Here is a 60,948-nt window from a genome sequence, read left to right on the forward strand (position 1 = left end):
TGGGGCAGGCAGTTTGTCTCCACAGAAAGGCACAATACCTGCCATAACAACATTCTTTGCCCTTTTTGGACCACTTCTTTTGCAGATAAAAACTTAAATGAGATAATGAGATAGTTAATCATTTCCTTTGTGACAAAATGGTACCTAACTATCCCAACTGATACAAGCACAGGGGTAGTTGGAAGGAGAAGATAACTAGCAAAATTCATTAATTGGGTATCTATAGACACAGGCAATTAGACTTGGAAGCACCTTGGCCACAGCAATGAGGCCACAGCCTCTGGTCATTCACACGCAGTGGAGCAACTGCTGTAGAGGAGTCCCTGAGCATCACAGCTTCCTCCCTGGCTGTCAGTTTCTATTGTGTTGGTGGAGCTCTGCAGGTGCTGAGCACCAGACTCTTTCCAACTGGAAATTTTAGCTACCCACGCAAATATAAAGACATACACTTAAACTGTATTTCTGGCATGAGACTCTCTGCACCCCTTGCTAGAGTTCCTCCAGCCTGCCTGAACTCCATCCTGTATCAGTGGTACTCATCAAAGGCTGACAGGGAGGACAGTTGCCTGGAAGAGCGTGCAGAGGAGCTGCACGAGAGGCAACAAGGCCCTTCCTCAGGCCATGAGTGAAATTTCTGCTGGAGGATCCACCTCTAATGTAGATCTCAAGAGACAGAAGAAAACATGATGGATGAACACTGTATTGCATTTCAGCATGAAGGCATCCATGAAGCCAAAATAAATAAATAAAAATAGAAACCATACATAACAAAGGAAGTGGTAGAAACCAGATAACAGCAATAGAATCATAGAATCAAAGAGTTTGGGTTGAAAGACACCTCAAAGCCCATCTAGTTCCAAAGGCCTGACATGGGCAGGGACACCTTCCACTAGAACAGGTTGCCCAAAGGCCCATCCAGCCTGGCCTTGACCACAGCTACTCTGGGAAACCTGTTCCAGTGCCTCAGCACCCTCACAGTGAGAAATTTCTTCCTTAACATCAAGCTGTTACAATAATTTCTCCTTTCCAGCATGCAGACATCCATTAGGTAGTTCAATTATAGCTCTCCCTGAGGTGATGCTTACAGTCTAAGATAGTAAAGGAAAGAAGAAACAGAGGAAAAATTGCATATTCTTAGTGGTGTTAATTTGACAGGTTAGTTCTTGACACATGCTAAGCCTTAATAACATTCTTATAGTTTTAGGTGCCCACCTGAATCTCAGTAGCTGAACTATGAGGATAGTACCTGATCAGATGTCACCAAAAGGAAACTTCACTGGTCAAGCCACTGACATTTTTAAATTAACATGTGATTACATTAACTTGTTCATAGAGCTGTCTACACGTGTTTATGAAAGATACAAATTCTCAGGACTCTGAAGAGTTAAATTTATTCAAAGCACCTTTGGGTTTTGTCTGCTTTCAGCATTTAATTTGTTTCAAAGTTGAGTTTAATTGAAAATCGCTGCATGTTAAAAGGATTTCCTTAGGGCTCACAATTTAAAGCTTCTTACTTCCAGAACAATAGGACCAATGGAAAGAATGTCTTTAAGTTCTGCGCTGCTAGGAACAACATATTTACAATTAAATTTGCCTTTGTTCTGTTGTTTAAATTGCCCTCTCTTTATTGCCATGTACAACATAAATTGCATTTTGTGTCAACGCCCATATGTTTATGTTCTTGCCATGAAAGACTTGTATGTTGGTGAGTAATTACAGCCAAAGCGACTGTAGAAAATCACTACCCAGTTTGTTGAGTAGATTCTTACTTCGACACATTTTGCTAATACCTGTATCTAACCTGCTCTTAAACTAACATATCATCTCATCCATGTAGCTGCAGTACAGCATGAACACACTGAGACAAAGAGAAGCTCTGTATCTGACCTTCATTCAGTTGCTGAAAATTGTTCCAGTGTAGCTGGAGGTACACACAGGTTAGCATTGCTGACCATTCACCATTCAAAATACTGAGGAATCAGTAGCTTAAGAATCTACTGAAAACATCCAGACTGAACTGTGGCATGCACAATCTATGTGAGCATGGATTTAAAGCAAATGTTTTAATTAATAACATTAACAATGACACACCATATAGACTAATAGTGTCTTTTCATTGCTATTTCTTGACCACAATGTTCAGTCTAAATCACATAAAATGAATAGAAAAGCCTCTGAAACAATCAAGTTCAAAGGAAGAATCTGGCCAGCAGAAGCTAATTTCAGTCACAGGGTCTTGCAGCCTTGCTAACTAGACAAAGGTCCAAATTTTCTGTTACTGCAGCTAGCTATATGGTTCTGCTGACTTAATTTCCATCTTGCCCCACTTACACTTTTGGCTCTGTAAAATTTGATTGATAAAAGTTACAGCTAAGCAGTAAAAACATCAATACATTAAACATCAAGACTTTTAAGACATTAAATAGAACAGTTTCATCCCTCTTTTAAGTCACCTTCAGGGAATTTCTTTTGCCCTTCTTGTTCACTCAAGGGGTACTGGCCTGATCAGTAAGGCCCTGTGACTTCACTGGGTGCTTCACAATGTATGCCTGATCTGCAGGTATCCTATATTAGTGGAGCAATTGGTTTTCCATTATGAAATATCTCATGGAATGTAGCAAGCACAGAGCTTTGCCAAGGCCATGTGCGTGATTTTCCTATACCACCCATGCTAGTTTCACTGATTACTCACTTCCTTAGCTACAAAACACACAGCAAGTTTCTTCAGGCTCAAACATCTGTACACAAACTGTTTGAGCAAAGATATTTCCATGCACTCATGACTCAGTTGCTGTGATTTGCATTGTAAACCTACCTTAAATAAATAAAATTTGATTACAAAAAGTACCAAGCTAACAAATTACATTACACGTGCCTTTCTCTTGTACCTATTGTCTTACCTTCCTTCATACTGTATCCTGAATTGTTGTTTGCTGCACAGCCTAAATGGATATATTAACAATGTTCTTTCCACATATACTTCATCCTTTTCTTTTTACAATTGTGGTATCAAGCTGACATTTACTTTCCCCCATTGGCACATGTCCCTGTCATCTCTCAGTGGCTTTTAAGGACTGATCTATGTGTGCAAGAAGAACCCTTTGGTGCACCATTCAACTGTTGATGTTGTTAAAGCAAGTTGATAGGGTTAATTCTAGCCATAAAACAATGCTAGAATGGGATCCATTCTTTTATTCTGTAGATCCTCTCCAACACCATGCACATCACTTAATGCACTGAGGCACATTTAAAATGCAAGTTCACCTTTAATGTGTTAATATGCACACATAATATTTTGAATTCCTCTACATAAGCTGTGTAAGGAAGATTTATAAACAAAAAAGGTCAAAGTTTTTCTTAAAGCTTGAATTACTCACTGCATTTGCTAAATTAATTGCTAGCTTTAGGAGATATCATTTGCAAAGATCTGACAGTAGGAATCTTTGAAGCATCGATATCAAAATTCCATGAGGGAATCTGTGGAATGAAATATGCACCCAAGAGTCTGTTTTCTTTTGAAAAGAAGGCATACAGATACACAGGCATTGTATCTGTATTGTATCAGTATTCCAACCCTTCTCCATAGTATCTTAAATGTGCAGTAGTAATAAGGTAACCAAAAATACCAGAGCTTCTAAAGCAAATACCATGGGAAGTATCCCTGCAGGCTAGATCCTACATGAATCAGCAAGTTGAAAATTTGTTGTCCTAACGGTCATAGATCCTTACCGAGGGTAGGGGACGGGGGTGGGGGTGGGGGGGGGAAGAAAAAAAAGGGATTGTGGCTCAAAATAACAAGGAGTGGATTTTATACTGCCCTTTCTGGCATCAGTACCTGTAACATGCTTTCTTGAAAGTAAACAGGGAGTACACAACAATATCATCAGCACACATTCATGTAATTATTGTTACTTTAAGTCGAAGGTCATTAATCCTGGTCTGCTAGGTAGGACATAATCACAGAATAGCCAGGCATATGCAATATAAAGTTTTTACATTTATTCAGTGAAGAAAATAAGACAATCAACAAATACCTCCTTCAAGTCGAGATGGAGCTTGACCCATTTACTACTGCAGCAGTTACAATTATTTAGAAGTATCTTTATTTTCCATTCTTCTGCACCTTCCTTAATTTCTAGGCGTAAGGGATCACAGACTGCCAAGGAACCAGTGAATACCCGAGTTCAAAAGCTGCCTTTTGAAGGCTTAGAATTTTACACACACACACACCCCCAAACTCAAATATGAATCCTATTTGTGTGTTACAATAAATTAGCTGACAATACATTCATTTTTTTAAAGTAATTTTTTTTAATTTTTGTTTTGGGTTGTTTCTTTTTTTAAATTTCAGTTCTGCCTCAGCAACTCTTCAATGGATTCTGATGAGCTAAGAACAGCAGCCTGTCTGAAACCATCTTCAGCAGAACATTAACTTTCAAAAGGTGTACCAAAAGAACTCAGCCCAAAACATAAAAAACAAACCTGAAACACAAAAACCCCCACAGGGTATTCCCATTCCTTTGCAAAATCAGACATGCTAGTGCTTCTCTCTTTTTCTCTATTGATTGTTGACAGTGATCTGTCTTTGTAAGGCCAATTAACACTCTTTTTATCAGTCAACCTGAATATTGACTACAGTTTGTGATCTTCAGCCAAATACCTTAATCCTTTACACTTCTTAAAATACAGTGACTATGTGAACACCAGTGGTGTATTTTCTTTAGAAAATAAATTGACCTTGCAATGGGAGAGAATAGTCATTTACTGTTTAACTTCTGAATTTATACCTAGGGTTTTTTGACCTGGGAGTTGTACTCCTTGTCCTTGATATATTTAATTTTTATTATGAGGAATAATATCTAACCAAAGTGAGAAGACTCCTGTTTTATTTTCCCATGAGAAAAATGAACTCTGTTTTAGAATGCCAGTCAGACAGACCAGTTAAAAAATTGAAGCTATTTGGGATTTTGTTTGTTTGTTTGTTTGTTTTTTCTGAGAGTTTCTATTTAAAAATAAGCAGACACACTCACATACACACAGAGTCCCAAACCATTTTAGGGTTACAGAATGTCATTTGTTTTGTTCTTTTACAGGGAGCCTCACTTTTCAAATAACCCATATTTTCATAGACCTAAAAAAAATATGGGATATTATTCTCCTCTCACATTTCCTTCAGGCTTCTAGTATGGACAATAGATTTGATGCTCACAAGAATTATCTTCATTTCTCTGCCCCTTTAGGATTTTCCTGTGGAAGAACCCTTTATTTTAAAACATTAACCCTGCCAACCGCATTGCGGTTGGCAGCGTCAACGATGTGGAGTGTGGGACCATGGTTTTGTGTATATAATAGGACAAAATTTGCTTGCAGAGATGATGCAAAGCTGCCATCCAGATTACCACAATATAGAGATGGTAATTTTGTGGACATCCATGCAGACAACCAGGGACATGTGTGCACCCTGGGGGTGGTCTGCCTTAAACCCGATCTGTTCTTCATGCTCTGAACAACTATAAACAAAGAGGAAAGCACATCCTTTTGCTGTCACATGAAAGCCTCCATTCCATGCACCCTCAGCAGCTTGTTCTTTGCAGGGTAAGCAAGTGACAAGGCCTGTGTTTATTATCCCCTAACCCCTAGGCCTGTCCCCTAACCCTAGGGACCTAGGGTTTACATGCACAGATAGATACTCCATGCCAGTATGACTGTCTCCGTTGTCACTATGTTGCTTTGCAGAGTAGTTACACAAGCATACACCTCAGTATAAAACATGAGGCAGTTTGTCATATGAATGCATTATGCTCACATCCGGTATTTCAGGAAGGATTTTTCAGCTCCTCATTCTCCTTGGCCCACATGGGCATAGGTCAGTCTGATGGTGTTCTGTAGCCTCTGAATCCTGCAGGATCTATTCCTCTACAAGAACTTCAGAGAGGGTGTCCTAGGCACCCTTCCTACACTTCCCTTAGTCCCATCAACATTGCTCATTCTGCTTAGAGAGAAAGCTTGTAAATTCCTTTTTTGATTCTCTGGGGATTTTCTGCTTTCTGAACCTGAACTCTGCACAGCTCCCTAAAGCAAACAACTTCTGGAAAGGTAATTGACAAGGTTTAGTAACCTGTCCTCGTCTGGAAGTTTCATGACAAGACTTGACGAAAGAGGCCGGATTACATTCCCAGAAGATTTCTGGCATGGAGATTTCATACCATCAGACAGAAGCTTTGTATTTTGCATTTATGTGCTCTCGAATCTCACAAAGTCTCACAGATTTTGCTGTGACACAACCACTCTGCTGTGATCCGCACAAAACTGGTACGCTTTCTGGGATGTACATTTTTGTCATGAAGGAACTTTTAATCACAAATTTCCCTCTAAACAATTATCGTTGTGATAAAAGTTGTCATGCATTCATCTCCAAGAAACAGGACAAGCCTGCAAGGAAAGACAGAATGATTAATTTCTTACAGGAAGATCATAAAAGCATGAATCTATAATCTAGCAATGAGGAAACTTCCACAGGAGAGGTTTGCTCCTATCACTCTATATGCATTTTATATTAAGTAGCCATTGGTTTAAAAATTTTAAAAATCAAACCAACCAAACAAAACCCAAACCAAAAAACCAGAAATAATCCTGGGATCCACAGGGTTAACTTACAAAAGCTGGATGCTGCTGCTACACTGTGTGAGTTGAATCCCAGAGGAAGCATATGCATTGCTTTTGATAGGATCTGGTCCCAGTAAGATTAAAGCAATGGAACAGCCCTGGGGTGTCTCTGAGTAAGCTGGTCAGAGAGGGAAGACAGGAGGAGGGCAGTCTCATGAGTTCAAGCAGAGGAGTGGTTTGGATCTTAGTTTCAGAATTAGATTCCTTATAGTTCCCTGAATACTACTTTCAGCATCTGAAGCTTTTGGCTCTGACTTTCAGGTTTCACAGATGCTTAGAGGGTTGTTTCCTATAGGACCTGCAATGAGTGCATCATATCCTGGCTTCCAGCTCCAGAGACTGCAGACTCTTAGATTCTTATGCTTCATGTGCTTTTGAATGGAAATAATGTAAAATTCTGAAACACCAGAAATACATTGGTATTTCAGGTAACTTCCTACAGCATCAGTAATGAGATTAATTTGCATCTCCAGTTGTTTAGCAGGAAAGTTCCTTTAATGCTCTTCAAAGAAAGTTTTTCTCAGAAAATATCATTAAAATATTTTCCATAGCCTTTACTGGCTTTGGTATAAAGTTGTTGTACTCTGAACAACTTACTGGAAAAGGAGACTTTACATTTATCATATTTAATATTCAGATGTGCTTCAGTTCCAAAGCCAATATACATTTCAAAAAGTGTAAATAAAGGAAACCTTCCAGGAAGCAACCAAATTTTGATTAAAAGCCATAAATGCAATCCTGAGACATTCACTGTGACTTAAGAGACACTGCTGTCAACCTTTTAGTGTGCTTCTTGTGTCTATGCACAAATCTGTTACTTCTGAGAGGTGAAGGCAGGGGCCCTGAAGTGCTGCTTCCCACCCATTGTAGAAGCAGCTACACAAAGGTGTTCTATTTGCAGGCCCTCCACCTGCATACTTACACAGGGTGGGGAAAGAACCCTGAAAAGTTGCTTTTTGTTGCAGAGATTTCTCTCCCAGCTGTTTTTACAGAGCTGCCTTAGCCCTCATAGCCAATGCCAAGACCTGACTTTCTGCATCAGCCTGGCAGGGATTTTGGCTGACCCAGCAGCATCTGCAGACCAGCACAGCCTTCTCGTACCCCAGGAAAGGGGGCTAGGGCCAGGTGTGCGTGGCCCAGGAGCCACCAGTTAAACTGTTTAACACACTGACCTTTTATTTTTTTTTTCCCCTTTGGATGGCTTTAGTTGCCACTAACTTCTAGAGAGGTCCTTCCCTGTGATGTGTTTGACTGGAAATACGAGCCAATTCTGGCAGGTGCTGTGGACATCCTGACCGCAGGCAGAGTCAGATCAGGCATCTCTCAAAGAACGTGGAGGCTCCCATCCCTGCTCTTCCTCACAGGCCCTGCAGCACTACCACTGACACTCCTTTATCCCCACCACAGATGATGTTTTGCAAAATAAACCCACTTGCTATATTCATACCCCCTCTGAGTCAACTGCATTGCCTTTTCAGGGTAACTCTATTGCATATCTTGTTTTCTGCATGCATGGGGAAGTTTTCTTTGGCAGGTACATGAAGGTGCATGAATATTGTCCTTAACACAGGTCCTTCAGAATAACAGTGTAGTTTAGACATTTTCTGAGGGTAGTAGGCAAGCTACATGGCTCCTAACTTATTATTAGTAAAACTGTGTGAAGCACACATGGGTCCCCTATGGCAAGCTCAGAAGAAGACCTTGACATGGCACAACCTGCTTCCCTGCCTTGTCTATTTAGCATACTTCTACACTGGAATTTCACCTCTGTGATCAAAATATTAGCCAGCATTTTCCATGGCAATTGTTTGAGCTCTCCCATATGTGTTCAATTTGGCACATTAAAAGTAATTTTGTGGGAACCAAGTACAACTGAAAACAGTAACAACCTGGAGCATTTTGACAGGGTGTCTCAGCCTGGACAGCCAGGGCAAAGGGGGACAGATACAGTGTTGGGGAGTGTAAAATTTTCAGATGTCTGAAGGAAAAGTCATAACTGAGATTTACTTGGAAACTGTGTAGTTTCCCCACTTCCCTGTACTAATGTAAGTGGTTATCATATGCCTCATCTACTGCTGTGAGCTTTAGCACCTAATCTTAGAGCACAAACCAGTGAGCCTGGAATCCCAGGTTGGTCAGACAAAGCTGTGAGAGATCTTATTTTGCATTCAGTGTAAATATAATCTATATTCTGATGGTCAATGCTGATATAAGTTCATATGATCTTAACCTATAGATACTTGTAAACATCTGGCTATGAACAAGGTGAAAACAGCAAGTGTTAGGGCGTGAAGAGCTGTTCTATCTGGAGAAGGGAAGGAAAGAAGGGAACAAGGATAAATTGTGGTGTGACAGCAACTGTGGAGTTATCTAAAGCATCAGTATGGTATATATACCTGTAAATCAAACTCTTGCATTCATACTTCTGTATTTCTCTTCTATCCAACTGTGCCCAATGGTGCCCGTTTCACACTTCTCCTAAGCGTCTCCACAGAAGCTGACAAACCTCCTCCTGCTTCAAGCTATTTGGAAGTGCAGACTGAGTCACTCACCTCTGACTAACATTGAAGACTGGAGGGAATGGGAATGAGCCACCAGAGAGTGCAGGATAATACCTAGAAAGTGCCATATACCCTTATCTTAAACCAGAGGTGGTATTCCATTCACTAACTTACTACTCCCTAGTACCTCAGCAGCTGTGCCTGGAAATTGTATTGCAATAATACTGACTCTGGGTTGCATCAAAAGAAGCATCACAAGACAGACAGCTGTTGGAGTGAGTTCAGAGGAGGGCCACAATGATGACCAGAGGGATGGAGCACCTTTCCTGATCTCTTGAGGTCTCTTCCAACCCCTACAATTCTGTGATTCTGTGATTCCTGTGAAGACAGGCTGAAAGGGTTGGGCTTGTTCCGCCTGGGGAAGAGAAGGCTCTGGGAAGACCTGGATACAGCCTTCCAGTACCTAAGGGAGCCTACAGGAAGGATGGAGAGGAACTCTTTCCAAGGGCATGTAGTGATAAGACAAGGGGTAATTGTTTTAATCTATTAGAGGGTAGACTTAGATTAAGTGTTATGAAGAAATTTCTCACTGTGAGGGTGGCCCTGGCACAGGCTGCCCGGAGAAGCTGTGGCTGCCCCCTCCCTGGCATTCTTCAAGGCCAGGTTGGATGGGGCTTTGGGCAACCTGGTGTAGTGGAGGGGTGCCCCTGACCATGGCATGGGGTTGGAACTAGATGGGCTTTGAGGTTCCTTCCAGCCCAAACCGGTGTTCAAGGCCAGGCTGGACGGGGCTTTGGTCTAGCGGAGAGTGTCCATGACGGGGGCGGGGGAGAAGTTGGAACTAGATGATCTTTGAGGTCCCTTCCATCCCAAACCATTCTATGATTCTGTGATTTATTTTTTCTTCATTTGTATTTTTTAGTGTGCATTGTAGCAATACCAAAAAAGAGCAAAAATGCATTGGCATAATTTGTTGCAAAAGCTAAGATTTCAAAGTTAATTTACTTCGCATTTTGTCTTAATGCAGCCTAGATGTGACATCTAACATAATATGACAGCACTTCTGCTGCCAAAACATAAAGGTCTGTAAAAACAACTGCTTGTTTTCTTATATGTGATTTATACAGACAGTTTAAAATTCATAGGGTGTCTGCACACAAGAGAGTACCAGGTATCTTGTGAATTAGCAGCTACAGAAAAACACTGATTTAAACTTATAGCTTCCATGGACACAGCAAAGTAAAAGTGTACAGATAGTTCTATCTTTAATCTGTAGATTTATTGGTCATTAAACAAGCAATGAACAATTTTACTTCTATAACACTGAAGACCGAATTTGGATGCCTTCCAAAAGACATCACTGCATTATACTGGAATTGTGATTTGGCATAATACAGTTTAGTAATGTCAGTCAAGACATTTTATGTCTGAAGTCTCATTAAAAAAAATAAAGCAGAGTAGCGTCACTGGACAGACTTTATTGTTTAAGAAATTGACCATGCTACCTAACAGTGCCATTCCCATGTTAGCTAGCTTAAAAGTTATCTCAGAATAACATAAAGAGCTTTGGAAAGAGTATGTGTGAGTGCTCAGTGAGCAGGATGCTGTCTTTTTTTGCTGTTAGATTTTGTTCCGATTTCAGTAACTTCTCAGACCCGAGAGCCACTGCTGAGAAGGAAGACAGGATTGTCTCAGCAGACAGGTTGGGTGTACCACTGATATAACTGCTGACCTTTAGAGCAATTTGAGGTGATGAATATGTTTTTCCCTTTTAGGAATCCTGCTTCCTTTACAAAAGCTGCCCCTTTTCACAGTGATACCCTTTGAGAGTGATCCTTTGAGAGCATGTCATGAAAGGAAGAGGTAGAACCCTTAAATAAACCCCATACAGTTAAAATTTCTATATGATGTGCTTTGGAATTTCAGCCAAGGAATTTGGTAATGCCCATGTGATTCTTAACCACTATTTTGGTTTAAATTAGGGTCTAAAAGGAATGCACACTATCCTGCTGGCTAACCCAGAAATGCCAAATGTGACAGTGCTCTTTCAGTAAAATCCACAGAAGTTTCATAATGAGTGTTTTACACCCCCAGCAGCACAAAAAGTCACACTGACACAGCCGAAATAAAACTCATCTTCCCCACATCTCAGTGCTATCACTGAGCTAATATTATATGCATATGTTACGTGTCCGCATCAGAAAATGACAGAATATTGGGTAATTCAAGTAAATGTTCATAAAAGCAGTTATTTAATCTATGAGACTGTTCCTTGCACAAAGGCTGCAAACAATACGTTTCAGATGTGAACATAATGATTTCATGTGACAAAAGGCAAGTTATGCAATTCTCTTTTCCAAATAGCATAATAACTAGTGTATTGTAATGCTACCTCTTACTAGCCTGTCTTGTGGAATTTATAATCCTCTGAAAATAAAATTACTCTCCTTAATTAAAGGTAAAAGTTCACATAAAGAGACACACACAATAGAGCTATTTAACACTGCAGATAATTTACATTCAAGATATGCTGATATTTTTCGTAATTGGGGCAACTGATTTAATTCTGTTTTAAAAGGTGGTCTCAGATTTAGTGGATTTCTTTTGAAAGGCCCTTAACACATTAATTAAAATTAATCTGGAGTATTCGTACAAAAGGTAGCATGCTCTTGGACAAACAGGGGAAAAGTATGTCAGGTCCTGAAATGTACATTGAAAAATACATTTCAAAAGCACGAAAGCTTCTCTCAGTACTACTGCATTTTTCCATGTCAACAAATTTGTCATTTACTAATAGAAATCCACCTACAATCTATAACCTTTAATATGAACCATAATGTAACTGCTAAACATCAATAAAACCCATCTACATCCCTATTTTGAAGTGATTGGTTGCATAGTCGTCACTTTGATTAGGATGATATTTCAAAAATCAGCAATGAATTCAAATGACAATTTTTTTTTTCAGGCTCTTTATTTGCTTTGAAGCACTAATAAAAAATTACCAAAATCACAGGCAGAAACTAACTTACTGTAGACTGCTTTTGGACAGGCAGCAGTGAAATAAAGTAAACAACCCTCTTTTCCACTCCCTCTACAGCCTCCCCTAGGTTGCCCACATTGCTCAGTATTCCTTCCCACTGCAGCCACCAGGCACAAGGAATTGATCCCTTTCTCTTTTATCCTGTGAAAATATGCAGGCAGTCTTTTATCTCCATAGTTCTTGCTTTTCAACACTGCAGCAAAGTCAGTTTGTGAGCTCCTGCCTAAAAGGGGGCAAATGCATACCCACCCCACTCCCAGCCCACAAGATTGTCACCACTCCCTTTGCACCAGAGGCAGTTGTTGTGTAACTATGGAGTAAATCAGTCATGGAAAAACCATCCGGGGGGAATAAAAAGTGAAATGAACCAAAAGAAGTTCTCATCAGATCAGTTAGCATCCCAAGAGAGATGGGGACAGAGGGGGAAACCTGAAGACAGTGGAACAGGGCTGCCTCTTTCAGCAGCAGCTTATTATTAGATTAGTTTATCTGCAGCTTGAAACTGCATCCTAAGCTTTCCTGCAAAGCTGGGTAGGAAAAGGACTAGGCAGTGTCCTCTGGTCAGATGGATAAAGAAAGAGTAAAACAGATGGGAGGATCCATGGGTGTGCCACAGCTGTGGTTACCTTGAGGAGCAGATATGCAATGGGAATGTAACAGATCAAGGTTGAAAGGGAGCTAGTTGCAGATGGACCAGGGTGATTTCAGCAGTTCACAGTTAGCCTGCAGGCGTGAAGAGATGGAAAACAAGCTGTGGGACAAGATAGGGAGAAGCTGCAAGAAAGAAGGCTGAAGAGGAACATTTGAAGGGCAGTTAATTGCAAACCCAGAGTTCTGCTAAGTGCCTGTGAGAGTAAGTCTAATGAGGGAACAGAAAGGACAGGAGTCTTCTGGGCATCAAAATGCTGGGATAGAAGCTGCAAGGAAACACTAGCTAACAGGATGTGTGCATACATGCCAACACAAAGGTACTAGGTGTTTGGATTATAATCATGCCACAAACTGAAGGTGTATCTGGTAAAGGAGCAGAATTATTATGGCAAACTGCAAGATTCACAGCCATAAGCACCCACACTTCTCTACACTATTTTTCCACCCCCTTGCAGCTCTGGCAGTCACCACCTGTGAAAGGGTCCTAGTGGAGCTGCCTGTAAGTCTGCTATCATACAGGAGAATTAGAAGTTAGAAGCTCACCTTTTCCTAGAGACATCATATTTCTTACGTTCTCACTGTAAGGTCACAAGTACAAAACTGAGAGGAAAATTCCAGTGCCAAGAGTTTTGGGAGATGGCTTCTCTACCACATACCTGCTGAGCAAAAAATGGGTTTGTGGTGGTTTTAAATCTAGTATGATATGCTAAATCTAAAGCCCCAGAATGTTACTTTATCCATTTAAAGAAAAATAAAAGGAACATCCAAAGGTCTCCTCATATTCTCTATCCTTCTTAAACTTCTTTAAGAAGAATGGAAACCATTTCATCTCACAATAAGGAAGACACTTTCTTACAGTGAGAACAATCGATCACTGGAACGACCTCCCTGGGGAAGCGGTGGGGATCCCACCTCTGGGGGGTTTTAAGATGCAACTGGACAGGGTGCTGGTTAATCTCATCAGTGCTCCCATTCCCACAAAAGATTGGACCAGATGGTTTATCATTCTATGATTTATTTGATGTATCTGATATGTCAAAGATTAAAAACAAAGGAAAAAAGTGAGGGACAAGCCTTGTTCTGGGTGGTGTCCTAACAAATCATAAAGCTACAAAAATGTCCACAGTATTTTTAAAATCTTTTCAAGACTCTTAAATGGTTCTGAATAATCTGAAACTTGGCACGATGCAGTATTTTGAAAGCCAACTTCCAGCTTCTTGACCTTCAGCCTTGTAAAGGCAGACTGCAGTCTTGTTAAAGGCAGGCACAGGTATTGGGGCAATTTCCAATTCGTTGCTTGTAGCAACGAATACTGAAAATGCTATGGAAAGAGTGTTTCATGGCCTTCATGAGCACAAACATAAGCATTTATCAATAAAGTTTTCTCATGACATTAGAGCTCTGTAGCCCTTAAGGCTTTCCAGGTGATAAAACCACACTTAACGTGAATTGCATTTAAACCTAAGATATAAAATACTGAAAAAAATTTCAGTGACTGTTATGAAAGAAGCTGCTTTAACAAAACTGGAGACTGTAATCTTTTCGCTTTCAGGATCTGCGGTGGTACAATAGTCTCTATTGCACATTGCTTACCATAGAATCATAGAATCATAGAATCATAGAATGGTTGGGGTTGGAAGGGACCTCAAGGATCATAGAGCTCCAAGCCCCCTGCCACAGTCAGGGCCAACAACCTCCAGGCCTGGGTCTACACAAGATTGCCCAGGGCCACATCCAACCTGGCCTTGAACACCTCCAGGGACGAGGCATCCACCCTGGGCAGCCTGTTCCAGCACCTCACCACTCTCTCTAAAAATTTCCCCCCTAATACCTAATTTAAACCTTCCTTCCTTTAGCTTTAATCCATTCCCTCTTGTCCTGTCATTGTCTACCCTTTCAAAAAGTTGATTCCCCTCCTGTTTATAAGCTCCTTTCAGGTACTGGAAGGCTGCAATGAGGTCCCCCCTGCAGCCTTCTCTTTTCCAGGTTGAACAAGCCCAGTTCCTTCAGCCTCTCTTCGTAGGGGAGGTGCTCCAGCCCTCTAATCATCTTTATGGCCCTCCTCTGAACTCTCTCTGACAGTTCCACATCTTTCTTGTATTGGGGGCCCCAGACCTGGACACAGTACTCCAGATGGGGCCTCACGAGGGCAGAGTAGAGAGGGACAATCACCTCCCTGTCCCTGCTGGCCACCCCTCTCCTGATGGAGCCCAGGATACCATTGGCCTTCCAAGCTGCAAGAGAACACTGCTGGATCATGTTAAGTTTCTCATCTACACATGACACCCAGGTCCTTCTCAGCAGGGCTACTCTCAAGAAGCTTACCAAGGTAAATTTGCTCTGGTTCAGTGGGAAAACCAATGGGGATGAAAAAAAAAGTTAATTCTTAAAGTCTAATTCGCTCCTTTATTGACAGCAAACAGCAGGACAAAAGAGATATTGTGAAAAAAATCCTCATGTGACTTCAGAGACATCTTTTTTAATTTAAAACAAAGTGCTCATACATACTGCACAGGTAACAGCATGAATCTCTCAGAAGAATATTGCTATTAATGCTAGTAAGCCAGTTTATTTGACAAATTTAGTCTTTTTTTCTACTAACAAAAATGATTTTAAATACTTTTGAAGGGGAGAACAAGCACAAGTCTCAATTTAGCTGTGCCTGGTCAGTTACCACCTCTTCTCCCAGACTCAAGGTACATCAGGAGGCAGTGCTTGTCTCCTCCTCTAAGTAGTTTACATTCTCTGCTGGCATCCCTTTGAGGGGTTTTGCAGCCACTGGTTCAAAACAATGAAATTATTGATCCTGTCTTACATTTTCTCCTTATGCCTGGTCATCCTGAAAATCTGCGTGCAGAGACCTCCCTGAGTCACACTGCTACCCCACTTTCCCAGCATCTCAGAAGCGCTGCCTGACACAGGTCCCATCAGAAGGCATTAATGAATCATAGAATCACTTGGGTTAGAAGAGACAGACCTTCAAGATCATCTTGAACTTGCTATCCTCTGCAGTATTTTACCACTCACAATTGCACCTACTTCTAGTCAACATGGACATTTTAGCATCTTCTTAATCTATGCCTCTAGCAAAGACTCTGCAGAATAGCTGCACTTGAGCAATTTACTTGGTTACCCTAGCTTTATAGAGAGCTACCATCCTGTAAAACAGTCGGGCTGCTGTTTGCTTCTCAGTCCTGTGTTCACATCGGTGAGGTGACCAGGATGCCTTCATAGCACTGACACTGCAGTTCACCTTGCAGTGGTACTTGAGCTTTCTCAGGGAAAGGGAGCTACTACAGCTGCTGGACTGGTTGCCCTTCACTTGAACTAAGACTCTGCTTCTTTGCAAGTCAATGACCAGACACCACAAAAGGAAACCTTGCTTTTCCTGGGCTGCAATGACTGTAAATATTAGAAACAGCTGCAAAATCATCTATTTCTGTTGTTTATCCTCCTGTGTCGCTTGCCTAAGTTTCATTTCAGTGAATTTCAACTGCACACGTAAATATTTTCTCTTTGCCTTAAAATTTCACCAAATCCTTTGTCACAACCGAGAGGGCATATTAACAAATTCTCTGTGATAATTTTTCAGTTCCAGTTCAGAAGAACCTGCTGTGCAGGTTTCTTGTTAGACATGAACTGTTTCATTTTTCTGCACATGACAGCAAAATGTTACAAAGAGAAAGTCTCTCAAGTAGGAAGGACAGGAGACTGTTTTGACAGATATTTATGGGAGATGGTAAAGCTGTGCAAAAAATAAATTAAACAACTCTGATTTATTTCAGGAGAATTTGGTTTCTTGTGGAGAATTTTGGCGATGTAGATACTGCACTTTTCCTGTGAAATTAATTTATCTGAAGATTCTCAAAAAAGCTTTGAAGTTTTGTCAGTAAAAATGTCATCTTCTTTAAAACATAAAAGTAAGGGAATCATTGTCCCATTCACTGCTTATCCCTCTAATTGCAAACAAAACTTGAAACTGGTCGCATGATTTGAGGCCAACATGAGGTTGTCCTAAGGCAAAACCAATTACACCAAAATTATTCTAGCAGACATTTGTCTAATTCTCAGCAAAGAATGCTCCTTATCCTTCTCCTCCTTCATTCTGTGAGTTGGTTCTGTGAATCTGGATTCCACTTGCCTACTAAATTCTACTTTTTCATGGCTAGAAACTCTACCTTTTTGTCTAAGTGGTAGTTGAAGCTCTGACATGTGACATGCCAGTAGGAACCAGGCCTTAAGTAAAACACCAAATAGCCATAATTAAATTGCAGGAGCTGGCAGCATTGTCTTAGCTTACTGAAAAAGAAAAAGCAGGCAAGTTTTTGAGGTGCTGGTGTTCTGACTCACACAGAGGAAACCACACAACCTCACCTTGAGAGTTCCTCTTTGCACCTCAACCTAATCTGGGAGTCCCGTGGCTCAGCTGGAGAGCAGTATAACAAATCACTGTCATTGCTATCCTTACGCACCAGGATATACAGACACTATATTGTGAACCTGTCTTACACTGCTTCTTCAGATATAAGTTAGTTTGGAAGTGCTCTGAGCTCTGCATCAGGTGTCCTTTGTAGTACACACGCAGGCTTCGCACAAGACCTGTGTTCTACTTAACCATGAATCACTGAGTCTGACTGACTTTAAGGTGCACTTGTAATGCTCTGTGTTTCTTCTAAGATATCCACTGGACATCTGTGTCTCTCCATTGTCCTTATGATCAAAAGTTACAATATAAAAGAAAACAACTTCTGGACTCATCCAATTTTGAAAATGTACTTACAGAAGAGTGCTATCCTTAAAGAAAATGTAGGGGTTTTGGGAGTTGGGGACAAAGAACTCAGTAACAACTCCTAAGGCAGCAGGAGACAAATAGGTTAATCGAATGCAGATCCTGCAGGACATGTTGACCTTAAGCAGGTACCTGATAAAACTGCTTTTCTGCATAAGCACAATGAAACTCAAAGACTCAAGTGTGACCGTAGCTGGAGACAATAGTGAACTAGATGGGGCTTGAAGATGTGATGGAGAAAATGATGAAGCTTAACAACACAGGGGTCTTCTCATCTATTGACAAAATACTGACTCTGTACACAGGAATAAACATGTAACTTTTGAGAGAAAACTGATCACAAAGTCAAAGAAAAATAAAAAGAACAAGCAAAGCAGAGAAACAGGTTTGCTAAGAAATGAGCAGCAGCTGACAGAAAACTATGCATCAAGGGAGAAAAGAAAGGAAGCAAATCTTGACAAAACAGAGATTAGTGCTCAAGAAAACAGGAAATGGGCAGGGAAAAGCTCAAGAGAGACCTCAACACAGAATGGCCTTCTGACAAATAACATTGTTAAAGCCTCGGTGCTAGGGGAGAGTATGTCAAACAGAGGTGCGTTATGGAGGGTGAACAAAGAGAAGATTCAGGTTAACTCCAAGAGATGTCAGAAAACAACATAAGTAGGACAAAAGAATGAAGGTCAATAGGTTGCTCTGTGTTTGGATCCTTGAGCTTTATCTTCTTGATGGACTCTACCTGAGTTCTTAAGTCGCTTATACTAAATTGACAGATCTGGAAGAACTAAGAAACAATCTAAAGTTATTTCCAGTTTCAACTTATGCCCTCACCAAAGGCAAGTATAAGCATGATGGCCTTTGGCTGGTATAATGTTTGGTGAAGAATAAAACTGGATATTAGCCCTAGCAACAGCTGAGCATGATAGCACTAGCACAATTTCTTCTGCAGCCTGTATTGTGAGACAGCATGAACACAAAAATCTGAAATAAAAAATAAATCTAATAAGAAAGGCAGAGCACAAAGATGCTTGAGAGAATGTCACCTAAGTGAGAAAACTTGAGGGCTCAAGCAACTGAAATGGGATTCAATTCTAGAATAGAGACCCCTAATACGCACAGAGGGACAAATTTTAAAAGAAAAACCCACAAAAAACCCACCACAACAAAAACAAAAAAAAACAACAGAAAACCAAACCTGAAGCTGAGAACTGACTAACAAGTGAAAGGAAAGACATGTAAGTATGTATCTGATCACAAGATGAGTACAAGTACTCCAGATAATGACAGAGAACTCCTAAAGGTAGGTTCACAGATTTACAGAATTCACAGGTTCTTTGTGTCTCTTTATGTGGCTGTCCATCTCTAGGGTTGACAGATGACCAAGCCTCTGACTCTCATGAACCCTTGTTGGTTATGGGTGATACCAGCATCAAACGTTAGCTCAGACGTTTACCTGAATAATAAAGTGAGCCAATTAAATTCTTACTAATATCTGTCAGGAAACATGTCAAGCAAGCAATCAGAAAAAGCTGTGCACAGCCAGGCTGATTTTTCTCATTTGCTACTTCCTCAGTAAATACCTGAAGTTCTGGAAAAAACCCACAAGATTATTGGAGAAAAACATGTTTCTAATTTAATAGAGAAATGTAAGATGAATTTTGTCATTAGGAGACAGCCTTCCTCTCTAGTTCCCACAATCTATCCTAGATGCCTCTGCTTAGTAAACTAGTTAGCCTGATTTTTTCCAGTTTTACCTAGGAAATTGGTTGAAATTGAGATTGTCATTATTTTAAAAAAAGGCTAACATAAAAATTAAGAGGAGATGCAGATAAGTGCATTCTAATTTTATACTTATTATTGCAATCAGTGAATGAGAGATAAAAAATTCTGCAATACTGTGATATTGGGGCTGCATATTAATTCATTTTGTTTTAAAATTATCTTAAAATTATGTAATCTTCATATTTCCTTATTTCAAAGTTATGGAATGCTATTACTCCCTTATTTAGAGTTTCTTACTAGTACTTATATGAAGACACAATACTCAATTTTTAATGACAAACTGTGAAGAAATATCTGAAGGGGAGTAGGAAAACTTCTTTGTAAAATTGTTTCTGTTCTGAAATTTGGGGGGCATGACAGGGCATGTACCTTTTTGTTAGCGGAGCAGCAGTAGAATGAATCACTTAAGTCATGGCAGAAATTATGTCAGAACAGAGAATTTATAGCAAAATTAAGCTGTCTTCATGTATTGTGCTTACTTTTATTTTGGAAGATGGCTGTGAAGATCCTTTGTAGTGAATTTCAGGCTCTGTGGTTTTCATGCCTATTGCAGACATTCTGACACTTAAAAAAATGCATTGGGGTAGGATGTGAATTCCACCTTTCCTGAAGCTCCCTTACTCTGTGAACCACCAAGGACACACAAATAGATTTTTGTTTTGGGGGGTGGGGAAAAACAACAACAAAATCAAACCAAACCAAAAACCAACCAAACAAAAACCACACCAAAACCCCAAATCAATTTGACGTGCCATTAAATTGACTGTGTTGGGGATGTGTGCTCCTTCTGGAAAGATCCATTCTCAAGTGCATGATCGCTGGCTTTTTTCCCATAAGGATGGTGATAGGAATAGGGTTTCCTCACAGCCACTCTGGGATCAGGCAGTCTCTCAGCGTTTGTCTGGAATGGACAAGAGCCGCGTGTTTCCTTGCCAGCTGTGCTTGGATCCAGGTGTTTCCTCTTGTTCAATGACTGCATTGTGACAGCTTGCTAACCATAACTTATATTTCCATGGTAGTGACAGGATGGGAGTAAATGCCACAGATAGTGTCTGAAATGCTCGTTTTTGTGTTATTTCCCAAGAGTCCCAGCCCACACTGAAGGAAGTGGAAGTTTTGTATCAAAGTGTACATTCCCAAGCAGGAATAGATATGGGGTTAATAGGAACAGAAAATAACCTGACATTTACTTTTTTGATTAACAGAGAAATAATTAGCTTAGGCTGATGACTAAACTGAATATAATTACCAAGTCAAGTGAAATGAATGGACTATCTGTAAGGTAAATGCACACTACATATCTAAATGCCTGTGCAAAGAGCCACAACACAATCACAAGGTTGGAAAAGACCTTTGAGATCACTGAGTCCAACCATATCCATCCTCTACTAAACCATATCCTTAAGCACCTCATCTACCCCTCTTTTGAATACATCCAGGGTCTGAGATACTAAATAGACTTACCTTTTCCCATACATATTTTTTAAATGGTATGTTGGTATGTTCTTTTCTATCTAGTTCAAAACCCAACAGAAGAAAGTCTCTTTTGTATAAGAGAGATAAGAGTTTTGCAAATTTTGGCATATTATTTGACTCACAGGAGAAGCACTGTAGCAAGGCTGGCATTGTCACAGCAGTTTGGAGTCAGAGTTTGAACAGAGAGAAGCGATATCAGTAAATATAGCTAGGGGAAGTCATGAGCATTCATTTTATCTGCTACAACCTCTATTTAAGACCTTTGAGTAAGCATTACTTCCAGTATTTTCTCCAGAAGCCTGAAAAAACTGCCTAAATACTTGGTTGTTTTATGTTAGCTTTGCTTCCCTGATTTTATGTGCATTTAAACTGCCTAAGGACCTACAAGGTGGTACTTTGGAGTGGGTTAAATCTGAAATACAGAGGGCTGTTAAAACCAGCTGGTATTAATTCAATTTAAAAATACCTGTCTACCGCTGTGAATCCAGTGTGTTCTGATTCATTTGGAACTGCGTGCTAAAAAATGCCCCCCAAAATTTAAAAAACACCAAACAACAAAACAAAACAAGAAGAAAAAAAGAAGCAAAACCATTTTTGAGGCCTTGAAAAGAAGTGTTTCACTTAAAGAAACATACAGAAAAAGATTCCCTCACAAAAGGAAGGAAGGGTAAGAGATTAGGAGATTTCCTGCAGATGTGGAGTTATGTAATCTTGGGGGAATGATCTTTTCTATTTTTTAATTGGAGTTTTTTTTATTTAATTATGAAATAAAATTGACTAAAAAGCCAATTTCATTTCTAAGACTTCCCTGTCCAGATGAAAATTATCTGTAATTATTATAAGTATTTTCTCATCTCATTTGACAAAAACTTACTCCCTGACCATTTTGAAACAATTCAAGAGAAATATTCACTAGAATTTATGAAATTCCACTCAGATTGCAAGAGTCCTTTTTACCAGCAGTTGGTCTGGCTTCCAAGCTACAGGAGAGGGAAAACAGTAAGAAGCAATTTTCAAAGCACATCAAACTCTTTGGCAGAAGTTACTGCACTGGTAACATTTAAAGAGTTTAAATGTACTTTTTCCTTAACATTACTGAACTCTCCTGTTCAGATTCCTGACCAACCAGGAGATCTCGGATTTTTCAAGCATGTTTAGCATTTATTTGTCACATGGCAGACAGCTCATCCCCTTACTGCAAGTTCATGAAAGTCTTCATTCCTCACAGGGCTAGACCCTACCATCCCCTGCCTTCCAGTGCCATCATGTGGAGACATGAACTGTTACTGTCTGTATGCTGGAGAGCACTGAGCCTTTGCCCAAAGGCCCAGTGCTTTGGTTCTGCAGACACAGAGATCCCTAGAAAGGGTATTTGTTTATGACAGATCCCCCAGATGTATCTTGATCACTAGCCAAGACTGAGGAACAAAGAAGTACATTCACCTAAAAAAACTTGGGTTTATAATAATGAAAACAACTTTGGGGAAACAAACAAAGAAACAAAAAGTAACCAACAAACAAGCCAAAAAAGCTCATTACCAACAACTAATATCTTCCTTGGCTATTAAGATCATCCTTAACACTAGAGATCTGTTCAGCTAGCTCCCACGTCTTCACCCTAGGTTGAACTACAACAACAACAAAAAAAGGAGTCTCTTTTGCTCTGATTGTTTAAAATGGTGTGAAAGCATCATCCTCTGGAGCACCCTTCCTCAAGGACAAGCCTGCAGGATCCTTCCTCAAAAAGAAAAAATCTATCGGTTTTATGTTTCATTTGTAAACATGCACAAATGTGCATACACATACATATATAAATGCACATGCAAAATGTTTAACCTTCAGACAGGAACCTCTGGGAGAAATGCTGGTCATAATGTGGTCACCAGCCACTTCAACTTTCCTGAGCCAGGATTTCAGCCTGTGTGGTTTCCAGAGTGAATGACAGCATAAAGACATGTCCATAAGAAGTACAAGTTAAAGAGTAAACCAGTTTGTGCTCACTTCCAAATTGTCAGAAGTTGTAAGCTTTTGAATGGTCAGGAGACAAGCTAGAAAATACAGGTGACAGTTGACGGGCTTACTAGCAAATGACAGATACCACTACAGACTACCACTACAGACTGACTGGTTTTAGCCTATATGTTTCCTAGCTGAGAACATACACCTTTGGCTTTTGCATAGCAAGTCTTCTAGGGAGGTCAAAATGACCTTCAAACAAGCAATAGACCAGTATTTATTTAAGGTAGGTACACAATGGGTTTTCATGTCAGAACACATTACTGAAAATAGCAACAGCACATTAACTCTGTTCAAGCCAATAGCCTGCGGTCTCCCTCATTCCTATGGGTGAAGCTTTCAATCTGAAGATAGAAACCAAAGAAAATGAGTGGTTATGTTTCATCAAGTGCAAAATACCCAGAAAGTAACCACAGTTTTCCACACACTTTGGCAAGAGTTCCTTTAACTAACTAAAGAATGAATTAGGGTTAAGTCCATAGGTTTGGAAAAAAGAAAATCTGAAATTTCTGCTGCAATGCTTTCTCCTCCCCCCGAAACACATACGGCCTCAATGCCTCTACAGAGGAGCAGTAATTCTACATACGTCTTACTATATGTCTCCTCAGATAGGAAAGCATTAACAGTATTTCTCATGTGAGAAGTAACCACGTAAAGAGGTTATTGTCCCATTTAGCAGCACCTTGATCAAACCAGTGTGACACTTTAAGGACAAGTTTTTCTTTCTGTGCCAAAACACTGTCTACCTGTGCTAGTCTGGTTTAACAGAAGAAAAGTACAGCAAAGCCAGCTCTCTTTCCCATCTGTAAAATGTTAGTAAATAAGCAGAAAGTAGGAAGAGGCCCAAGCACAGCCCTGCTGTGTGTTTAACCCCTCACAAACTCATAATCATTAATCATAGAATCATAGAATTGTAGGGGTTGGAAGGGACCTCGAGAGATCATCGGGTCCAACCCCCCTGCCAAAGCAGCTCCCTAGGACATATCACTCAGATAGGCGTCCAGGTGGCTCTTGAATATCTCCAGAGAAGGAGACTCCACCACCTCCCCGGGCAGCCTGTCCCAGGGCTCTGTCACCCTCACTGTGAAAAAGTTCTTCCACATGTTGGTGCGGAACTTCCTGTGCTCCAACTTGCAGCCATTGCCCCTTGTCCTATCCCCACAGACCACTGAAAAGGGGCTGGCTGATTCCCCTTGCATCCCCTGCTTTAGATAATTATAAACTTTAATTAGGTCCCCCCTTAGTCTTCTCTTCTCAAGGCTGAACAATCCCAACTTACTCAGCCTTTCCTGATACTGACATGCCACGCTGTGTTCTGCCTCGTGATGTCTGTCACAAGTAACTCTAGCACATAAGGACCTAAACAAAGACATGTTTGGGATGTAATCACTCTGTGGCCTGTGAAAGCCTTGAAATGTTATTTTAGAGCTGAGCTAGACAAACGAACAGGCTTGTGCAGTGCAACCACAGAGGAAGGGATCTGAAATCTGCAATGCCACCCTCAGGCTATACAGTCCTGTGCCGCTAAAAATGATGGGAATGCTCTTGTCACACCAGCTTCACACACTAGGATGTCCTGCTGTCTGTTCTTGCCCCTCCTTCCCAACAGCTTTCTGTGGGTTTCAGTTTGCATGTGCAGGTGTGCTACCAAACTTTAGTGGCAATATACTAGGCAAACCTCAGTTTAGGCAATATATACTTTTACTCTGCGTCTCCTACTCTGTCATTGTGCTGGTTTCTCCCATCCAAACTCACCTGACCTGTTTTCATGCCCTTCCTCAGCCCTTTCAAGTTTCTTTCTTCCACCACAATGTCTCTTGCCAAGTCAGGAGATCGCTTGCCAGTGCTTAGTGTCAGTCCTGCATATATCCTAATTTTCTTTATACCATACTTTATTTATTCTGATACCTCCTGAATGCCTGCCGATACCTTTTCTTTTAGCAGTCCTGTCTGATGGGTATATTTTAATAAATATTTATTTTAGGTATAATTTACTAGGCCTGGACAGTATTCTCCTCTGCTTACTGAGCCAGTAACTGCCGGTAAAAGGCAAGTCTATAATGACTGTTGTTTATGCTGGTTGGGGGAACTGGTGCTGCTGTAAATTGAGATTTGGATTTGCTATGCAGCAGATGGGCCCAAATTATTCCCCTCCATAATAAATGAAGAGCAGAACTGCCTCGTGGAATTCATCACTGAAAACAGGAACCATTTCTTTACTCCATCCTCCAGTAACAAGGCTGTTTCCCAGGGCACCACTGAATCACCACCCACTTTGCAACCCCACCGGAATCTGAGATCTAAGGGGAATCAGACACAACCCAGGGTGCAGGCTCTGGGTGTGGATTCCTTCTTTCACTTAGACGCTTTCTGGGTAACTTGTCAGAAAAGCAAGAGAAGGAATGAATGGAAAACATCAGGCAAATTGGTATCTACAGGTAAAAATCAAATATTTCAACTGTGGGGAACGTGATAGTAGCAGCCCAAAGGGTGAACATGAGAAAAGAACAGGAGGAAGCCAGGAGGCATTTTGTTTTCAGAAGAAACAAGGTAAGTGAAAGTACATCATAATACAAGGTCATGAAGATACAGATACTGCTTTGTAGAGTGTGGCATAGTTGAAGAAAACAACTTTTAAACAACTATTATCTTTGTCACACGGATAAGAACTAGAATGTAGGCTGGATGAGTATCTGACTTCTAGTTTTTAAGACAATTACGGAGAAATACTTGAAAGCCCATTTTCTTAGTCAACCTCTCCATAGCATTTGTATTTCTCCATTAATCTTTTTCTGAACCCATTTATATTTCAATGTTTACCAGGATTTAGTTCACAAACTCTGCAGCTGATATGTACTGCTTATCAGATCTTAGTTCCGCTGGCTCCTTAGTCGAGCTGTAACCAGACTCAACAACAAAACCACAATTTAGCCTTTCTCCTCTCCTTATTTTTCAAGAATGATAACAGAAACTTTCAGAAAACAGGAATAATTAATTTTTTCTGCTTATTTTTATAATAACTGAAATAAAAGATATAGTTCAAAAAACATTTAAAGATCTACATGTATCTGCTCTGGAAATCCTGAGGTTTTATCTTCTTGCTCACTTGGCAGGTTTGAAATGTGGGAGCCAAACGCCAGAAGAAAATGAGTGAATATAGTTAAAAACTTGTAAGACGTCTTAGACTGGAGCTTTCTGTGCATATGGTACTATAGTGGTTACTGCATGAACAACACTGCCCTCCGCTGTATGAAAGAACTCCTTAGCTGCATGTCCCACTTTTACCAAGCAACAGTGGCTCCTTGCCTCCTCAAGAAGATGAGAAAAACCATCAGAGAGAAATGTACCTTCAGGACAACAGGAAGCTGTAAGCATAGCTCTGTGATCGTCAGATCAGCCCTCCTCACTGCTGTTAGATGCTGTATTATTGTAGTTATTTGTCCATACCAGTCTCCTCAGTTTTGCTTGCACTTAAGAACCCAGAAAGCAAGAAGAAATTGGGAGCTTATACCAAAGTTTACAGTGGATCACAGTTGCCTACTTACTTACACGACTGTCACTGGTGGTAAGACAATCTGCCTTCATGGACTGATAGCACTTCAAAAAAAAAACCAAACCCCAAACACCTTATCCCTAGTGATAATTTTAATTTCTTAGATTTATCAATTTAAGACCAAATATTCTATGTCTGGTATTTCTGAATTGCATTGTCCAAGAAAATCAGCTCTGCAGATAAAAAGGACCGCATCTACATAGGTCTGAGAAAGCTTACATTGCTTAGAACCTTCTAAGGATTAGTCTGTGCATTTTATAAATACTCTGGGATCCACAGATAGAAAGAACCACATAGCACTGCGTTAATTAATTACAGTGGCTCCTATTACGTTAAAAACAAATATTCTCCTGTCCCTTCCTCCTCAGACACAAGTTTGTTGATTTTTCTTTGGTTTAAATACATTAAATGAAAAAAACCCCAAACTGCAGTACCCCACAGCAACACCTCAAGCACACTGTTGGCTGCAAGATAACTGGCCTGTCTGGGAAGATTTAATGAACCTGTTGCTCTGCAAGGTACTGGTTTTTACCTCTTGCTGGATGACACAGCTATTTCAGAGTCCCACTATTGGGAAAAATACTCTCCATTACACAAAACACAACTTCCTGCACTTTCCCAAGTACTCATGGAACAACCACCTCTTATTTGCAACAGTCGTTCCCACAGCTGTAAGAATTAGATCATGAAAATGATACCTAAGTACTATGGATTCATGCGGGGTCTATTGTGGAAGCAGACAGAAGAGCTCTCTGTTTGATACTTGAAAAAAAAAATAGGGTGCTTTTCACTGCAGTTAAATGCCATTCTGTACACAACCTGTCCGAAGTTTGTAAATCAAGAGAGTTTAATTAAGCCTGTATCATTTATCTACTCATTTTCTTCCCACAAGACATAATTAAACTATTTTTGGCATACAAGCATAACAACAGCTACACTTTTTTTTTGTTACCAAGGTGAAAAGAAACAAGTTCCCTCTAGTATCCTGTTAGGTTAAGTGTTTTCTTCCATTAGGAAGTAGTCCTGCAAAATGCAGAGCAGAATTGACTCAGTTGCACAAGATGTAAGGCATGAACATATACAATTCTAAGTAATTTTGTCATAAAGAAAGCCAATGTAACCTTGGAAAACGAACTTACTGGCTCTCTCCTCTACTATACAAGGTACTTCCCTGTTTCACAGGGAGCAGGTGAGTTGTTTCACAGGGAAGTCCAAAGTCCATGGTTACATTCACTCATACTTGCAGAATGCCAAGACAGTTCAAAATCACTTTCTCAACACAAAATAATTTAAATTTGCCTGTAACCTTTATAAAGCTACATCTACTTTGATTCAGGTGTATGAAAAATCACTGAATTAGATCAGAAGCAGCAGTTGAGTGATTTTGGGTATTATTCCTCTGCAGCACAGTGTATTCACAATTTAATTGCCCAGTCACGGTCCAGCTGCTTTAGAAAGTCAACTGGCTGGAATATCTCAAGCTTTGACAGATTTCTGCACAATGGGACGATAAATCAAAGCAACTGGATTTTTTTTTCCTTTAAGAAACTGCAGCCTCTATACAGTGTTACTTTTATGCAAATATTTTTTACTTAGTTCCTTGAATGGAACAGAGACATAAAGTTGAAGCCAAATGGCTCTGATATTCAAGATATTAAAATGTGAGTTTGTGATAGATTACACACAGACTTAATTGTTGAAATTAAAATCCACATTGGAAAATTAACGAAGTTTGAAGCTATTTTATTCTGGTACTAAAGTCTGTTAAAAACTTCTGATGGGATACACAATGTACACATTCCAGTGTCTGCCAACAGTAGGAAACCAAAAAAGGCTTCTTTTTAAAAAAATTGCTTTGTCAAAAAGTTCTTAAAAGCAATTGTAAATTAGACCCACACAGTTTTTCAGAGTGAATACTGGACAGTGATAAAATGTCCTTGTCCATGTGCAAACTTTACATCACATCATACTATTATGACAAAAAGCTGACTTGTACAAATATCCTTAAGAATTGATAATAAAATTCTCATTTTCACAAGTTTATACTTACAGAAGTAAAACCTCCCAAATTAAACAAACCTCCCACTTGAAAAACATTCACCAAAGAAACTACCATATGCTGCATGCAAGTGGGAAAAATCAAAGGCAACTTGCAGACTTCATTAAACATAGATACTGAATCACAATGATGCTAGGCCTCTTTACTGCAAGACTTACATGTCTGGGTTGGTTCTCTTCTAAAGTCAGCCACAATCAGCTGTAGCAGACACACACATTATTCCATGTCCCCATCTGATGCCTTCCACAACCTCCTGCATTCAGGGCATTGAATAAAAGTTACTGTCTACTTTCTCCTCATTGTTCCTACTTCCCTGGTACTCTCCTGATCATTTTCACGTCCTTTGTAGTTCATTGTTTTCTTTGCCCTCTTCTGATATTGATCACTATCTTGCCCAAATTGAGCAGGTGTCTAAAAAAGAAGACTGGCACTGGAAGGCATTTCTAAAAACCTTATGTCAAAGGACAAACCTCTATAAAATGTGTGAGCAGTGATGAAAGCTGTTTTGTTGCTGGTTTTGGGTCAAGATGTTACACCAAACTGTATTCACTTTTTCATCAGGCTTCACATGCTCCATCCTTTACTTGTAGATGTTTATTGCAAATCTTGAGAGGGGCATCCAAGTGAAAGTTACCAAATTAGTTTCAACAAACATGTGGGTAATTTTACAACCAAGGTTTTTCTAACAGAGTTAAGCCCCTATGAGTGGTGCTCTAATGAAAAACCAGGCCCAGAGCGGTACCAACTCAACATAGTGCAACATAGCTGCAGGCAAAACAGACTGTGAGAGAGGACCCAGGTAACTTCAGCTGATCATGAGTAGAGTTTGTTCTGCTAGGAAATCAGCAGGGGCTGAAACCTCCACCAACAGGACTATAACACTTGAAATTAGTACAGCTACTTCTAAAGTCAGTGTCTGACTAAGGCCACTGTGTAAGAGCTGGGATAACTCCATAGTTCTGAAGGCAAAAAGCTGTTCAGATTACTGATGGTGCAAATCAAGTCTAGTTAAAAGGTTTTGTTCAAGCAAAACAGTTTTTGCACGCTTCAATTTCAAGCCCTTCTCTACTGATAACTCGGTCACACTCTCCTTCCAAGTCCTTGTTTGTGACATCATGCCTAAAATTCATCTATCTAATCTTACGGAGAGGGTATGCCACTGTAGTCTAGAAAATACTTGCATACATTAAGGAGTTGAAAATGATAAGCAACAGTTATTTGCTCTTACTCATGGCTGCTGTATCTTTAGTAAAGTCAATTAAATTGCAACAGGACTGAATTTGACCTGATATGTATTTGCAGCATACATAGATCTCATTTTAACCTTTGCTATTCTGAATTGTACATTCTGAGGTGGGGCACCATTGTGAGACAAAGGTGGAAATGCAGCGCTACACAGCTGCACTTTTGCCACCTGTACCTGACACAACTCCCAAGTGTTTTGTAAATGCAGTGCTGAGAGCTTCATCACAGATATCAACCACCACAAAAGTATGCCAAGCCCAATTACATCCATGCTTTTTTCATTCTGTTGTCATCTGCGCTAACTAGATTGCATTAGCATGTGTAGACTCATCTCTGCTGCCACACCATGCACACTGTGCTTCACAGGTGCACCTCTAACTGGTCAGCACTCATTCCTCATTTTGAGGATACCTCAACTGGCCCAAGTATCTGGGTTTTTTTTTGTTTGCAAACCTTTCACCTTGGACCCCTTTTGGATAAGTTTTAAGCAGACTACAGGATTTCTTGAAATTATGGAGGGTTTTTTGGGTCAGGGTTTTTTTGGTTTGTTTTTTTTTTTTTGGTACAGATTTACTCATTGTAGGACCAGAACATCAGGAAAGCGATAAAATGAAATCAAGATACTTCATTCTCTCCTAAACATTAATTTCAGAACCAAACAGGCAGGCAAAGTGAGAGCTTGCAGAAAGCCTCTGAGAAACTTCCTTTTTCAGTCGTCACCTCCCACCTTTCCAGTCACAGAGTCAGGCCCAACTTTCACAATTCCTTCATTCTGCTCCTGGGAACCTCTCAGCCCACCAAAGTTTTCAGCATCATCACTACATGGGAATAATTGTGGTGATATTCCTTAGTGGAACCATACTTTTACATTTTCTGCTTAATTTCTTTAAACATTATCCTCTTATGGAGAGTTACTTATTGTGAAGTTGGACCAAATGGGTATATTTATTTTTTAAAAAAATAAAAAAATCAGAATTTCCTAAGCTCATTGATAATAAAAACTACACAAAACTCCTACTATAGATGGGAAAGCCTCTAGGAATATCTTGTCACAGTAACTATGTGTGACACAGAATGGATGGCTGTTGACATAGCAGGTTTTTCTCCCTTATAGAAAAACCCGATTAAAATTAAAAAGGTGGAAAAGTATATTTACTTTCTCATCTCCTCAAGCCTCACTTCAGGAAACAAAAATTCTTACACTGACTCCTAGAGTTGGCATAATGTACACATAATAAAGGAATTTTGGAGGCTTCTACACTTACCAGCAAGTGCTAGCTCTGATTTCTTTGAACGACTTCATTAAGTCCTGAAACTATTTTTCAGCCTCAGAATAAAAATCCAGTCTTCTTCCTATGTATAAAAATCCCTGTACTGGTTTTTATGAAGACTAATTCATCTCTTATGATCCTATATAGGTCCCCTTAAGTTCAACCTGGATTTACCACAGCCCTGCCAAATACTCTTCCCATTACAACAACTAAAATCCTGCCATTGTGCAATGCACAAGCAACTCAAAGAGACGCTACATTGATGTGTACAGAGCTGTGCAATTAAACATGAGGCACAGTGCGACAGCAGCGAGTGTGGCTGCTCAGGGTACCAGGCAACAGCAAAGCTAATGAGCTATCTCCAACATTTTAAAGACTTTGGATGGGTTTAAAGATCATGTAGATTTGCTTCAATTTAACACAGAACAGGAGAATTTGGCTGTGTTTATCTGAAACACCCTTTAAAAAGTGGTGGTGCAACAGACAAATACAGAGTTGGACCTGATGATCTCTGGAGGTCCCTTCCAACCCCTGTGATTCTATGATTCTGTATTTTGGCATGCACACTGGCACATAAAGGTTTTTAATTGCAATTAGGCAGTGCTGAGAAACGCAGGTGCAATTTGTCACATTCCCATCCCAAGGAACTGAGCTGACCATGTGCTGGCAGTGACAACATGACAGTATCGTTACAAAGGCATGCAGCAACACCAACCCGTGCCACCAAGGCCGCAACAGAGAGCGCAGTTATTACCTTACCGCCTCGTGCCTTCCCGACAGATGCAGAACACCTCTTGCAGCCTGGCTTTCTCTCTGCCGATTATGGTGCTTTTACATTTGGCTGCAGGAAGGCACGAACTACAATAGAAATGGGTCAGGCCAAATTATGTTCATTTTACAATGTTATTTATCAACATGTACTTCCTTGCTGAGGCAAGTACTTCCAAAATGTCACGAGAGTACTGAACAAGCCCACGGTCATGGAAAAATTGCTTTCACCAGGGCTTGCTACAAAAGACTCAATAAAAAAACCCAACTAGAACAGCAATTCCAAATGTGGAAATAAAATGCAGCAATGAATATAACTGGTTTCCCTTCCTTCTGGACATATTCCCAGAACCATTTTCAGCAATCCTTGACGTCCTCCATCTTCGACTGTGGGAGCTTTCCTGATCTTTTGTTTATGACACTCACATTTGCACAAATTTGCCCATTCACAAAACTGCAGAAACGGCTTCTGCAGCCGTATCTAGTGGATCTAGCTGTATCAGTTGGAAATTGTCTTTGCATGTCCAAATGTGTTCCGATACCCTCTTTTCTGAATTGATTTCAGTGTAACACAGGAAGCCAGTGCCCTATCTGTTGAAGTTCCTTTCCTATTACTCCCCACCATACAACCACAATATAATGGCAAAAAGCTGAATGTTATTTTAACTCGCTCAAGAATTCATTCATGCCGACTGCATGCAACTCAGACCCTGAAAACGGCCTTCACTCAGGAAGCAGTTTCAAATTTTATTAGTTTCTCAAAGCATATTGCAGACATTTTTCCTTTCCTTGGCCTCTCAGGTAACATGCTGAGGTCCTGGCTTTAATGTGAGGCTGTTATTCTACTACAGATGGACAAGCAATGCTCAGTAAAGGGAAGGAACTAATTGACAGTTATAAAGTTGAACCTTTTAAATTCTTGTGTGAGCAGTCAAAAATAAATCAAAAGATCTTCATCAAGCCTGAGATTTTGAATGGAAAAAAAGATGGTTTCACTTGATCACATGATATCCCAGCAGCCAACCACAAGAAGGTATATAAAAAGAAGACTGGGCAGTTGCTCTCATTTTGACACAAAGAAAGCAAATTTCTGCAGAAGAGAATCCTAAAAATTCCCTAAAGCAGGCCAGGACAACCTTGGAGTATGCCATATTAGCAGCTTCTTAAGAGAAGTGGAATGGTGGGCCTACATCAGCACAATGAACCAGGTGCTGCAAAACAAGCTGCTGCCTTCTGTCTCCACTCTTACCACCTCTGAAAAAAAAAAAGAAGCCCAGGGCAACAAAAGGGAGAAAGAAAGTGGAAGTTCTTTAGTTTTAACTCTTGGTGGGACATATAAACCTACTGACGATTTCATATCCGCTTCCTTTGCATCATGAAGGATGCTGTAACCAGAAAATAAAAAGGCACCCTTCAACTCTACACTGCAAAATGAGGTAAAGGCACCTTTACTGAACATAAGAGTCCCTCATCGTCCTTTTAAGTTTAAGATACGAAGAAGTGCCCCCAGCAAGTCACCTCAAATGGCAGGCTCTGTTTCTTCAGATAGGCACATTTAAGCATGTGCCAAATCTGTAGCATGAAAATGTTAGTCCCAGTAAACAAATGATCATCAGCTGTATTAAAAACATAAACCTTTAAAATACATACAATCCTCTAGGAAAAACATTTATTCAACTGATTTACAGAGTATGCCAATTAAGGCAAAATATATTACTTGGAAATCGACAAGCTTTCACTAGGTACAAATATGAGCTGGCTTAACAGTACATCGTATATAAAATTGTCCTTTAAAAGCATGTAAGAAAGGTAAAGGCAGAGCAATATATGCTGAAAAACTGCTTTAAGGTGAACAAAAAGTATTTGCTTTTTCTTTGTTTCTTAGAAAAAGTATTATTACCAAAATATTTTCTTCACAATTACTTCCATAATTCTCAATAAAGATTTAAGATTGTGCGAGGAAAGAGGACATTTGTAACCATTGAAAAAAAAATTGAGACACTGCTGAAGACAGAAAGATAAGAAACACGTAAGAATTACATAAACTGTGAGCTCATGACATTAAGAAGGCATTTAAGACTTAGAAATGTTTACAAAACTCAGGATAGCAAAGCATGTGATACACATATCACTATTTCTCACATCAAAGTGCTGACAACCATGACTTCATAGAAGAAATTACAGAATTCCATAGAAAATAGGAAGTTTGGAAGCACTGGAGTAAATTACCATGTAGAAACTGCTGAAGTAGTTCTATGTGTATACCTGATCTAAAAACCCACGTAAGCTATGTGAAATGTCTAATTAGACATGAATTTTATTACTGTTACATAAAATGAAACAAGACACAGTACAGATAATGAGATTTCAAAATTACTTAACAGTTACTTCAACTAATGAGGCATGGATTTGTGCTCTTTTTCAGCAGCTCACTCATGTGTTGTAAAAATTACTCGGAATCACTCCTGAGAACCCGTATGGATGCCAAACCTGTAAGGTCTTAAGTGCCACCTAAGCACAGGACACAAGATAACATCTACTACAGAAGGTAGTCTGTCTCCATTGAAATGCATATATAATATAAATGTTATGCTGTCAACATGTTTCTATTACTAGTGTAATAGAAATAGACAATTAACTCCTCCTTTAAAAGTATACTAAGTATCTCAGCAAATGCCTAGTAAGGTGTATAGTAGCACATTCCACTTTACAAACTGTAATGCTATTTGTCCCAGTTATAAATATGTTTGTTCTGTTTTGCGAATCATAGAGGAAATCATATAGTAGCTAAAACGTGCAATTGCTCATTTCCTCTACTGGCAATCCCCTTCAATTCTTAAAAAATATGCAGTATACAGTTAGATTACATATCTGTGTTGTATCCTCTGAGAATTAAGAGTGTATAGCTTTCACTTCAATTCCAGAATCAAACCAAGTATTCCATAGCTTCATGGATCAGCCTTCTTTCAAACAGTCCTGGGTGGTAAGTGTTGTTTGTACATTCCTGCTAGTGCTTTAGCTGCACTGTAGATCATCTGTCGACGGGACATACCAGTGAATACCACATGCCAATCAGTCCGGTTGACATTCACCATACTCTTCTCAAGCACTTCGCCCACAGTCACCAACAGGCCTGACCATCTCAGATTGTAGTCCTGAGGAGTGAGATTCTTAGCCTGTGTAACACGTGGAGAAGTGATTATTGAAGGAGTTTTAAATGAATAGTTTTGTTTCTATCTTCACTATTAACCAACTTTTCTAACTTACCATTCTTAGATCAATATGACGACAACAAAGGGTTTCAGAAGCCAAATTTCACACTGCCCCATAAATTGCCTAGCCAATTAGACTCTTGGATTTGTACATATCATGATCCAAATGACTTCTGAACAGTATTACCAGGAAGTTGTTTAGTTGTTTACGCATACAGGAGCCAACAGATGGAATTAGTAACAATACATATTTGTATGTCTCTTGCTGTCCAAATGTTTTTGAAACTGTTAAAATCTCCCTCTGAAGCAGGCAAGTAGCAAGTACAAGGAGAAAGCTGAGCCTTGCAGAAATGGTGGACCAATGCATTTGCGTGACATCACAGAGGGATTACATCCTGTAATTCCCTGAAGTCAGAAGGGAAACAATGGGTAAGTATCACAGCATTTAGCTGGTCTGATGCTCATCTTAGAATCACAGAATGTGTTAGGTTGAAAGGGACCTTTAAAGGTCACGTAGTCCAACCCCCTTGAAGGAAGCAGGGACACCTTCACTTAGATCAGGTCACTCAGAGACCCATCAAACCTGACTTTGAGTGTCTCCAGGGATTGGGCCTCCACTACGACTCTGGGCAACCTGTTCCAGTGATCTACCACCCTCATATCAAAGAACTTTTTCCAACCTAAGTCTACCCTATTCCAGTTTAAAACCATTCCCCCATGTCCTACTGCTCCATGCCCTTGTGAGCAGTTCTTCCCCAGCTTTCTTGTAGGCACCTTTGGGCACTGGAAGGCCGCTATAACATCTCCCCAGAGCCCTGGCTTTTCCAAGCTGAACCACCCCAACTCTCTCAGCCTGTCTTCATTGGAGAGTTGCTCCAGCCCTCTGGTCATCTTTACCGCCCTTTTCATAGGAAATTGCCACCGGCCACTGTCACATGCAATGATGGGTAGAAGAATTCTGGCGACAGCAAGACTGTTCTTAGTATTACTCAGTTCTTCACTGCACTGCACAACAGCATATGTAAGTTTTTTAGAAGCCTGCTCAAATACTGAAATAACTCGTTAAAAAGCAGATTGCTTAAGCAAAGGAACAGAAATTTTATTAGTGAGAACATACTGGCAGGAAGAAGTAAGAGTGCATCTAGCTGCAAGAGGGGACTGAATATCTAGTTATATCATCTCCATTATGATGCAAGATTGCACATCATTAATTATTTGGTATTTTCTACTGCTAAAAAATAGTACACTGCAAATAAAAACAAAACAAAAACCCCACAATCTTGCAGTGGTTTCCCATCATGCTTACAATTTCTGGCTCAGAAAAAAAAAAAGCCCCAACCAAACCCACCTGGTCTCTAACAGAAAAACATTCTCAAAACAAGCCCTCCAATCCACCTTTTTACCTCCTCAAATCAAGCAATATTTAGAGTTATGAACAGCCATGAGTATTGTATTATGTGCTCAGAAAACTGTGCCATTAGTGTAGACATTAACAAAAGTGTATCTATTCTATAGTTTTACTACTGTTTCCATTATACAGAACAATGAAATACCTAGCTAGCAAGCACTTGGAGCTTTTAATGCTGCATCTATTCATTCTTTTGTACTGTGAATAACAAATAACACAACACGAGTTTCTTCTCTGTTATTTAACTTTTCAATTGTTGGCTTGTTTTTTGGTTTTTTTTCCTGTCATCATCTAGTTGTCGCCATCAGACAGAAGGCAGGGACCAAAGGGACAGGGAAGAATGGAGACAGGTCTACTTGGAGATACCAGTGCAACTCCTCTCAGCCATCTTTGCCCTTCCAGATGCCCTTGCACAATAGCTATTCTGCTCTGGAACTGGAAAGGCAGGAAAATGAGGATGGGAATGACAGTACAACCAAGGGGTCACTTAGGGAGAGGCGGTCATGCCCACACCTCTAGACTGCCCCTGTAAAATACAAAAGAAGTGTAATTTTAATAGGTGACTTCCTTCTCAGAGGAACAGAGGGGGTCATATGTTGCCCAGACCCTACCCACAATGAAGTCTGCTGCCTCCCTGGTGCCCAGGTCAATGACAGCACAAGGCAGCTCCCCAGACTAGTACAGCCCTTTGAATACTACCCACTTTTGGTATTCCAGGTTGGCAGAATAAAATTGAGGAGAAAAGCCCAAAGACTATCAAAAGGGACTTTAAGGCATTGTGGCGACTAGTTATAGAGTTGTGGAAGCACAGGTGATGTTTTCCTCTGTCCCTATGGGGACACTGAGAGGAGCAGGAAAACACACCTGATCAACTCATGGCGAAGAGGCTGGTGCCATCTGTAGAATTTTGGGGGTTTTGATCATGGGATGGTTTATTCAGCACCAGGTTTGCAGGCAGCAGATGGGGGCCACCTGTCCCAAAGGGGGACAAGGATCCTACCCCAGGACTTGGCAGGGCTTGTGGAGAGGGCTTTAAACTAGATCTGGAGGGGGAAGTGAATAAAACCAGGCTAGCTGAAAATAAGTGTCAGAGTCAGGGGTGGGACCAAAAGTCCACCTCAAGTGCATCCACACAGCTAGGGATGCCATCCTACAACCAGAAGCACTGTGTGTTGGCGAGTTCCTTAAGTCCACTCCAGGAGGTGAGGGATACGTTGAAGCACATCTGAAGTGCTTCTACACCAATACACGTAGCATAGAGGAACAAGCAAGAAGAGCTAAGAGTCCTGCCTTGGTCCCAGAGGTATGACAGCACTGGCTTAAGCAAAACCTGATGGGAAGAGTCCTGTGACTGGTGTGCAGTGATGGATGCTTGCAGGCTCTTCAGAAGAGACAGGTAGGGCAGGAGAGGGGGGGACATGGCACTCACTGTATGCCATGGAGGGGCTGGACTGCGTTGAGCTATCAGTTGGCGACGACACCGATGAGACTCTCTGGGTAAGGATTAAGGGACAAATAAAGGGTCTGTTGTTGTGGGAGTTTACTATGGACTGCCCAGCCAGAACAACAACAACATTGATGAGTTATCCTTCAAGGGACTAAGAGCCACCTCTAGATCCCCTGTCCGTGTCCTTACGGGGGTTTCAACTGGCCAGATGTTAGCTGGGAACACCACCACAGCTAATACAAACAGGTCCAGGAGAGTCCGAAAGCAACTGGATGGTAACTTCCTTGTTCAGGTATTGAGGGAGCCAACGAAGAAAGGTGCCCTCCTAGATCTCTTGCTCATCCACAAAGAAGGACTTGGGAGGAAGTAGAAGTAGGTAGACTTCTTGGCCATAGTGACCACAGAGTAGTGGAATTCAAAATCTTTGTTGAAAGGAGGGAAACTGCCTCCAAAACTTCAACACTAGACACGGGGAGAGCAGATTTTGGACTGCTCAGGAAAGTAGCTGGTAAGGTCCCCTGGGAAACTGCTTTCAAAAGTCCATCAATGCTGGCCACTTTTTAAGTACCACCTCCTAAAAGCACAGGAACAGGCAACTCCAAAACACTAGAAATCAAGCAGGTGGGGCAGGAGGCTGAGCAGGGACGTTCCTCTAGAGCTCAGCAGAAAAAGAAAGTGGAAGCAAGATCACGAAATGTGGGGGGATTACGGGGACGCTCTTCACCTTTGCAGGGAGAAAATGTGTGTGGCCAAAGCTTAGAGAGAGCTGAGGCTGGACAATACTGTGGTAGACAATAAAAAGGGATCTTCAAATACAGTAACAACAAGAGGAGGACCAGAGAGAACATTGGTCTGTTGCTAGATGAGAACGGTCACATTACTAACAGGGACACAGACAAAGAAGAGGAGTTTAACACCTTCACTGCCTCTGTCTTCAACAGAGTCGATGGGCTTTGGGACTCCAGATGCCTCAAGTTGGAGGCCCATGACTGCAGTAAACTCCTAGTGAATCCTGACCATTCAGTGAAGTGCTCTGACCTGGCTGGCCCTGTGTGGAGCCAGGACTTGGAGTTGATGATCTTCATGGGTCCCTTCCAACTCAGGATATTGTATGATTCTGTGAGTAGTTTTTGCATAAGAACTTGGTTTTGGACTGGTTTTATAGAAGCCTAAATATCTTGCATTCAAGAAAAACCCACTCTGATTCTGGAAGAGACAGGCATAATGGGAATAAGGGTAACAACTGCTGCCCAATGACTCACTGCCACACCATGCACAACTCAACTGAAAAATGTACCAGCAACACCAGGAAAAATTTAACTCTGAAAAGTATGAAAGCAAGCAGTGTTTTTCTGTTGAAGTATATACAACCACAGTTCTCTTTCAACAGGAGAGTAGAATTTGATCTAATGCAAGTTAAAAGGCTTGCAGTTATACTGCATGCTGTCTGTTTGCTGGTGGTTAACAACATAAATATGAAGGCTCTATGAGCTTTATTAAAGACTGAGTGGCAAGATCTCAAAATAGACACTTGTTCCTAAATGACGTGCCAGATACTTTGCTCAATTGCTAACGTGCTCACACAGACACCTCACTGGTGATGCCATTTTGTTGGCATTAGATGACACTCAAACACATCTGGGAAGTAAGCTAAAGAAAGGAAAATGAGCCTTTGGATGGGTAAGAGTGCTTACTGCACCTCCTAGGTGCACTTGCTTAGTGCATTACTTGAGCTACAAGACCTCCTTCTGCACCTAAGAGTGAGGATTCTTATCAATCTAAACATTTGTGAGTCATGGAATCAGATTGATGACAATTCAATAATTAAAGCTGTACTTCCTTTTCTGAGGGAGTACTTTGAGGTTATTTTTTCCTTGGTTAACTTCTTCTTGGAATATTTCTTCTTCTTTAACAAGAATTAAAATCAGCGGCTCAAGTGCCATGTACTGCAGAATGAAGACTCCCAAGGGAGAACTGCTTTTCTACAAAGGCCTGAAGATTTTTAGGCAATGCATGACTCAAAAATATTTTTGATCCTCATTTTATAAACTAAGAAATTCAAGTGTAGCTACTACCAGTAAGAGCTGACATCATAAATTAAATCTTAAATCCTAAGTCTTAATCCAATTTTAATAAGCAAACAGAAAACTCGCCTGCTGAACATATTGCAAAGGCACTGGTGTTGCTTGGGTAAAAGCTTCCAGATGAATTCCATGAATTGGATCCTCGATAATCAGACATCCAATGTCAAACCACCTGCAATGACAGCCAAGTTAGAGTCTGTTGAAAAGAAACATGTTAGCCCTTGAATGATGACCGTTTTACAACCTCTAATACAACTGTAGTTAAAAATGTAACAATGACTTACATCAAGGCATCCCAGCATTTTTCAAATCAAATTTGCATGTATCAATTCATGTATATATAAAAAACTGAAGTGCCTGTGTTCCCATCTAAAGAATTCTATGGTTCCTGTTGTTTCATGTATTTTATATGTGTCTACATATAAATGACATTTTATTCTTTAAAGCACTGGAAGCAAGACCCTTTGAGTCAATGAGAAACAGCCCTCTCCCCACCTCAGGGATATATTTCAAGTTCTCACTTGTCAGGAAGCAATTCCTCAATGAAGTTTTCTACCGATACAGCAGGCTGTTTTTCATGGATTACTCCAGTCCGGCGCAAGCTGTCTATTCTTTCTTGGGCTCCCTACATGGGAACATGATCTATTAGTCAACATTCTCTTTCAATCACATCATACAACACTCAGAGATGTGTGCAAAAAACCTCTGTGGAGCAGAATTTTCAAGTTAAACAGAAAACAGCAATTTTGAAAAATTACTCTTTTTTCAACAGTAGAAAACCAAGAAACAAAAGTCATGAAAAAGCACCATAGCCTTTCCCAAACAGGAATCTCAAACAGTAACACAAGCTATGATAAAACTCACTAAATATTTTAGTTTCTTATTTTTCCATGAAGAAGACCTAGATTAGCACACAGAGAATTTCTAGCCTGTAATTGTGCCAAGTTCCTCTGTTAGTTAAAGCATCAGAATATATCCTGTTAGTCAAATCAAAAAAGAGACCAAAAGAGACCCTCTCTGTTCTGGTACCTATCCAGCTAAGGAATCATTTACTCCCACCCCGTTCTCACTCTGAGTTGCCATACAAACACTATTACCACTACGCTGCAGTAGCTAATCAGGTAAAGCAACATGTCTATTTTTCTCCTTTACCTCCATATAAAATTGTTTCAGCTAATACATTGCTATGAGGATAAGCTTCACTCCGCTGTGAATGCTGCCACAGCAGTTAGGAGAAAATACCTCCTTTCTATGGAGGAAATGGTTTGCTTACATTGAAGAAACAGAATAAAAAATAGTTGGTGTCACTGGGTTTAGGTACTGGCCAAGGAGACGGTTCCACCTAGATACAAGGAACAACTGTGTATTTTTAAAAGGTGGTGAAACAACCCTTGCTAACTCTTCTTCTGGGCCAGCACAGCTCTTTGAAAAGCTGCACAATGAATTCCTACATACTAAATGTAAGAATGGAGCTGTTCAGGAAGATCCTTGGCAAGTGTTGATCAAACTGTCTTTCACCTACAGAATTAGTTGGGAGACAACCCAGTCTCAAAGGCTCTCTTAACTTCTAATTACCTTTTTTATATTCAAGTTCTCATTTTTAGTTTTCATTCCCAAAGTACTGTGCTAGTGACAGACTAAGAACAAATGCCTGATACACATTCAAACTACAGTCATATCACAATGCCTGCCAGATGTGATGGCAATCAACTGCTTTAGAAGAAAATGGACATAAATGTTCTTCACTGCTGTGACCACATTTGCACAAGAACCCCAAAAGCTATTCCAACAAGCAGCTTTAGAATGATCTAATGAAACAGGCGGCAAGTTACACCAGAAACAAGAAAGGGAGAAGTCTCCCAATGCTACAAACTGACATTCCCCTTAGGGAATCAGATATTTCTGGGTCAATGCCCCATCCCTTAAGTGCTCAAGGTCAGGCCGGATGTGGCTTTGAGCAGTGTGGTCTAGTGCAGAGAGTTTCAGCCCCCTCTGCTGAGGACAATTTGTAAGGTCACTTCCAAACCAAACCACTCTCTCATCCTACGTTTCCATTGCCCTTCTCTGTGCTGGAGGTACTTTAGTACTTACTTTTAAACCTGCAGCGTAGCCCACAGGTTGGGGTGCGATGTTAGACTGCGCAGCCTCTCCAGTAACAACGGCCATTCCAAAGACTTCTTGAAAGGCATCTCGAATGGCTGCAACTTTCACCTCTTTGGTAGAAGTAACCACTATGTCCAGTTCTCCCCCAGTTTCTGTAAAACACAGGTGTGTGTATATATAGAGAGAGATGTATATCTATGAGCGTGTACTATTCTTCATTCCCATTACAAGCCAGTTTAAATACATTCTACATCTTAAGACTATGCTTCAGTTGGTCTTCTCTTTCTCACACGTTGCACAAAAGTTCTTTCCTGAAGCAGAAGTCACTTAATTTAGCTAGTCACCTAACTTTTACTTCCTAAGTGATTCATCAATGAAAAAAGGACAACAGGAACTGAGGCGTATTCTGCACCTGAAACAAAGCATAGTGCTCATTTAAGATGACAATTCATGGATTTAGAAGAATAATCCTGACATTCACCTCCTGCTGCTTCTGCTGAAGACAGAATATTGAACTAGATGAACCACTGGGCTAGAATCTCTCTTTTAGGGGGAAAGACTGACAGATAGGCACGTTCAGCCTACAGAAGATAAAGCTAGGGGGATCTCACTGATTTGTACAAATATCTGAAGGGAGCCTGCAAAGAGGAAGAAGCCAGACTCTTTTTGGTGGTGCCCATGGACAGGAGCAGAAGCAATGGGCACAAACTGAAACAAAGGAGGTTCCATACAAACATCTGAAGAAGCTCTTCGACCATGAAGGTAACCAAGCATTGGCACAGGTTGTCCAGAACAACGAGGAAGTCTCCATCCTCAAACATACTCAGAAGCTGCCTGGATGCAGTCAGAGAATCACAGAATGGTAGGGAATGGAAGAGAACCTTCTGCGTTCCAGTTTGTGCCCATTACCCCGTGTCCTGTCACTGGGCACCACTGAAAAGAGTCTGGACCCATCCTCCCTTCAGATATTTAGGAGTATTGACCAGATCCCCCCTTAAGTCTTCCCCAGACTACCGAGACCGAGCTGATTCACCCTTTCCCCCTATGAGAGATGATCCTGTTTTATTCCACATATTGCCCACTGCTTTAGTACAATGGTGCAGCAATGTGGTCAGCTGGATCACACCACAGGTCCAATTGAGTGACAGCTCAGAAAAACAAAGCGCACAAAGGTTTTAATGCTTTCTTCTCTGCCTCATCAGTTTCCTGACCAGCTTCACCTACATGCAAAGAGCAGCACTAGCACAACTAAGAAGGAGGACTGCTCACCAGACTGCTGCAACAAAAGCAAAAAGCAAAACAAAACAAACAAACAAAACACAGCAAGGAAAAAACACCTAAACCAGCCAAACAAAAACCCAACCCATAAAACCTGTCCAGTACTCTGACAAATTGTAGAAATCTCAGCTCAGTTAGACGTGACATGAATGTACTTTAGTAAAACACAAAATTGTGACTACCACAATGCTGCTCCTTCCTATTCATTTTAAAGCTCTAACTGAGATACTATGCTTTTCATTCCAGGCTCAATGCTCAGCAATACTTCACAAAATCTCAGAATCATACGACTGGAAGAGACCTTTGTAGATCATCAACCCTTTTAGTAAAAATTTTTTTCTAATATCCAATCTAAACCTCTGCTGGCGCAGCTTTGTGCCATTTCCCCTTCTCCTATCTCCTCTCACCTGGCTGAAGAGACCATTGCCCACCTCCCCACAACCTCCCTTCAGGTAGTTGAGACTTTATTGGACTGTTTTAGCCTTTTCAATGTTCTTCCCAAGTGTTTCAGGAACTGCTTCAAGTTTGCTGAGCTTCCTAAAATAGTATAAATACTGTTGGGCTAGAAAAGCAGAACAGCTGAAAGTCAGAAGAAAGCCTCAAAAGCGATGTAAACACCGTTGTGAGCACGCTTACCTTTCGGCTTGTCAACCCTCAATGTGATACCTTACACACCGGGATTTAATCACCAGATCCAACAGAACACATACAGCATATTTTAAACTCAATTCCATATCACTCCCTCAAACAGAGAAACAGGGAGGGAAAAAAGTATGTGACTTCCAGATTACAGACAAGGACTTGTCACCGTTTTGTTCTTTGTAACTTGCTCATCTCTCACAACCTGAACTGAAGGGTATTACTATGCTACTACCTAAACTACAGCAGAATACACAAGTAAACGAACCTTAAGACGCACATAAAAAAATCAGCCTGCAGAGTGAGAGTCTCACTGGACAACGCACCTGAGAAATCACCGCGTTACTGTGACAGATTTAACACACTCTCAGATAAACTTCAAGTGCTGTTACATTAATCTAACATTCTATGTATTACTTAATGGTTTGTCACAAATACTTACTGATATATGGAACCATGCCAGGGTCCAGCGTTGTAATCATGGTCTCCACTGAATGTTTGGTTTTATCAAGAACAGACTTCACCATGGGATTCTCAGCTACACCCTAAACATAAGCAAACAGACTTCCATATTATTTTCTCATTTTTCCCCAAGAAACTCACAATAGCACAGTTAAAACCCAACCAAACAAAACCCAAGTATTAAGCTGCTTCATGGTCTTCTTACCACATTTACACTTTGTAATGCCTGGTGCATCTCATTCCCCAGCACAAATGCTGCAAGACGTGACTAGGAGTGCGTGACTTTTCGGATACAGCAAAGGCCAAATATCATCACCGCCATCCTCTCACGCACCAATGCAGAAACAGGCCTGCCAGTGATGGTGGGCAACACACTTGATTTCCTCCTACTCTGGGACGGGAAGTCTTGAACATTTAACAAATACTAATTACAGCTATCATCAGACTCGGTAGCTAGACTCAAACTGTGACAACTCCAACTGAAGAGCCTCTTTTTTATGACCTTACAGACAAGAGGACCTATATAGGAATGGCCCATTACTAACAAGTATTTTTACAGAGCAGTTGAGCTGAAATTCCTCAATTTATAAATAGATTCTAAACAACGCTGAAAAAACGTTCTATCTTCTCCAGCCAAATCCCAGGTGGAGCTGCTGACAGACATAAAAGTTCATTAAATGTAAGCACAAACACTGACAGGGTCTTCCTTGCATATTATCTACCTTGAGGGACATCTGAAAGAATGGTGTTGGATTTCTGAAGAACAGCAGAGCAAAAAAGGTAGTTCAGTCGACTTCAAGAGCAGAAACAGAGATAACTGCAGCACTGCCGTGTATGCACTTCAACAGAGAATCCAGCTTGCATTTCTGCAACAACTGACAGTTAAGCCTCACAGATTCTGTCTGATGTTTAAAAACCTGACTCTGATGTGTGCTTCCACACATCCAACACTTGACAGCTTCAGTACAACTAACGATTCCTCATTCTTCCACCTAGAAAACTCTCAGAGGTCACGGAAAACACAGAGCACGTACAACATTTAATACTCCAATCATAAAATCTACATTTGGGTTGAAGTCAATCATACACATTCTCCAGAAACAGACATAGGTCACTTGCTGGATCCTACTGGTATACAGGCAACAATAACGTGGATGAGATTGGCTTTTCAACTAATTCACAACTGCCCTTTCGAACGGGCTACAAAATCATGTCACAAGGAAAACCTTCTCTTCTGGAACATTACCTTCTAACACAAGAAAGCAAGAGTTCAAGATCCTGGGTGGAAGAAGCAAGCCAAAAAGTAGGATAGCTACCTTGAATTTTGTAAGAGCTAACTTTGATCTCCTCCGCTACTTAATAGGAGCTATCCTGTAGGCTATGTTGTTTGAAGGACTGGGAGCCTGTGAGAGCTGGCTATTATTCAAACAGTGCTTCTTCCCAGCACAGGAACGATGCATCCCTTTGAGCAAGAAATCAGGAAAGAGAGGCAGAACACCTGCATGGATGAACACGGAGCTATTGGGTAAACTCAAAGAGCAGAAGATCTACCAATTGTGGAAAAAGGGTCTGAGCACCTCTAGGGATGCAACTAGGAAGGCTAAAGCCCTCTTGGAAATGAAGCTGCCAAGGGACATAAAGGATAATAAAAAGGTGTTTTTTAGATATGGGAATAGTAAGAGGATGACCAGGGATAATGTAGGTTCCTTGCTGAATTAGGAGGCTGTCCTGGTAACGGGGGATGCTGAGAAGGTGGAGATATTGAATGCCGCCTTTGCTTCAGTCTTCACTTCAAAGGCCCCCCGGGACCCACAGATCCTGTATGAAAGTTGGAGTGTTGGGGAAACGAAGAATTTCCCTCTGGTTGAGGTAGGGGAGGTTCAGGAGCGGCTCAAAGGGATTAATCCACACAAATCCATGGGCCCAGATGGGATGCATACACGTGTGCTGAGGGAGCTGGCGGAGGTGATTGCTGAGCCGCTCTCTATCAACTTCAACAGGTCTTGGAGGACAGGAGAAGTGCCTGAAGACTCGATGACAGCCAATGTCACTCCAGTCTTTTAAAAGGGCAAGAAGGAGGAACCTAGTAACTATAGGCCAGTCAGCCTCACCTCTGTCCCCGGAAAGGTAATGGAACAGCTTGTTCTGGACGCCATCTCCAAGCAATTGGAAGAGAAGAAGGTTATGAGGAGTAGTCAGCATGGATTCACCAAGGGGAAATCGTGCTCAACCAATCTCATAGCCTTCTACAATCTCATGACAGGCTGGGTAGATGGAGGGAAAGCAGTGGATGTCATCTACCTTGACTTCAGCAAGGCCTTTGATACTGTCTCCCATGACATCCTGATAGCAAAGTTGAGAGAGCATGGGATAGATGAGTGGACAGTGAGGTGGGTTGAGAATTGGCTGTTGGACTGAGCCCAGGGGGTTGTGATTCGTGGAGCAGACTCTGACTGGAGGCCTGTTACTAGCGGTGTTCCCCAGGGCTCGGTGCTGGGTCCAGTCCTGTTTAATATCTTCATTGACGACCTTGATGAGCGAATAACATCCACCCTCAGCAAGTACCCAATGATACAAAGCTGGGAGGAGTGGCTGACACGCAGGAACACTGCGCTGCCATCCAGCGAGACCTGGACAGGCTGGAGAGCTGGGCAGGGAGAAACTGGATGAAGTTCAACAAAAGCAAGTGTAAAGTCTTGCACCTGGGAAGGAATAACCACTTGTTATCAGTACAGGCTGGAGGATGACCTGCTGGAGAACAGCTTCGTGGAGAAGGACCTGGGGGTCCTGGTTGATGACAGGTTGACCATAAGCCAGCAGTGTGCCTCGGTGGCTAAGAGAGCCAGTGGGATCCTGGGGTGCATCCGGAAGAGTGTAGCCATTAGGTCAAAGGAGGTGATCCTCCCCCTCTACTCTGCCCTGGTCAGGCCCCACCTGGAGTACTGTGTCCAGTTCTGGGCTCCTCGGTATAAAAAGGACAGGGATCTCCTGGAGAGAGTCCACAGAAGGGCTACGAAGATGATTAAGGGCCTGGAGCATCTACCCTATGAGGAAAGGCCGAGTAAGTTGGGACTGTTCAGCCTTGAGAAGACTAAGGGGGGACCTAATTAAAAGTTATAATTATCTGAAGCAGGGGATGCAGGGGGAATCAGCCAGCCCCTTTTCAGTGGTCTGTGGGGATAGGACAAGCGGCAATGGCTGCAAGTTGGAATATAGGAAATTCTGCACCACCATGCGGAAAAACTTTTTCCCAGTGAGGGTGACAGAGCCCTGGGACAGGCTGCCCAGAGAGGTGGTGGAGTCTCCTTCTCTGGAGATATTCAAGACCCGCCTGGATGCCTATCTGAGTGATATGTCCTAGGGAGCTGCTTTGGCAGGGGGGTTGGACCCGATGATCTCAGAGGTCTCTTCCAACCCCTACAATACTAAGATTCTATGAATATGGTGACTGGAAGACATTATTACTTGAAGACCAAAGAAGCTGTCTTTTTATGATTATAAGACACGTGCCCTAGAAAAACGCGGCTCGACAACTCTGCTCTCACCATACTGATGGACGATTAATCTTGTTCTTTAAGACTGTAGCACTGTTAAGATGACTGGAGTAAGGGAGAGCTCCCTCTGCCACGTCACACACAACTCATTCTTCCAGATTTTCTTCTTCAAAAGGCCTTGAAAGCCCCTCCAAAAGTCTCCAGTCCCACTGGGACATCAATCTTGATTCTTCCTTCCGATTTACAGTACAGATAATAGTGTTGCTCCTGAAGGCAGCTCAGAGCTCACACACAGTCCCTGCATGATTTCTGCTACAGCCTTCACAACACTACTCAGATATAGCATGCCACAGCTCCAAAAAGGTTACAGGCTCATGAGATGCTGTCAGTTGTTGCTGCTTATTTCCTCTCTACGATTAGATCGCACCACAAGGATTATCTGTTCTGCATTATACACTCCGTGCCCTCTAGCGGAATAGAAAAAATCCTACAAAATACCACAGACACCTCTTAAGAAACCCCTCCTCAGTGGAAGAAACACTTATTTGCCTCTCCCTGAGGAGACTTGTTTGGTTTAGAACAGGAAGGACTTGCATCCCCTAAAAACCAAATCAGTTCATTAGGAAATGACAAAAAAAAACCAGGATGTACAAAGAATCAAAGAGGTTCTGACATTTCCCATGATTTAAGGGCATGTGACAAAACCTAAAAGGCAGAAGGATCTCCCTGTCACGAGCACCAAGATGCCTGCATTTATGTAGTCATTCCTCTTCTGGAAAAGAAAGCAGCAGTTTCAGCAAAAAAAAGCCACCTTGCAAATGAGCACAGAGGAAAGACAGGACCTAGAGCAACATGCACTTAAAAGTTGTATCTTGTTAGAGACAACAAAAAATGGTAGTTCATCCTGAAGGGTAACATACAAAATCACAGACCTTTATAAACCCCCACAGCCCTCCAGCAGGTGTTCCACCTTGGGCAGTAGCTACTCTGGGGTCTTCAAGCTCCTCAGGAAAAGTGATTGCAGAACCAGTTCCAGGAGCCAAAGGGGAAGAGAAAGTTGCTTGCTGAGTAATAGGATCTGCGAAGACACCTAGGAAGAGGGAAAAACAAGACACAAGTACTGCGTTTCATTTCTTATGCCGTAGCAACATGCAATTGTTTTACAGGAAAATGAACAGGAAGAATAGAATAATACTGGGCTGATTCCTTTCATTTCTTGAAGGCCCCAGAACAATCCTGCTTGTTAGAGTTTAGCAGAGGCAACTACTGTGAATGAGTTCAACAATATCTGCTCATAGAACCGAGCCTACCTGCACCTTATGTGTAAAATTAAACAAAGACATGTTAGCTTAAGAGTGGTGCTTTTTATTGTCTTCAGATTTCCATAGGTCTTTCTGGACAGACTGCTTAAAAGACATGTCACAAACAATGGTTAAAGCCTGGCCCAACTGCAGCTGAAGAGCTAAGTTTCCATTAGGCTAGTAGAAAATCACATCAGTTCAGCAACTACAGCACTCGCTTGCATGGCAGGCAAGTATTTTCCACTGTCCTGATGCAATTTAGTAGCCAGAAGCAAGGAAAGAGAAGCTACTCTCATGTGACGGACGACTTCTTACAGATAGCGAGCTTCTCAGAACAAAAACTTGCCCATTAGGAGATTACAGCCTGAGATACCTTACCATTCCGTGGAAATACAATGGCTGAAATTGCCTCTGAGCTGAACAGCAGCAACACAGAAATAAATGGACAGCTGGGCTTTCCTGGGCACATTTTAAAATATTGCTCTCAAACACTTTTCTATGAGCCTGAGTGCTAGCAGAACTCTATGGAAGAGGACTCTTGTCCTACACCGTGATCGTACTTCAAAGGCCATTCTCCATTCCTCCGAGCGCAGCTACTCAGTAATTAAGTGTCACAAGAATAATAAAGAAGCTGAACTTGTGGGACTCTAGCAGACTGCTGAAGTAGCCACCCAGGAGACCCCTCATCCTGTCTCACAAGCACAAAGGTCTATATACAAAAGGTTACCTGTGACGGGAGGTGCAGAGAATGATGGCATCAGTGGGCTCTGTGGTGCTCGACCAGCGTGGCCTCTGGTGATATCATACGTTGAAGACATGGAAAATCCTGAAATCGGGGGACCAGCAGGAGGTGCAGGAAGACCAGAGCCAGCAGTAGAGCTTAATGAAGGAGCTGCAGAGAACTGCGACACAGAGGTACTAAAAGACGAAGGGGCAACTGGAGGTCGGGCTGGAGTTAGAGGTGGCGCCATAGTAGAAACTGTTGCAGATGGCACAAGTGGAAAAGAAGATGAAGTCATCATAGGAGGAGGAAGTGGAGATGCTCCAGCTGCCAGAGGTGCTGAGCACTCAGGAGAAGATGACAGGCTTGGTGTAGCAAGGGGACTGGACAAAGCTAGGGGAAAAAAAGACAAATGGAATTTTAGAAACACCGAGCCTTCATCTCAGAGATTCAGGTATGTAATTGTTCAGCTAGTTTACAAGTAAGTTTTGAGCAAGTCTGCTTTTCTCCTTTCAATGGAAAAAAGTTTAGTTCTGCTTGAGTTTGCAACCACCACCAATTGCCCTCAATTTCTGGAGATAGTAGCCTGGAATCTCTTTTCTTCTCTGACCCTATTTGTCACAGCTAAAATAACGAGTCAACATTTCACTACCCATTTTGTAGCAGATGAAGTGGGCCTCAGAAATTTCCAGCTAGCACGCTGAGCCCCAGGCAGCCCTCTCTTCCCTGGCACCCAGCTGTGTTTCAGTCTGGCCCCCAGCTGATCCTTGGATAAGCCAATTTTGTTCTCTAAACCAAATTTAGACAGAAAATTAAGCCAGAGAAACAGAAAATACTGGTTTTTACAGCACTAAGCTGTTGGATCAGCTCAGATGTGAAACTGAACTCAGCCTAAACATTGATGACAGTCAAGTGACGTGCCAAGTTACCGTAAGGAGGTCGTTTCCAAACATTATCACGCACACCAGTCAATAAAAAACGGAACATCCACACCCCCAACATAGCTACAAAATACTTACATGGGCCACTGTCCTAGTATATTCCATAGATTTTAAAACATACAGAACAGAAATATTAAAAGGATGAGATAAAGATCAAGAAACTCTTCTGCTCCCACTGAAAATTAGTATTTGAATAGTATATTCATAAAACAATATGTCATGTTATTAACGGTTAGCACACTGTCGAATACCATTAATAATATTGTAGTGTGAGCAATGTCACTACAGAAGCCTCATCATTTTTACAATCTTGGATTATCATCAGCAATTTGGAGGTCTGGTTCTATATTCCAATCATGGCTTTAATGGTTGTCACACCTGGAAAAGATGCCTTACAAAGACACACAGACCCAAATGAAAAGGTGTTGCTGGATGTGCTTACAAAATCATGCTATTTGTTTTCGTCTCCCAGCCATCAAGTATATGAAGGCTTATCTTGAAATTCAGCTAGCAAATGTTCATCTTCCTTGATGTCATTCAATTCTTCTGGAAAAATCATCAGAAGGTGTTGCACTTTGGTATTCCTAACAAATGGGCTCAAAATCCACCAAAGCTAATTCATCTGGAAGATTTTTACATAGCTCAGGAAATTCTCTTTGCCAATTTACATATACAGAGTGGAAAGGGTTTTTTGTGTGACACTTGCAATGATTTTGGCAACAGGAATGCATTGACAACATAAACACTTTCAAATAACAATTTTCTCAAACGCATGACTTTCTTACAAAGAAGTAGGTAACTCCTTCTTAAAACACCACCTTTATCTTGAAGGGATAAACCACCTTTATCTTGAAGGGACAAACTGTAAGTGTGTTTTGGGGTTTTTTTAAATAACTACTGGGTAGCACACTGCTGATGGCCACTTGTCATCACAGAAAATGTCAGCGAGTCTGCAAGTCTGTTTTGGTACAAGAAGAAAGCTGAAGCCATATTTAAATCCCTTGCCACAAGACAACCAGCAAACCTCTGTGCGATGCACAAAAGTTTCACGGTCATTTCCTCTACCATTACAAGGTGCAGCTAAAAACAACCCCTACTATTTAAAGAGAACTTCTATAAAGTTAACCACACTGCTGGCATCCTGTAGCCCTTTGTGCACCAGCTCCACTTTCACTGCTGCAGTAACTTGCCTATGAATGAGGCGGTCAATAAATGTCATGGGTGGAAATAGATCGGTAACCTTATTCGAGAATCCATTTTTAGCCTAGTCAAAGCAATCACTCCATCAATGGTTACTCTGAGGCAGTCTTAATAAAAACATGGCTTTTATTAAAGAAATCATTCACTGTTGAGGATGCAGCTTCTCCAGCACAGCCCTCCTTCAGCATTTGACAATAAAGTTGTTCTTTCTGTATTTCATTACTGAAACAGAATTTAGCAAAAACCATAAGCAGAAACACGTTAGGAACATCTGTACAGCAAACCTTCCATGCTGTGATCTGTTCTCATGCTTGTTTCTTATAATCATCAGCAACATTTTCTATGCGTCCTTCCAACAGAATTTCCTGACAAATACATTTGTCAACGTATTGTTTACATTTAATATTACAGACATTTTTACCATGTCAGGAAAAACAAGTGATGCCCCAAAGAATATACATTTGTGTCCTCACTACTGGGTAAAAATATATCCAGAGGTTTCTGAAATATATGCCAAGAAGTATCTTCAATATGAGTAAAGCTTGATTTTTCTTCTTTTTTTAGATAAAACTATTATAAAGGAATGCTCTGGTATTTTCTTCCTGCACCCAATGGATCGCCCAGCACATCCTCCTGGGGCTAAGAGCGCTCCACTCGGGAGTCCACGGCACTAGTGTGACTCAAGGTAATGTTACCAGATGTGTCAGAAAACTGAGCATTCGGTAGTCAAGCACATGGGGTTCAGACTCTGGAAAAATCAGATTCAGTGCTCTGATTACCACCCACAATAGTAAAATCCAAGTGATCGTCCACGTTTCTCACTATCCCCCACAAGACTGTAGACTTGTTTGAACTCCCTTCTGTGCTGCTCATCTCACTGTGCACTGTACTGGCCAGTATTCCCTGTCCCCACGTCCTTAAAAACCCTAAGTGCATCCACATGACTTCATCAAAAAGTTTCAAGAATAATAAAAACATTTACACTACTCTCTGTCAGATGTATGCCATACTGCCATGAGAAAGAAACAAATTCTTCCCATCAGCCTGGAGAAGAGCTCTCTAGGTTGATCCCAACACCTCTGGATGAACTGCTGTGCTTTAAAAAGACATGAATAAATATCACTGAGTTTCTGAGGAAGTTTCTGTACCTAATGAGCCAGGTGTAGCAGCAGTGGTAGCACCTGTAGTCTCCCCTGCTGTGTTTGGTGGGGGTGTACCAGGTGGAGTTGTCTCTATTCCACTCTCTTCCATCATTTTCCTTCAGCTACAGAAAACTGTAAGACAAAAAAGAGAAGAAAAAAAAAAAGCATATCTTGAGAAACAGGGATAGTGTTTGCGGCAATACTGAGCTGTAGTAACTCCAAGGACCTGTTCTTTTCAGAGCTGATGCACGACAGGATGCAAAAGGTGGCATGAAGCAAGACAGAGAACGAAGTCTCCCCCCTCTGCCCATAAAGAACCACAACTACCTCTGAAGCTGGAGCCCTCTCCACTTAAGCACTGCCACAGATGCTCCCGACCCACCATCAAACTGACTGCAAGCACTTTCTCCAACACCAGGCATAGTGGCAGAGCTTGCATGGGCCTAGGGCTACAGACTCCGTGACCTGAACTCTATGACCCTGTCTGCTTAAAGGAGAAGCTAAAGAAACCTCCAGACATGCCACAAGAAACCAGGGAAATTTACTTCCAACCTACCTAGAAGTACAATGACATTCATTTACACTGAACAAGTTCTCCACTGCACACAATTCCTGTAAAATCCAGGTCTCGTACTGCTCTGGTGAGTATCAGAAGTGACAGTAATTGAAAACTTTGGCTTTTCTTTTGAAGGCCACATTACATTGAAAGTATCTTTCAGCATCTTTGACTACACCTGTACAGTGCACTACTTGTGGAAAAGTAAAGCTATGTGCTTATTTAAAACCCCCTAAATTAAGAGAAAGGCCTCAGGAGATGAAAAGGAGAGGATGAAAGACTAAGATTAACACCTGGAGATTTTTGGTCTTCAGAGCAGAGGAAGTTACCTAAAACCCCCTGCTTCCTCCCAAGTCTGGTAAACCAGACCGAGATTGTTTGTACCACTCCCTGAGGTAGCAATTCCATAAGGACATTTTAATAACATAAAAACCCTACAGAAAGGAATTTATGTCTGAAAAATTGGCAGGAAAATATTTTCCATCATATCCATTACCTCAGTAGCTACTGAGGACTGACAGCTTACTACATTTAACAAGTATCAGAGGAAAAGCCTTAGGTAATGTGTTGAGTAAAAGTACTCACAGGTATTTATAAAGAACTCCACTTACAAAAATACAGGGGGGTTCCTCTAGGAAAAAGAAAAAACCCTCATTGCTGTTTAAAATGTGTATACAGCTATGTTTAATGTAGAGGGAAAATTACTGTTATTACCAAACTGAAAAGTGAAGCAAGCATTGAACAGCAATAGCAAGCCCAAACCTACAAAAATTAGAGAAGCCTGAAGCCTAAATGCTCCCTATCATCCTTCTCCCTTTAGCTTACCCAACTCCTCACACAATCAACAATCTCGTTGTGAACTCCTGACTTGGCAGGGATGAACAAGAAGTTTGCCCAGGTAACACTTTGCTATACACCGAATTCTCAACAAAAGCCAGGTGTAGTTTGCAAATGCTGCATGAAAATGCATAAAAATAATAAGGTGAAGTAAAGATGAGAGATGGAAAGAGAAAATTCACAAGAGAAAAGCTAAAATCTGATAGGTGTAATTGGAAGCAAATAGCCCATCATGTTGAAAGAATCTAGAACTGCTGACAATTAAAAATGATCCCACAGGACATGTGGTTAAATACTTTCATCTGAACGGCCTATCTGAAACCACTTACACGGAAGAAAACAGAAAGCACTGGGCTGAAAGAACATGGAAGGCAAAGAACCCAGCCAACCCACGGACTTTTAAACATGTTCAGGCCTCAGCAAAATTTCCAGTGAACGTTTCTACCCTCCCCTACGGGAGATCCAGGGAAAAAGCTCCCCAGTAAGATCAGCCCGCAAATCCTCAATGACAAAGGAAACTCAGACAGCCCAATGCAAACAGGCACTTTCGGTGACAGCAACTGCGGCACTGCCATCTAGCGATTTGTGAGCATCAGCTCATCTCACAAATTTCATCTCCTGCCACATTTAGCTAGAAGGCAATCTCGTTTTAGGCTTACATGGAAGTAAAAAAGAAGGGATATGGAAAAAAAAAATACAGAAAACCACAAGGGGTGGGAGGGAGGAAGGGAGGGGAGCGGGGGACACGGACGGGACGGGACACACACCACATTCCCAACACATCACGCTTAAATTTATTATCAAGTCGTTACGTTTCCGCTAATATTTTGCAATAATCTGGACAACATGACCATACTTCAAAAGCATTTTTCAGGTTGTGACTCCAAAATACAGAAATTCACAGCCAACTATAACCTACAAATGCAGATGACCAAATTCCACATGGAAAAACACATTATCTAGAACGTGGTGGTATGTCAGAGTTTAGAAAAAGGAACTCTTTTCAGTCACCCTTAAATAACTGCTGCTTGTAGTGCAGTAGATGCTCCTGCTAATAAAGTCCTGTCCCCCCCAATATACTTCATAACCCCATGAGGAAAAACTGGTCTCTAAGCAGAGCCTCAAACAAAACAAACAGCTGGAATACTAAATTCAAATGCCATTAGAATGCTATTCTTGTCTGTAAGCGTAATATTGACTATTCTAATTGTGTGGAGCAATACTGATTACATACATTGTTAATATCTAAGCACAAGTCAACAACTGTCCAGAAGAGAGAGCTGTCATTTATTTATTTATTTAACTAAACAAATCAATGGCTTTGAGCCATTCCCAGCACAAAAACCTCTCTAAATAAGATATTGCATCCCGGGTTGCATTACCTGATAGAGAGATTCCTAGGCACATACTTGGAGTCAACAGGAGAGAAGACAAAAGGAAAACCTTCAGTTGTTAAAGACAGAGTGAAGCTGACACAAAATAAAAAGACAACACTTCAAAAAACACCCCAAAACAACAGAGCTGAGCTGTTCCTACATCAAAGTTTCATCTGAAAAGTCCTCCACTCTACTTTATTCCATTTCAGACAGGCAGGGAAAAAACTTCCTTCAGACTGGGGCCTGGTCAATACAGCCAGATCCCAGGGGACACGCAAAGCCTCGCTCTAGCCATCAATGTAATCACCTTGGGTCAAACGACTTGTTCTAAAGTCCAGGGCTTTAATGAGCCTTTAATGAGCCACAGGAAAGGAGAGGCGAAAAAAAAGAGAAAAAAAAAAAAAGGAGAACAAAACTCTCCTACACCTGCTGAATAGTCACAGCATAATGTTAATCACAACTCCCACATTAAAAGAAAAAGAAAATGGAAATGTTTACCAAGCAGAAACCACTCTGCCTCAGACCTAATGCTGTACCAATAGTTCGAAACACCAGGCATGACAGAATGGTTTGGCCTCATCCTACGACTTCTGCAGACAGTTACTGTAGTGCACAGATATCATAAAACCAAGGAAGTTTTTCTAAGAGTTTCCTAGTGCCTGAGAATTAGTTTCCCACATTCTTAGTGCCATTGTCAACCTTTGGGATTCGTTGCACACCCTTACTGTTGTTATTTTGAAATCATAGAGGGCTTACATAGCTCCACAAGCCACTGATGACCACAGAGAACTGTTGGTCTAGTATACAGTGTTATCTACATGGGACTACGTAAACCCAAAGACACAGCTACACAGAACCACATGCATTCAACCAGTTTGTACCAACTGACGTAGGGTAAATGTCATGATGCAACAGCTCCAGCACTTGCAGACGATTTTGCCCAAAAGAAACGTTTGTTTTTCACGGCACTATAAACGAACTAGAAAGGGCAAAGCACTGCAACAAGGTATCCTCCAGAAACAGACTTCCTGAAGCATCACTTCTATCCTATGCTAAGAGATCCTCAAGGGTAAGGATTTCTACTGCCAATCATGCTAATTCCAGCTAAAACCACAAGGGATCTAGCACTTCCAGCTTGAGCTGCAACGCTGGAGCACAGGGCCCTGAGAGCAGGCATCTGAACACTACCCAGTGCCGGGAGAAAGCCTGGTCACCAGGAGGGTGACTCGCAGGAGCAGATCACTATACAGGACCTAGCAAGCTATCAGGACCAACCCACTGGAAGTTCTATGAAGTGCTGGTGGTTTCCAATACCACTGCCAGTCATCACTGAGGCAGCAAGGGGTCTTGCTCTGTAGCTTGATCTGCCTCACAACCCACAACCGTAACGCTGCAAGAAGCCCCAGAGCCTGCCAGCAAGGAGCACTGGGGCCAGTGCAGCCTTTCTTTAGAAGGACAAGACGGTTCAGAGTAAGGGCAACAAGACAGACTGCCTACACCAGAATCAGTCTGGTGAGGGGCAGACACCGTGCAGTCGCAGGTGTGCTGCCCAAGGGGGGAAGTCGCCCCGACGGGACGGCTGCCGGAGCTCGTCCCGGGGCTTCTACAGGCGCACACACACACGCATACCGGGACGACCAGCAGCTACCACGAAGCGCCTCGGTACAGACGGGCCGCCGGAGCGGCGCGGCCCAAGCCAGAAGCCCTGAACGGCGGCGCGGGCCCCGCCGACATTCCTCACACACACAGCCCGGCAAAGACCTCAGCGACCCTCTGCCCCACCTGGCACAACCTCCCGCGCTGCCCCCAGGACCGCGTCTTAACATCCGGACCTGCCTACAGGGCCCCAACGGCCCCAGACGGCACCCGGGACCGGGGGACACCCACCGCTCGCTCCGGGATGCCGCCCACCGCCCAGCCTCACCCGCCCAAAGCCTTCCAGACGCTCCCTCCCCGCCGCCGCGGACGACGAGTGCCAAGGCGTGCCCTCCTCCCGCCGCGACACGGGGCCTCACCGAGCCCATCCTCCAGAGCCCACCGCCTCCTCCCGCTGCGCACCGCCCAGACACGCTGGCCCAGCCAGAAGGCCGCGGCCCCGGCCTCGTCGGCAATACCTGGAGAAAGGCACTACCGGGCTCCGCCACCGACTACAGCTCCCAGCAGCAGCAGAGGCGCCACGCAGGGACGCCGCACCAGCCCCACCTCTCGCTGCCACGTCTCCCTCGGCGCTGCCTAGCTACAGGGCGTTCCGGCTACCGCTTGCGCCAGCCGCCGCGCCGCCACCGCACGCCCGACCACCTCCGGGTGGCCCTGGATCCCAGGAAGAGTATCCTACGGCCTCGGCTGGGGATGCTGCTTCTGGGCCGGAGCACCCGCGGCGCGGTTCCCTCTCAGCCTCTAAGATGGCGGCCGCAGGAGCAGCACACCTCCCCCGCCACGCTCGCAGCGGACCTCGCGTCACGTGGGGGTGCCGGTCCCGCAACCTGCCCCCCACCCCCCTCCCGGCCCGCTGCGTGCCGCCTCAGGCTGCGCAAGTCGGCAGCTGCCCAGCTACCCGTAACCCTCGTGCCTTCATCCTCTGCCAGCCGGAGAGAAAACATTTACTTCAGTTTTACAGCCTTTACAAAGCACCAGGCAACCCTCCCAGCTGCCCAGGGTTTCCCCCACAACTCACCTCTGCTGCTGCCAGTGCACTTCCTGGGTCCAGTGAAGGTGGTGGACAGCGCTGGGGTGGCGAGTGATGGGGGTGTGCCCCAGCTGCTGGACCGGCTCTGGTGTTGGCAGCTCCTGGGCCCAGGTCTAGTTTTCCTGGGAGGGTGGCCTCTTGGGGGGCTGGGAAGAGTCCTGGGAGCCGCTGGCCCTCCTCTTTGCTGCTCGTCTTGGTCTCCCAGGGGCACGGTCCCTGCCCTGGCTGGCACTGGAGGGACCTGCCACAGCCTGCCCCAGACCCGCCGCCGGCTCTTCACGCTCCCCGTGGATGGGAGAGGGGGCGTGGTGTGGGCTGGTGGGATGCCCAGCAAGAGCAGCGGCCGAGGTGCTGGGGCGCTCCTCTTCCCGAGCCCCTGCTGGGCTGCTGGAGGGGGCTGGTCCAGGGGCAGGAGAGCCGGCTCTGGAGGCAGCAGGATGGGGGGCAGAGGTGGGCCTGCCCTCCCGCGCCTCGGCTGCAGGGCCATCCTCCAGGCCCAGGAGACGTCGGGCCTCCCTGCGGCAGCGCCGCACGGCGACACTGATGAGCCGGCGCACGAACGACACTGCGCGCTCCTGCAGGCTGGGCTGCAGCAGCCGGACCAGCACGTCTTCATCCAGCCCGTATAAGCCCAGGACGGCCCGGATGAGGTCCTCCAACACATCTGCTGTGGAAGGCTGCCGTTGAAATGTGGCCCTCAGGTGTTGTTGTAGCCACGGCAGAAAGCGTTGGAGGAGGGCTGGGTGCTCATCGAAGAGAGATGCCCAGGTGTCTGGCTGCAGGCCACCCACTGTAGCCCTGGGCACCGTCTCCACCGCCGGCGGCTGGGCAGCTAGTGGGCAAGGGGGGCTGTTGGTCCCCAGGTGTCCGGTCACTTCTCCAGCTGCTTGTCTGCCAGGCGATGTTGAGTCCTGTCGTGGAGGTCTGATGTGGACCTCTTCAAATTCATGGTCTGCCCGCACCGAGTGCAAGATGGATTGTACTCCCCTCTTGCAGAGGGGGCACTCAGGTTTGCTGTTAGCCCACCGCAGGATGCAGGCGTAGCAGAACTGGTGGAGGCATGGCATCACGAAGGCGGCGTTGTCAATGCTGTCCAGGCAGACTGGACAGCGGTGTTCCACCTCCGTGGCCATGCTGTTCTGGCTGCGGTGGGCTGGGAGGAGCTGCGGGTGGTGAACTGCTTCCTCCAAACGGCGCTGCAGCAGCTCGAAGCTGCGCTAGAAGATGCGCCGCGTGTGTCCTGGACACAGCCTTTAGTATCTCTGGGATACCGCACTGGAAAAACGTCCTGGATAAGGCAGTAGCACTTGTGCTCAGCACTCCAGCCTCGCTGGCTGCTCTGCCAGGAGTTGCACTTGATGGTCCTTGTGCATCTCCTCCCACTCAGGATATTCTGTTATTCTGTGAATTTATACTTGTGCCTGGTACCCACCCACCCAAGGTGCAGAAGCCAACAGTTTGTCTTGTTAAATTTCATGCCCTTGATGACTGCCCCAGGCTCCAGTGTATCTACAGCCCACTGCAAGGCCTGTTCTTGCTCAAGAGACTTAACAGCGGCTGCCGGTTTAGTAGCATCAGTAAACTTGCTAACGGTGCATCCAACCCCTGCCCCCGGATCACTGATTGACTGGAACTGGCCCTAGAACTGAGCCCTGAGGAGCAAGGCCGAAGCACTTTGTTCACTCTTGTGGGTTTTCTCCTGCCCTTCTCTCCTTCCATTATGCCAAATCTCATCCTTGATCAAACTCTAACTAAATTGGAATAATAGTTAAAGCAATAAATAAGTAGAACTAAAATAAATAACAATTTCCCACACATCTGCCTGTAACCAGTGTTTGAAATGAATCGTTGGCGGTCAGAGTTACAAAGGAGAAACTGCCATATGCTCTGCCCCTTTATGCTGCGTTTGTACGTTGTTACTGGCTCCTTAGTCATTAATCAATTAAGGCGATCATTGTTATTATTATTATTAATTTATTAAAGGGAAAACCTATCTTGCTTTTGTGAAGTCAACTTCCGGTCTTTCTCAAGGGTAAAGGTTAAAGTATTCAAGAGACTGGCTTGGAAGAATCGCCCCACTTCTGGACGTGGCTCCTCCAGGAACAGGCAGAACATCACAGAAGTTCAGGAGCTCAAATCAGCCTTGATTTCTGTCACAGTTTTGTGTGGCTGGGTCCTGGTGGAAAAGGGGGCGGGGGGCTGCAGAAAATGGCTGCTGCAAGAAGCAGCCAGAAGCTCTCTGCA

The 60,948-nt window shown here is 42.4% G+C and overlaps 2 protein-coding genes across 2 annotated transcripts in view; both read right to left on the reverse strand.

Annotated features, from left to right (window-relative positions):
- The window catches only part of CTXN3 (cortexin 3), a gene marked incomplete at both ends in the record, with an annotated part of 7,916 nt that extends 2,622 nt beyond the window's left edge, over nt 1–5,294 (reverse strand). Inside the window, one exon of the mRNA XM_084278422.1 lies at nt 5,290–5,294. Coding sequence (XP_084134548.1) covers nt 5,290–5,294 — 5 coding nt within the window. The remainder of the gene's footprint in view (nt 1–5,289) is intronic.
- A 28,178-nt stretch (nt 5,295–33,472) lies between these two features.
- Nucleotides 33,473–58,326, reverse strand: LOC311203395 (protein PRRC1-like). The gene is made up of 9 exons (XM_084278072.1): nt 58,133–58,326; nt 53,256–53,381; nt 49,973–50,359; nt 48,877–49,034; nt 44,431–44,533; nt 42,060–42,223; nt 40,490–40,593; nt 40,038–40,140; nt 33,473–34,993 (listed from the first exon to the last, which is right to left on the reverse strand). The coding sequence occupies exons 2-9, from the start codon at nt 53,359–53,361 to the stop codon at nt 34,784–34,786; spliced, it is 1,335 nt and encodes a 444-aa protein (XP_084134198.1). The 5' UTR covers nt 53,362–53,381; nt 58,133–58,326; the 3' UTR covers nt 33,473–34,783.
- Nucleotides 58,327–60,948: the final 2,622 nt, after the last annotated feature.

The sequence above is a fragment of the Gallinula chloropus genome (genome assembly GCF_964237585.1).
Source record: "Gallinula chloropus genome assembly, chromosome: Z".
In the NCBI taxonomy this organism is placed as follows: domain Eukaryota; kingdom Metazoa; phylum Chordata; class Aves; order Gruiformes; family Rallidae; genus Gallinula; species Gallinula chloropus.

Coding starts and splice junctions, on each gene's coding strand:
- LOC311203395 (XM_084278072.1), bottom strand. CDS start 53,361: ATGATGGAAGAGAGTGGAATAGAGACAACTCCACCTGGTACACCCCCA. Junction 44,534..48,876: donor GGCTGTGGGGGTTTATAAAG/GTCTGTGATTTT, acceptor GCTTATGTTTAG/GGTGTAGCTGAGAATCCCAT. Junction 40,594..42,059: donor GCTACGCTGCAGGTTTAAAA/GTAAGTACTAAA, acceptor GTTCCCATGTAG/GGAGCCCAAGAAAGAATAGA.